Here is a 50,599-nt window from a genome sequence, read left to right as displayed (position 1 = left end):
GTGTCAGGCTCTCGCGCAGATGGATCAAAGTAAGAGGGATAAAGGGCTCCCTTGCCTTTGATAATAATTAATTACACACTCGAGCAAAAACAAATGCATATGCATGTGTGAAGCTAAATGTGAAGGGATTATACCTCTCAGAGTAATGCAGTGGCCTCTTAGCACCATATCGTAATTTTCTTACTTTGCATTGTGCGCTTGTTTGTTGCTGAATCAAGTAAAATAAGAGCAGAATTGACTTTTTGGAGCAGATGGAAGATGTCCTCTTAATATGAAAAGCCCTGTGAAATATTAAAAGCGTTCGTGTCTTCAGCATGAAGGGGTGCATTTCTTGCTATTTCTGTTATTGTTAAAAAAAAAAATGGTAGCCTATATCATTGAAAACAGAACAGAATGTTCTTGTCTCTATGTCTCCAATATCAGAGCGTCGTCCTTCAGCTCTAATGTGACTCATCTGGCTGTCAAACTGGGAAGGAAAGAAGACTGGCTAAAGGCCACTTGTCTCTTCACTGAGCCCAGACTGCGTTTGTTCTGTCAGCCCTGGACAGCTCAACACAGGCTCACATGCCACCTCTGTGTCATGTGTAGGTCAATCTAAAAGCACAGTCAGAAACACTGACATGATCACTAATGCAGACCATACGAACACAAAAATATTACAGAAAAATATTACAAAAACGTAGTTTCTTTGCAGTTTTCTGAGACAGTTAATAGCATGCTAGCTGGCATCACCCAGCTAGTAACAAAGCCTGTATACAAGCTTGTATGCAGAGTGTTTTATCAGTGTAAACAATGATCAAACATTACTCTTAGTGCATAAAGGAAACACTTATAGCATTTTTTTAAAGCACCCTCCTAACTTGGACGTTTCTCAAAGTGGAACTACTTTTATTCCTTTAACTTCAAGGGTTAGCAAGGATACCCAGTTTAAAAACACACCAAACACCCACAGCATACATAAAACACTTAGCATGAAACAATTAAATCCCACCTTTTCAACCGCCACGTTAAATATACATTAATATGTTTACTGAGGGCAATTATCTAACCTGTGTAGATGAAATGAGTGAGGAGGGTGTCCAAAAATGGGGGTGTGGGATAAACTTAAAACGACAGTAAGGGCTCTGTCAGATCCCTCCGCCTAATTGACTGTCCCGGTGTGAGCCGCCTCACCTGTTTACACGCTGCTTCTCCCTCCGCCCGCGCTGGCCGCATCATCTCCTCCCTCTCACAGCCGAGCGGGTCTCCGAGTCTCTGTCCTCCAGCTCCAGCTGTATGTCTGCAAGGGCTGCTCTGCGCCGGTGGGGATATATCGTTACCGATGCTCTCCATCTAACGTGAAAATTTCATACAACTGTTTTAAATACCGGCCGAAGCAATGGGAGCTTTCGGAGTGATAATGGGGCTTTTACAGTACGCGGGACTTTACATTCAACTTAACGCAGCTCTCAACGACGGACACGGAGAGGTGGATAATCACATCTCTGGGAACGGTAAGTTGTGTTAATGAGTGTGTTTGTTGGAGTGGGAGAGTGAAGCTCTCATTGCATTGACTCTTAAGTGTTTGGGTGGGGTTTAGTGAACAACAACGTTTGATGTCAGTGATTAGTTCATATACATTACGGATGGGGTGTGTGGGGCTAAATTAAACAATGAGTTGTGCACTTTCATCATGTTTTATTGTGTTTACACCAACGTGCTCGACCATGTTTGAGCATTTTAATATCCCTGTATATGAAACTTGTTTTTCATTACTCATTAAAAGCGCAAACACACACACACACACACACACACACACTTAGGTTAACAACAAGCAGGGGCAGGACAAAGGCTTTTGAAGCCAGGCAGGTGTTTCATCATAATGTCTTCTTACTAAAGTGTCTTCAAAATGTTTGTGTGTATAATTATTGTAGCACACACAAACACACACTCACAAAATAGATGCTGCAACTTTGGTAAATGTTTACATATCCTTAAATGTCAGCGGAAAATAAACATTTTTAATGTTTTTTTTTAATATCAGAGAAAATGTGAGACTAGTATAAACTGTAATAAAGTCAGTCATCTTTCATTTCTTCATTTCTTAACCATGCATTGCTCTTTGGTCTGACAAGTACATTTTTTTTGTTAAATTTTACTTTACACATAACTGACTCAGGTCTTTCCCCAAGGCACAACACCCCCAACCAAACGTCTTGTTTTTAGTAATTTCATACAGTATTCCTAATTATTTTAGGTAATGTCTTTTTTCCCAAGTCAATAGGTGATGGTAGAGACAGAGGGACAGAAAATGTGAGGAGAGATTGGATGGGATGGTGTGCAGTGTAGGGCACCCTTCGAAAATCAGTTTTGCAGTGAGATGGTAGCCTGCCCATTACTGGGACCACTACAGTGGTGTATTAATGTTTCATTTTAAGACAGTTTAGAAAATCTGTGTCTCTGAAAACTTTATTTTGAGTTGTATTTCATCAAAAAGTATAAAATAATAATGCTAATTAATATTGCTAAACAAGAACTGTAGAGTTATGAAAAAGTAGATATGAATTACAAATCCAACAGCACACTGTGTGAGCTGTTCAAATTGACAAGGCTTACCAGAGTAGTTCAACATACGGAAAATTAAACCCAGGGTGGACTGAAGATTTAGTCTGATGTACAACAAAATAAAATCTAACACTATAAAGTAAAACACAAGTGCAAAAGGATGTGCACATTATGTGTTTTAAAGGACAAAATACAGCTTTAGTATTCACCCAGAGGAGAATGAAGTTCTTGTACTGTGCTGTGTGCATTTTATGGATGTGGGTAGAGGCTTGAGATGCCCTGTTACTCAAGTAACTTGCCATATTTCATACTTAGAACTGGCTAAAAAATTGTAAGTTTGCAGTCGTCCGGTTGTCCTTCTAGGTTGGTATTTCACAGAATAACACATGACTTATTGTAGTTTCACTGGGATTGCTGTACTGTACCTGTGCTAACATAAAAATGGTATGTAAAAGCCTACATTAAAATTCCCTTCCCTTTAGATAAGTGTCTACCCTTGCACCGTCAACAGCAGGATCTGTTGGGCAACGATAAAACCTACTTCAGACTGAAACATTTAATGTTTACCTGCACGTTTGAATGCATATTTTCAGGTCATAGTCACTGAAACCACTGTTTCATTATTTGTTATATTTTATTTTACCAGCTCTAATAATTTATTTCAATGTGAAAAACAACTGATTTCGTTTTCTGTGGTTCATACATTGTGAAATTTTGAACAGAATTATCATTTATAGCTAATAGCAATCTCACCTTTCTCCTGCACCTCCTAACCTTACTGTTACATAATTAAATTGCGTGGTTTGCCTTCAGCTTGCTGTGTTTAGCATTTTAGCTTTGACTTGACAAACTATAAATTCTGCAGCGGCGTCACAAGGATGGACTGTACTGGACAGGTTAGAAAATCAGCAGCATTTTTCCCAAAGGAAGCAAATTAAAATCGACTGTAGTGTTGCCATTAATACTGTTTCCCAGGCAAAAAAAAGAAGGAACGCCTCCGTGTGTTTAACAAGAATGAAAAACTATGTTGAGAAAACAACCTAGAAGCTTTCTACTGTCATATTTGTACAACATCAGCTTCACCACCAGAAAACAGAGTTGTACTATCCTTTGTGGTTAGATAAGATTTTTTTTTCTTTTCTTTGTAATCAGACTCTTTGATAAATGGCTCAAGCAGAGGGAAGCCGAGCCTTCATGCAGAGCAGAGAGGCTGGATGCACAGTTCTGGAGAGTGCTTGTTAGATTTAGCCCTGACTCATTCGTTTCAGATAAGTGCATCTGGCCCTTGCACCCCAGTTTCCACTTGAGCTGAAGTGTAGATTGAATCACCTGCAACGCAAAATTATATGTTCTGTCTGAAGACAAACACGTTCAATGGATCAGTAGCTTCACCCCATTGTATGCCACATGCATCAGAATAAGACTCTTACCTGCCATAAGTACTTGAAGGTCAAGTGTCAGCAGTAAGGAAAGCGACAGAAGCTGTAATAAGTGATGTTATGCATGGGGGAGGTCTCGGGGGTAACTTATAACAGGAAGTGATGATAATGATGATGGGAGACATGTTGGAAGCCTTTCAATTTTAGCATAAGATGTTGCAGTGTTAGTGTTCTTTGGCAATGCTCATCCTGCTCTGTGAGTGCACTACCTTCACAGTGTGGGGGCGTGTACCAATTCATTAGGCTTCCAAAGTGGCTAGGATCCTCACCCAGTCCTCTGCTTGGTGTCCTCTTAATGAGGACAGCCAGCTCAGTCAGTTTGCATTGGCTTTTAATTTGATGGAGCTCTGACAGTGCAGGAGGTGGGGGGCAACAGATTGCACAATCATGCTGTCACAGCAGAGGGTGCTGGTGGAGGCTTGGTAGGAAACAGAAGGGCAGTGAAACAAGAGTGTGTGTAACACAACGTGACTTGAAGTGATGACTGGTGATACAGAAATCTCCTCTGATCTGTAAGAAAAAAAATATCAATCAGTTGTCTTGATATTTCTGTGAAACCTACCTGACTTTACGGACATTCAAGTCAAACAAAAATTAAGCTTTGAACAATCGACTTTCAGTACTTGTAGCTACATTAAAATATCATATTTTATTTAATAAATTAAGACTATTAATAAAAATTTAAATATAACAAAGAATTTCTCATGGAAAAAAAAGCAGTTGGGATTGTTTTAATTATAGATTCATCTGCTGCTAATTTTCCTCCAATAACCGACTGTGATTTGCCCAATTAAATGCTAACAACAGTGAAAAGGTTCATTACGATGACAAGAGATTGATCATTTTACCTGATGCCTTTGGCATATGAAAAATTGTCTGTGAAGTAGGTGATGTTCGTAACACTGAACAACACTTGAGGAGGAATTACGAGAGTTCAGAAAAGCTCCGTTTTCAACAACATTAAGCAGTGAACAGTTGTCATTATCTTAACTGGTGTGTATATTAACATGAGCTGCTTCACTATTAGCAATTACTCGACAGCCACAAATCCAGCCACAGGGGGTCACCAGCTAGTGCATTCCCAGAGCTGGTCCCAAGCCTTGATTATTGGGAGTGTTGCATCAGGAAGTGCATCCAGTGCTTTGCCAAATGAAACATGCATCCACAGTGGCGACACCTGTGGAAACATTTTTTGGTACTATTTTAGGTCATCTTAAAATATTTGACGTGTATATTTTAAGAACCAAAATGAACAAAATACTTCTATTTTATATTTAAATACTTCTCTTCATTGGCCTACTATTATGTCTTGAATTGGTTTTATAATGTTATTGTTGACTGGCACCAGTGTATATTTCCGATCTCCTGAAATTGTACACTCCTGGTCTAACCTGAGGTCCTCAGCGAAGGCTAGTTACCCCACAATTTCCCTGAGAAGACCTGAATGGCTCACTTTTGTCTTTTAAATCTCTTAAAGACGCATTTTCATAAGTAGGCTTTCTCTGATCCTCCATTCTGAGTTATTTCTATGTTGTCCTTTGTAATTGCTTTATCACCTTCTGCTAGGGATTTTTAATTTATTTTATATTTGCTTTTAATTTACTTGTTTTTTAATTTTAATTGTCTTCATTCATCGCTTTTAATCTCCCTGTGCTGCCTGTATTGTTATACCTAATGTTTCATCTTTATCTCCTCTTAAATGTTTTATATGCTGTTTATTTCCTGTCTTGTCTCGTGAAGTACTTCCTAATGTTGTTTTTTAAAGGTGCTATATTAATAAAGTTTTATTATTATTATTATTACCAGCAAAAATCTGTGCTGCAGACAGTTATTCTTTGCTTTGCTCATGCATTACAACACAGACATGAATGTAAATTTGTCATGTTATTCTTTTTTATGTTCGTTATATCACTGTATCTAGTCAGATGGCCAAAACAGCTTTTCATAAACACCAAACAAAAAATACATGTATTTCTTCTTCTTTGCAAGCTATATATTAAGACAACTGAATCACATTATTAGCTTGATCATTTTAATGAACACTTATTTACAGTTGTGCATGAGAAAAGTTACCCCAATATGCACCTGCAAAATGTATTTGCATCCAGCCACGTACACGTAATGTTGGCATTGATTTTGAGAACAGCTACTACACATAATATATCATTTGTAAGGATTTGAGTGCTATAAAAATCATTTGTGTGTAGGAGCAGTTTGGGAACAGGAATGCATCGTTATAGTAAGATGATGATGATGATAATTATTTACTATTTTTATTATTAATAATACATTTAAAGCTTGCAATTATCAGTCAACTTAAACTAGTATTATCACTGATGTTATTCTTTCCATCGTTCTAATCCTTACTTTTTTTAAAAAGGGCTCTTAATTTTTTGGGATTTTTTTTTGTCCCTGTTCTATCAAGTATTTTCCTGGGTTGCTTTAAATATTAGTATTGTGACAATCCCAGTGTACCAAAGTGCACATTCAAGTTTGTTGGGTTTTTTTTTTTGATAAAGAGGGTTCAGAAAATATAGTACAATAGTGAATATTCTACTTTAACAAGCTCTGTGTGTTATGATTCAGATATTAAACAGATTATTATATGTCTACTTTCAATTCAAGAAAAAGTAACGTGAAAATGTAGCAGCTTAATTCAATGTCCTGTTTAGTTCATTGAAACTGTGTAGACAGGACATGCCAAGCAAGGGCTCCTGCACTCTACTCAAGGAAAACACAGACACCGTTACTTAAAGGCTCTCAAGGGCGACATAGAAGAAAGGAACATAATGTTGTCTTTCATTACTGTGGACTCCAGATGGAGTACGGTGAGCAATCTCGAAAATGCCTCAGAGCCCTGGTATGTGTTGTCAACAATACGTGATACTTCATGTAGCCACATACTGGGAGGAAACGCAGAAATAGCCTCCGTGTCTCGCGTCCCAAGGGCTATGAAAAATTCAGTCCGTAAGCCCGGTGTATCAGTGGCAAAAGGTGGACAGCTGCTTGCTTGAATCCCGGCTCCATCCTTATTTCATTATTTTTAACTTCCACCTTGAATTCAGGCTGAAGGTCTCGCAGTAAATGATAATTTCCCAAAGGACATACCTTTCTGTTTGCCCCAGAGCTGATTCTGGACCAAATACAGCTTTATTGACTTTCTGGCAATTTTTTTGTTTATCAGTATAATTATTTCCCACACTTGGTTATTTGCTGTCACTTGTACTGTAACTGTTGTACAGAAATCTCTTGACGTAATATCCTAGGTGATCCTAATATTTATTTTATATATGTATACAGGTTTAAGAAAAGTAGCTACTGACTACTTAAAAGATGTTTTGAAAGTGCGATAATCTCTAAAGGTTGTCTTGTATTCATCGATCTAACAGAACTCTCAGTAGGCGTTTTTTGTATGCAGGATTAAAGCTTTCTAAGATCAAGATAAATATCTGTATCTGCAGCAGGTCTCTTTATTGCTGCAGCTTCTTGTTGTTTCACCCACGATTCCCTCGGGGCTTCCCTGATTATTAAACCCATTCATCAAATTAGTGAAATCCCTTCTCTCAGGGGGTTTCTGTTCACGGGCTATTTACACTGAACAAAAATATAAACGCAACACTTTTGTTTTTGCTCCCATTCCCCATGGGATGGACGTAGAGACCTAAAATTCATTCCAGATACACAATATAACCATCCCTCCCAAACAGTGGTCACAAATCAGTCCAAATGTGTGGTAGTGGGCACATCTGCTATATTGAGATAATCCATCCCACCTCACAGGTGTGCCACATCAGGATGCTGATCTGACATCATGAGTAGTGCACAGGTGTACCTCAGACTGCCCACAACAAAAGGCCACCTGGAATGTGCAGTTTTTTGCGCTATTGGGGGTCTGGGGACCCAGAACCGGTCAGTATCTGGTGTGACCACCATTTGCCTCATGCAGTGCAACACATCGTCGCATGGAGTCTATCAGATTGTCAATTGTGGCCTGTGGAATGTTGGTCCACTCCACTTCAATGGCTGTGCGAGGTTGTTGGATATTCGTGGGAACTGGTACACGCTGTCGTATACGCCGGTCAAGCACATCCCGAACATGCTCAATCGGTGACATGTCCGGTGAGTATGCTGGCCATGCAAGAACTGGGACATTCTCAGCTGCCAACTGCCCTGAACAATGTGAACCATGATTCATCCGTGAAGCGCACACCTCTCCAACGTGCCAGACGCCATCGAATGTGAGCATTTGCCCACACAAGTCTGTTACGGCGACGAGCTGGAGTCAGGTCAAGACCCCGATGAGGACGACAGGCATGCAGTTGAGCGTCCCTGAGACGGTTTCTGACAGTTTGTGCAGAAATTGTTTGGTTGTGCAAACCAATTGTTCCAGCAGCTGTCTGGGTGGCTGGTCTCAGACGATCTTGGAGGTGAACCTGCTGGATGTGGAGGTCCTGGGCTGGTGTGGTTACACGAGGTCTGCGGTTGTGAGGCCGGTTGGATGTGCTGCCATATTCTCTGAAACGCCTGTGGAGACGGCTTATGGTTGAGAAATGAACAGTCAATGCACGGGCGACAGATCTGGTTGACATTCCTGCTGTCAGCATGCCAATTGCACGCTCCCTCATTGCTTGTGGCATCTATGGCATCGTCCTCATCGGGGTCTTGACCTGACTCCAGCTCATCGCCGTAACAGACTTGTGTGGGCAAATGCTCACATTCGATGGCGTCTGGCACGTTGGAGAGGTGTGCGCTTCACGGATGAATCATGGTTCACATTGTTCAGGGCAGTTGGCAGCTGAGAATGTCCCAGTTCTTGCATGGCCAGCATACTCACCGGACATGTCACCGATTGAGCATGTTCGGGATGTGCTTGACCGGCGTATACGACAGCGTGTACCAGTTCCCACGAATATCCAACAACCTCGCACAGCCATTGAAGTGGAGTGGACCAACATTCCACAGGCCACAATTGACAATCTGATAGACTCCATGCGACGATGTGTTGCACTGCATGAGGCAAATGGTGGTCACACCAGATACTGACCGGTTCTGGGTCCCCAGACCCCCAATAGCACAAAAAACTGCACATTCCAGGGTGGCCTTTTGTTGTGGGCAGTCTGAGGTACACCTGTGCACTACTCATGATGTCAGATCAGCATCCTGATGTGGCACACCTGTGAGGTGGGATGGATTATCTCAATATGGCAGATGTGCCCACTACCACACATTTGGACTGATTTGTGACCACTGTTTGGGAGGGATGGTTATATTGTGTATCTGGAATGAATTTTAGGTCTCTACGTCCATCCCATGGGGAATGGGAGCAAAAACAAAAGTGTTGCGTTTATATTTTTGTTCAGTGTACATTCACCTTGGTCGAAGTTATGTTGTTTATCTGGGTTTTTGTGTCTTGGTATTTACAGCTTTTTCTTCTTCTTAATGATTCGTTTCTTCTCTACAGTGCCCTATAGATGTGACTCAAATGGCACCATTGAGTTAATGAACCCGATTTTACTAGCTGTCCCTGTAAGGCAGCACCTTTTCAGGTGAAAAATGTTTGCACTTAACTTAGAAAAGGATTTCTACAATTCCTCCAGCTACCAGGCATCATTTCTCATATCTCTCTGTAGGACTGGACTGACACATGAAAGCAGCCCTGGAGATGGGCTCAGACGAGCCACATAACCACTGTGGTCCTTGGCCGAGTTTTCTCAACAGTCAAGTATAGCCTGCTGTCAATCATTATACTTTATCTCTCTAAATTCAGCCACACCATTAAGGCCTCTTTAGATTGCATCATAATCTTATTTTTGTGCTTACTTCCTGAAATACATATTTTACACTGATATTATTCTAAGATTTGCATTTAGGGTGATACAATTAGGAATTAGTATGTAAAGTCCCAGTTTAGGCACAGAGTAGGAAAGGTGAGATTGACTTGGTTTGGATATGGGAGAAATAAAGAGAGACTAAATTGATTGGGAGAAAGAAGCTGAAGAAGAAACAAGTCAAGATCAAAAGAGAAAGGCCAAAGAGGAGACTTAATCGGTGTGCTGTCAAAATGACATGCAGGTGCTTGCCGGGTTGGGAGAAATGGAAAACAGATGATCTGCTGTGGTGACCTCTAACGGGAGCAGCTGAAAAAGGACAAGACTGACATGATACACAGTGACACTGTTTTTTCAGCAGCCTGAATTGTTGATACATGGCAGGATGGATCTAAGCTTTCATATTGTTTGTGTCACTTTGTGACCCCAACATCTCAATGTTGCAGCAGAAATGCAGATTCATTGCAGCAGGCAGCATTTTTTAGTCCTCTATTGTCCAACTTTTGGCCCATCTGCTTCAAAATTCATGTCCCATGTCCAGAAATGCTCTGGTGAATACCTTGGTTGTACCAAGTGGTTATTTTAGTTATTGGCTTCCAATTACTTCGAAGCAGCTAGCCATTCTTTAATCTCAGTCATCTACAAGGCATTTTCACCCAAGAACTGTAGCTCAATGGATATTTTCTCCTTTTTGTGTGGCGAGTGTATGGGGCAATCCCACCAGATCTGCAGTTTTTAAAATACCATGCCAGAGCCTGGTACAGACAACGACACAGTCACTTAAATCACCTCTAGTTTAAACTTCATCTTGACCAGGTCTACATCCCTAAATACAAGAAAAGGAAAAAACAACTGATTGCTGGTTTTTGTCTCTTCAAGTAACTGGCAGTGAGAGGAATATAGAATAACATACACCCTATCCTTTAATGGTTTCACAAAGTAAAAACAGAAGCTTTCAGGGGTGCTGACAAGCTTACACTGCAAGCCTCCTCGCTCTCTCTCTCTCTCTTGCTCACACAAGTACACAAGCATGGACAAGGAAAGATACGGCTGTCACACTTGCTTCTCATCCATGCTAATGAGGCGCCTGTAATTTAGTCATCCTCATACGGCTCAAGCTGCTCCACAACAGGGAGGGAGAGAAAGAGAGGATCGATGCATTGACCTTACACTGCCACTCATACTGGATTTATCCCTCTTGTTTTGCCTTGGACCTGAAGATGAAAAATATTTACCATTACTGGAAAAGTATGGTCTCTGTAGGGCATGAACAAAGTATTTGCCTTTGTTTATATATTTATGTCCTCCACTGGATTGTTTTCTTTCATTATTTCCCCCCTTTTTCATTTTTAATGAGTCTTTGGTGGCTAGAGAGCAGCTGCTCCAGTGTTCTCATGGTCTCACTTCTATCATTGCTCTCTAAGCAATAAAGTAAAAAATGGCAAGGAGGGCCACTTTAAAAATGCATGTACTGTACTTTGCATCTTCAGACAAGCGTCCCCCTGCCTCTGCTTAAAAGATGGTTCTGACAGTACTGCCTTTATGAAAATCCATACTAAGACAAGGCCAGGCCAGACAAGCTCACTCCTTGCCAGCTATATAGCGTTATAAATGAGACAACCCAGTGTGCTTAAGATTTCCCTGGGAGTCAATATCCACTTCAGAAGTACACGCTCTCATTGTACTCTCAGCCAGTTCAGGGCCGTGAAAGTCCACGAACGGAGTCAGCTTTTGTGTTGATTTAGCATTCTACCAAGGTTATTCGATTGATTTCTGGTGATGCTTGTGTGATTAAAGTCAGGAAACAGTTGGACGTCTGCTGAGCAGGCTTGTTACGGCCTGACACTGGCACTGCGCACACCAGCAGACAGTTTGTTTGTCAACAAGTCATGTTTCACAGGCAGGGCTGAGAAGGGCTCCTGCATAGCTAACAGGAATGCAATTTGACAACTGTCAGATGGACAGTCAAACCCTGACAAAGGGCCTGAGTTTATCGAATAGCAAACACTGGATATTGCTTATACTTTTGTCAACAATCATTTAAGTGAGAATGAAGGAAATGTACACGTAATACAGGTGAAATATTCTCATTTATTGTGGTCAATTCCCTCTGTCCGCAAAGTTCATGATCTCTGTGACTCGTGTCTTTCTTGATGTGAAATTTTCCCCTCATACATTTGATCATCAGGCCTGCAGTCACAACAATTAAGGTTCATCATAAATTTTGAACATAAAGCAGAATGCGCACAATTGAGTTGCTGAGTCGGTTGAACTATAGTGTGAAATCTAATTTTCACCCAGATGCTTTTTTTGTCCTTTGATTTAATTTTTTTCTTGAGATTGGTGTGTAAAGTCAAATCTGTAAAAGCTGAATTCTGTGTTTCCAGTCCTTGCATTAAAAAAAATGAAATTTCACTTACAAAAGTATAGAAAAATGTCTTTATTCTCTGTAATTTATGGACTTAAAAAAAATGGTGATGTGGAAAAAGACTGACTGCACATACTCAGAAAGTGTCAGTATGTCAAAATCAAGTAAAAAAGCTCTTTGTTAGAAAATGAAGAAACACTATCCATTAGTTCGTTGTGAAATTGGAGGAAGCATAATTATAACTCAGTAGTTAATGTAGATTTAATGTAGCAGCATAGAGGATTATATGCAAATAGACTGCACTCTCTCTTGTTTGAAACATTGTTGCTATGATACACCACCACAGCTGTACAGGTGTAATGTGTTTAAGTACACTGACAATGTGTGGACATGCATTGTTGAGTTGTGGCTCCTGTGTAAGCAGGGCACAGAGATAGTTTACATATATCATTAAACTATAGCAGACTACATGGTCAAATATTAGAATGAACAGATCATAAAATCATCAGTATAACATCTGTCATTCTGTCTTCCTCTTTAGAAAAAGGTACGACGGTCAGCCTCACTTATGCGTCTTTGTCTCTCCTTCACGTAATCTCTGGTGCGGTGTAATAAGCAGTTGTCAAGGATTAATGCCACATTCATAGATAATCTTGAATACCATATGTCTTCAATAATCCTCATTAGGAATTGACAGTTTGTCCAGTGAAAATCTAGAGGACTCTTAAATTGAAATGGATAAAGAAATGTTGAGTGTGTATAAAAATGTAATGCAGTAACAGAGTGGATGATGAGATTCATCCATCTAACCATTCTGTTTATCCAGTTTAATGTGACGTGAGGGCTGGAGTCTATCCCAGCTGTCATAGGATGAGAAGCGTGGTATGCCCTGCACAAGAATTTATAGATATTTATATACACCTTTTGTATGAAACACATTTAGCTATGTTTGAAATTCACCTGGATTAAATGCCAGTTATGCGATTTCCTCACTTAGAGAACACAAAAGCACTATACCTGCATGGACCACATATATAAAAATGGTATACAAGTAAATGTATTTGATTTATATGTACACTGTAATATTTATACATATTGTAGCACCAAACCAAAGTGTATTGTATTTAAAATCAATACTGCATATTGAGTTTATATTGGTGATAACGCCTGAATCTATGACCAATAGTTGTAATTCTTAGGCTGTTTGCTCAACAAACCCTCGAGAAAAGCTACCTTGAAACATCTCATACATTATAGTGTAGGATCACTGATTAGAAGCCAGAATTACTCTCACCTTTCTCACGAGGTTCGAGTGGTAACTGAAGGATACTACTTAATTCAGAAATTATCTTTCTCGAAAGAGTGCCTGGGCTCATCCTTAGAGGTTATGTGAGGACCTTGATCGTTTGAGAGGGGCTTTGCGGACAGCTGCTACTCCTCTGCTCTGAAAAGAGCCAGGTGAGGTAGCTTGAGGATCTCACCCGGATGCCTGCTGGATGTCTCCTAAATGAGGTGTTCCAGGCATAGGAGGAAGTCCTGGGCTAGACAAGATATTACATCTGTTGGTTGGTTGGTTTGGCCAGGGCAGAGTGAGGTCTGGACATATATGCATATATGAGATGGCTACCCTTGCAACCTGAACCTGGATAAGTAGCAGAAAATGGATGGATGAAAGGATGATATTTTTCTGTTATTTTTCCAGGAGATAATGTGAGAAATTACTGATTTTTGTTTGTTTGTTTTATTTCCATTTGTCATTTTCCTCTTGTCTATCTAGTAAAGGATTTCTTACTTTATCCTTTCATCTTTTTTGAATTGTTGTGATTCTCTGGGCAATTTGTGTGTGTGTGTGTGTGTGTGTGTGTGTGTGTGTGTGTGTGTGTGTGTGTGTGTGTGTTAAATAAAGACAACGCTTATGGATGTTAAATGCTGCAGGATGATTTAGAAGCCTTGTTATTCTCTGCCTTTACCTCAGCTGGGATTTTGTTGTATTGGGAACACGTGTGCATTAAAACATGCAGCAGAAACACATGGCTGAACGTGGTCAACTTGTGGCAAAGAAATAATGCGTTGCACCTTTTTAACATGTGTTTCAATTCTACATAGCTACATTCAGACAGAGACACACACACACACACACACACACACACACACACACACACACACACACACACACACACACACACACACACACACACACACACACACACACACAGTATGCTGAATTGAAGCCACACAGCGAGTTACACACAGGGTAATTCTCCCAGGATGCTGAACACCTGCCAAAGCCAGTGGGCAAGGCTCCAGGAGATGTAGTGAGCTACTCTTGAGACTGTTGGAAGAATCTCTTTATGCCAGACACCAGAACGCCAGCAGACACATATTGCCCACTCAGCGAGCGGAAAGTGCAAAGGGGAACCGAATAAAAGGAGGAATGAAAGTGAGAAAGGATACTTAATAGGTAGAAAGTAAAAATGAAAGGGTAATAGGAACAGGGAGATAGGAGAGTAAAGATGCTATTGTTTTCAACAATTGGGGGTAGACTTTTAAGAAAGATGTCGGTGGGCTAGTGAGAGAGACAAGCAGAGAGAAGGCAAAGGATTTAAAAGAAAAGAAAGAGGTTAAAAATTGAAGGAAAAAAATCTTACCTTTACAGATTCAGGGTCTTATTGGCTGGCAGGGGAAGTGGAAAAGTGCAGGAATTACCTTGCAGGTATAAGCCTGTGCTGGTACTGTAGCTCTGGACGCGAGGACTACCCATGCAGCTTTCTCCTTGACTTGACTTTGACATCGGATGCTGTGGCTTCAAATGGCTGTGGACACTCAGAACTGGTCATTTTTCAAGAGTTCTCCTTTATTCTCTATTTTGATTTTAATTTTAAAGAACTGTTTCAATAAAAGGTTTTTTCCAATGTAACCAGTTAGACTGTTAAAGCCAACACCAGTTCAGCATGAGTCTGATTGAAAGCTGACCTAAATATGTGTGCTACTGTTTTGATACTCTGACTGGCTAATCATTAACTATTATTTAGATAAAAAGAAAAAAAGTATTATTTTTAGCATTTTTATGTAATCCTTTCACAACCAGTAGATGAGCAAACCAAGATACATCATTAAAAACCACGTGAGAATTTCCAGTCCACTTGTTGGCCACATGTGGCTGAAGCACGAGCAACAAAGGAAAATTCAGGAAGAAGGTGACGTGTTACAGACCTCTGGACACCATGGAGAATCCATGTCCATTTCATAGCTAATTGCTAGCCTGTACTGACCTTTGGACATCTATGGTCAGTGTTGGGGAGTAACTGAATACATGTCCCGCTGTTTCGTATTTAAATTACAAAATATGAGTAACTGTACTCTGTTACAGTTACCGTTTAAAAAGGTGGTATTCAGAAAACAGTTACTTTGTTGAAATAAATGGATTACATGGCGGTCTTTTCCTGTTTCATATCTTAGGCTATGCTCTCTCTATTTTTGGTAATTCAACGCCTGTGGAAACCCAAACAAAACACGCATTAAGAGGCTCAAATGCCTGTGTCTCAATCTCGTGTCTCATAATGACGTGAGGAAATATTTTTAAAAATTACTGTTCAAAAAATGATTTAATATGAAGACAGAGTGTTAGAGGCATAGCCCTAAAGAATGTAGCCTCATAGGCAGTGTAGTCCGTGTTGCAGGGAGAATGGACTGCCATACCCTTTGTGTCTGTGAGCCTTTCAACGCCTCTCTCTCTCTCTCTCTCTCGTTAGCTAAGTAAGTAAGTAAGTAAAATTTTATTTATATAGCACATTTCTAGATAAAAGATCACAAAGTGCTTCACAAGGTATAAAACAAAAACAGTCAAAAGTTAACAAAATGCAATTTTAAAAAGATATGTTTGACCCAGACAACAAAGTAAAGCTAGTTTTCTGCTACAAGCCTGACACGGAACCTGACGTATTAGCAAGAGGTCCCTTTACTACGGCTTGGAGCCGCGGACCTGTTTTATATACACACGGAATAGCTTTCTATACGAGATCGCTGCAAAAAGTGCAGCCTTACCTAATGTCAAGTAATCCAAAGTATTCAGAATACGTCACTCTCACTGAGTAACGTATTGGAATACGTTACAAAATACATTTTGGGGCATGTATTCTGTAATCTGTAGTGGAATACATTTTAAAAGTAACCTTCCCAACACTGTCTGTGGGGCCCTGCTGTATCCCAGAATGCTAAGCATACATGGCTACAGGAAGGTGTTTTAGGCAAACTTCCCTGGTAGTTGGGTCAGATTGTGGTTGAATCATGTTCACTCTGTAAATGACCTGCGAGTGTTGTGTTGTGGTTGTGTGTCCACACCAAAGGGGAAAACTAACCAGAGTTCAATTAAAACAGACTAAACACCACAAAATACAATGGTGTATCTAGGATGTTACAAAGTTATTTACTTCAGCTAATATGTTACTCATGCTCATTCAGTAATGTTATCATGCCGTGTCATGTAATAGAAGCGTTCCAAATTTCACAGCTTATGCTCTTCAGCAAAGACTTAAAATCTTGAAGATGTAAAAGTGTTTACGTGTTAATTAGACATAGAACACGGGCGACCGTGGTTCAGGGGGTTGGGAAGCTCATCTTGTAACCGGAAGGTTGCTGGTTCGATCCCCAGCTCTGTCTTTCTTGGTCGTTGTGTCCTTGGGCAAGACAGTTCACCTACAGCTGACTACTGGTGTTGGCCAGAGGGGCCGATGGTGCAATATGGCAGCCTCGCTTCTGTCAGTCTGCCCCAGGGCAGCTGTGGCTACAACTGTAGCTTGCCTCCACCAGAGAGTGAATGAATAGTGGAACTGTAAACTGTTATTATTAATTACTTGGGACACTTACCTTTTTATTACATTTTGGTTCCATTGGCCTTTGCAGTGTTCTCTGTTGGATCATCTCCCCAAGTGCTTTTAACAGAAGGGTTTTGATACTCCTGTATTGGTCAATTAATAATTTATTATGTTGAAACATTTTATTTTTTAAAGATATTTCATACCTTCCTTTTTGTGCTTACTTGCTTTGTGTTTCTTACTTTCTACAGTATGTCGCACACAAACAGCCTTTTTTTCCCCCGCAGTAGTGCAGTCTGTTCCACGTGAAAGATGCTGCAGTGCTGTGCCGCTGGCTGTTGATACTGTGTCTGGAGGACAGAAAAGTGTGAGAACCTGCATTGAGTAAGAAAACCCAGATGATTGAAATGCCACCCTTGGTTGTTTTGCTCTTATATTTTGTGCGTGACGTACTTCTCTGCCTTCCCCGGCTTCAGTTGTAGCACCATATGTTGAAAGCGCAATATAACAAGACATTGTTATTAGTTTTGCCTGACATCTGTGCTCTTCGTCAGAGATCTGAGAGGCAAGATTGCCACTGCTGAATAATGAGACGTATACTCTTACAGAGTGCTTTTCATTGCAGAGCATCATATTGTAGTATTATGAAAAGTAGCTGCGTTGGCATAAAACCATAAAGAAAATGTCTTTTCTCAGAAATGTCAATCTTTGCACCACCTTCTAGAGTGACAGTAAATAGGTTAGCTGCTCCTTTTCTCTTATTATTTGTTTAGTCTTATTAAAGCTGAATGAATAGAATATGTAGATGTAGATGTCTCTAATTTCTGTAACTACTCTAACTTCATGCCTTGGCTGTAATATTTATTTATTTATTTTGCCAGACGTTATCGGCCTTGTCATGTTACAATTTTCTGGAATGTTTCACTTTATAACAGTCGTCACAAGTTCTCCCAGGTGCTATTTCTGAATGTCTTGATCTGTTCAAAATGAACAATTATTGTGGTTTCCTAGCAAGAAAGCCACGCACCATCAGGTTACAGTTAATCTTTGTACCTGCTGTGATTACAGTCTGCACTGGCAGTGTAGGGGTAGTTAGCGCAACGGGAAATTGTCTCAGCAGATGCAGCTTACTGTGCAGAAAAATCTGAAGAAAATGTGCACATTTACAGTTTTTGTTTCCTTTTGCTTATCATAGATCTGCACTTCCTATTGTTTTTCTGTTTAGCTGTCTGTGCACATCTGATCTGCCCCGAAACGTTCTATAAAGGCTGGCAGTTTAAAATAAAAGACATTTATGTTTCTTTTCTTATGGGGGCATTTTACTTTTGCATTACAATGAAAGTGTCCGATTGAAAATGTCAGGAGATAGAATTTGCTGTTGTCTAGTGAATCTTTTGTTAAGACTGTTATTTCTGCAATCCACAGTGACATTTCATCCTGAGCTAGGAACTTATGGTTTATTCATAGTTTGTCTTTCATCATGTCATCATGTTTTGTATTGTTGTACTGTTTGTATTTTTAAACCTTGAACCTTTTGCATGTTCTCTGTTTTAACACAAAATATTGCCCAACACATACATTAGAAAGTGCGGTTTCTGCCCTTTTATCTGCCGGCATCTTAACTGTTAGATTGTTAGGCTGTGATGAAACGTAGAGAAATATTTGGTTGTTTGGTGACTGAAGTGTTATTTTTTTTTTTAGCATAAATAAAGTGTATTGTAGTGTAACTTATTAAGTACTTTAATGTTAAAGTGATTTCTTTCAGGAGATCTCTCAAAAGCTTAAAGGAAATGTGTCTATATGTATGATTTTGGTCTGCCAATGTAAAAGCAGTTTTTATCTGAGCAAATACTGACAGCAGGATGTTAGGACCTTTTGGAAACGTCTCTATTGAATGTGTTGCATTCACGGCAGTGGTTGAAGGGCAGGGCAGTATAGAGAAAATCACTTGGGGCCATGCAACACAATATTATCTGTGGCCGTGTGAGACACAATACAAGCTATTTTACCAATATGTTTGGTGTTGAGATAAGACATCCAAGGCTACGAAGCTACCCATACACTAATACATTAGTCCTGCAAGAAACCAGTCTTTGTAAGGATTGCAATGCATTTTTTTCAGTCCAGACTTCTTTAAATCAAACTGAAAAGTCTCCAAAACTATTGAATTGCTATGGCATTTAAAGTATTAATTCTGGTAAAGCAAAAGTGAGGTGCTGAATGCCAGTAAAACTGTTGAACATTAGCATAAAGTCTTTGTTATTGTAATTTTTTCGATTGTCATTTTTGAATATGAGCGTTGAAGTCGGAACTGCTCTGTGCCAAAGAACAGCCTCTCGACACAGCTTCATTAGAAGTAAACTCCCTTAGGTGACCAAAACTGTTGTGCGTTGTTGCTACACAGGGCTCTGCTGGCTGTTGTCTGCAAGTTGCCGCTGCGGATTGTCACCAGGGGGCAGTGTTAAAATATTTGGAAAAACTAGTAATGTTTGTGGCTCTTGTTTGTGTTTGTGCTGGTCCTTTAGCTTCGCCCCTGTTGCAGAGAAGACAGAACTCCTAACACATAAAAAGCTTTTTTTGTAGTAAAATGAGCATTAATGAAAATTCTCCGTTTCTCACGTGTGCACTGTAAGTCTTTGCTTTTCTTGCTTCTCTCTGCAGTGAGCTCTTTCCTCTTTAAGTGACCATTTAAACCTCAGGTTTCTACTTACTCATAGCATCATTACTGGCAGAACACATGCTTTTCATTTATTTGTTATTTATGTAGCTATTTTTCTAGAGTGTTTTTAAAGTGTATCAGATATCGAGATATTGTGTCCCTATGAAAAAATGTTACAATTGTATGTAAATTGAATGCATAGTTGGGGAAAATGGATAAAAAAAAGTGTTCAAACAAGATTACACTGTTGCACATTTGCATGCAGACCAGATAACTTAGTCACAAAGTGTCCGGTGTCTATCCTACTTTTCTGCCTTTTTCTCTTTTGGCCCCGGAGAGTCTCAAAACTACAGCAGGTCTCCTCCTGACAAATGAGGCCACTGCCTGGCTGCACCGCAGCAGTGCAAGGGCACAGAGGCTTTAGGAGTCTGTCCAGTGGCACTAAAGCCTCTCTCTGCTTGCCTATTCTCAGCTTTTTTCCCCCATCAAGCCTACTTTTCATCTTTGCAGAAAGCAGAGTGAATATCAGTTTCAAATAATAAAAACTCCTCTCTTACTCACTTTTCTGAAAGATTGTTATTTTCTCGATAAGACTTAAAATATTACCTGATAGTCTATATGGCTTTTGTCCTTATTGCTCTTCAAAGAGCGATGGGTTTTTCAGTACCTTTCCTTTTGTTTTACAGTTTTGCCAGGTGATGGCAGAAACCAAAACAGAGCTACAGGAAGAGTGAATGTTGAACTGTACATTTACATTTGATCAATACACATCACCTGTGATGCTTTATGTGCATTATACTTTTACTCTGGAGCATATTAATTATATTCTAATTTTAATGGCCAATGCGCTGCCAGCACAACATTGAGCTGACTGAAATTAGATTACATTTCATGGTTGTAACCTCAAAATTGCATTGGTATTGATTTAATTTCTAAAGCTGCATAAATCTAATTTTGTGTTACACTGACTGGGTTCAGTATGTTTTTGTCTGCTCAGACCTTATACACATTACTGTGTATAAGGTCTGAGTAATGTAGTAACTTCTAATAAGTCAAAGTTTTCAAATTTAATGAATTTTATTTAATTGAAATTATCAGTCATTGACAATGAGTTCTTAAAATCCATCACTGCTGCAGTCGGGCTTCATTTGTCACATCTCAGACGTGTGTGGGCTTGTGATGCAAAAGGTATTCCCTAATTATTGTCTCCACAGCCTTTAGGTAGGTCAGCTTTACCTATAATATAATCAGTTTTATTAATGCACTCAAAACAACTGAAAAGCACACTGATATCTAAAGAAAAGCTAATTGAATTGTCAGTTTGCTGCATTGATTGCTTTTACTTTAGCCCAAACATAAGAGAGCATGATCCCTCTTCTGTATTTTTTCCTTGTCAGTTTAGAGCAGCTATAACCAGCTGAAAATATTTCACTTCTACACTCTTTTTTTTTTTTTAGTATTCCTTGGTTAACTAACTGGTTTAATTTATTTAGTATTCAACTTTTTGCTGTGTATGTGTTTTGTTTTGTTTCATTTTTAGATTTCTATTTGTGCCTCACGTTTGTTTCTATGAGCATCCCAAGCAAACTGAGACAAATTCAGGAACTGATTGATTACCACCAACCTGATCATGACTGTTATCATCCTGCAGTGCAAACAGACCTACGGTATAAAATCATTGCTTGGTTGGTTGAATACACCACTCTTTCCTGAATCCTTATTTTTATTTTTATTTAAGTTCCAACACTGTGTCCTTGGCTTACAGTTTTTCTCATGTATGAGTGTGATGCAGTAATGCCACATTGTCACAAGGCTCTTTGACAAATAATGTTTCTGTCCTTTTAAGCCCATCTCTCTCTGTCTCTGTCTCTCTGTTGCAGCACTGTTTACAGAGGTCCCACACGACATCACGACACACAGTGGTGAGGATGTAGAGATGGCCTGTTCCTTCCGTGGGGCGGGCTCTCCGTCCTACTCCCTGGAGATCCAGTGGTGGTATATCAAGGACTATAGAGAGTGGCAAGAGAAGCCTCCCTATATCACTAATAATGTAAGCAGCTGTAATGGAAGTTCCTTTATTGTATATGTACAGTGATTTCTTGATGGAGTCACCTGTAGCCCAGTGAAGGTGAAAAACTCCTGTAATACCTCAGCAAACTTAAACTCAACCATCCTATATTTAACTTTAAACAAGAAAATATTTGTTAAAAATATATATCTTAATTCCAATTACAGATGAAACAGGGCTGCTTTAGCTTAAAAGTAGTGAATTAACAGCTGAAATAGCTAGAAATTATTTCATGGCTCCAAAAAATACTAGATGGATCAAAATAGTACATATATAACTGATATTGCAACACATCCAGAACAAAGCAAAGATTATATAAATCATTTCTTGCAACCTTAATCACTGTACACTTTTTTTATTGCTGAACATCCATTTTAACATTCACTTTTTCAGATTTTACACAGTTTCTTATGGCACGTCCACTTGGACTAAACCCAAAGCTTACTGAATATCAGTCAAAGGGAAATGCAGTGGCACAAACCCTCTTGCATGGAAACCAAGGTATAATTGCTGATTAGCATTTGCCAGCACTGGGGGAACAGGTTGACTCTCTCCCATCATGGGGGGACTCGAGCTCCCCTGTTGTGCCTCTAGACACTATAATTGGTGCTGAGAAAGAAATAGATTTTCAAAATCTCTTTCTGCTCCATGCATAATTCATACCTATGCCCAAAAGAATACCTCTGTGCCTCTGCATACCCAATCACGCAAACTCTCCTGCTCACAGGCTTACATGCTTGGCACTGTGGAGTGTGTTCTTGTGCATGCACATTTGAACACACACACACGTATAAACCTCAGCTAGACGAGAACAAGGAGAACAAGGTAAACACATCAGAAAAGCAATCCAAACAAGTAATCCTTTGCTTTAAAAGAAAAAATACTGATACATCAGTCGTGTTTGTTCCTGTTCCTCCAGTGAGATGCTGCTAAGAATGAGATCTATTTTTTTTTTTTTGAAAAACCTGCCTCAGTCGCTTTCTGCTGTTAACTTTTCATCCGTATTTCCGTGCAGGTCGTACCTTTGGAGGAGACTGTCAGAGGTGCCACTAAAATTAGTGTAAGTTTGATGTGGTATCAATCAGCTGTCACCTAGAAAAGTCATGTTTGATTAAAGGCATTATCAATCACGATTATGGACATGTAAGAAATCACACTCTTGTAACACTCATTTCCATTTCTTGATAGATGCTCTTTTGACATTTCACCAAACTAAACATAAACAAGAAAACTTGATCTTTTCTGCTCATTAGGTGGTGAAAGTGGCCGGTAGTAACATCTCCCACAAACTCCGTCTCTCCAGCGTCAAACCAACAGACGAGGGCACGTACGAGTGCCGCGTGATCGACTACAGCGGTGCTGTGGCGCAGCACCACCGCGTCCGGGCCTACCTCCAGGTGAAGCCCGAGAGAAGTCAGGGATCAGAGGGTGTCCAGTATAAGTCGCAGGGCAGTCACCCACACTTGCCCCATCAATCTGACTGTGACGAGACCTGTGTGCTTTAAAACGAGCCATGTGCCCGGCACTTTGCATGACTTCACTCTGTAAAGAGGGACACTCATCAGCACACTTAATTTATCACACGGCTGAGACCCTTTGTGTTTCATGGTTTGATTGTTCATGGTTTTACTGACAGTACATCTGATTGACTTCATCTCTGTGCATTAAGTTTACCATAATGTGACAGTCAGGCTGTAATGACAAAGTTTTATGTTATTATTGTAGGCCCAAGATACAGACAGACGATGCAGTGTGCCACTTCTATTGTCTTTTACCAAAACGTGTGCTGAAAGCTGCAGTATTTCAGTACGAATGCTTTGTAAGAAAAAACTGAATAATTTTACACTTTTTTCATTATCTGAAAACTTTTCCGTGCATTGGTTTTAAATCGTGTAGTCCTTGTTTTTTGGCGCCTTAAGGGCAAAGTGTATATTTAGCTTTCTAACCATAACTAGTATGTCTGTAACAATGCAAGTGTACGCCCTCGTCACATCGAGATGAGATATCTGTTCTTGTGTATTCACTTATTTGCACTGTATACTTTTATTGTTTCACAAAGTTAGTCAGTGCCAATCAAATATTACAAACCTCAGCTAGTACGTAAATCACACTAAAATTTTGTCCTAGTTTTCTGAACAAAGATACCCTTTGTTTTGTTTTTTCCCCAAATCACTCCTCGACTGTGTTTGCCCCGTTGCTACTGTTGTGTTAAATGCTTTCATTTTAAATTATAAATTTGATTCTGTGATTCTGGTCTTCCGTCTTGTGTTTGATCAAATAAAGTTTTACGGTAATTTAAATACATTTCAAGGTGTGCAGACTGACTACTCGTGAGATCCAGTGATGCTTTAAATTCTTTATATCAGTTATATGGTATGTTTACTGCACACTAATCACTCTGCATGTTTGTAAGATTATAGGTAAGTCGTGTTCTTGAGTGGTGAATTGTGTTATGTGCTTTTGGAGCATACAGTCACGTTTTACGGTGTGTAAGCTGACACATTTGTAGACGGGATAAACAAAGGATTTTCCCCGTGCATTGTATTATATTCCGAGCTGCCACAAACGGCTGACAGATTGTGTTGTGCTGCCAGCTACTGTGCAACACAAACAGTGCATTCTTCAAAAGCTTTGCAGGCTTTCTTTTTCTTAACAGGTTATCTCCCTGACCAGCAGAGAGCACTGCTTCCTCCAAGCTTTGAAATGCAGTAAGTCACAAACATGCAGAGACACTTCCATGCACTCGTGCCTTTAGAGGGAAGAAAAAAACAGGAATACTGATGCTTTCTTTAAATGCACGGCACAAATTAAAGAGTTCAGCCTGCTCGTGATGTGAGCTTGTAGCATATTTGAGATATATCTGTGGTATCTTGCACTGTTAAATGGTGAATAAGCTTTACAGGTCTGTGGCTGTGTTCCAGTTCAGCACTGTGATCTGCAGCTGTCTAATACAATGATAATTGATAATTGTGTCATAAAGCTAGAGCCCTCTCTGCTCATTTAGAAGTATTTGGAGGACAAACACTGGAGCCGTGAGAGGCAGATGAAAGGGAACAGGTGCCAGAGAGCTCAGCTACAGGAGCCTAAGTAGACATGGAAAAAGAGGTGCATGAGAAATGGGGCTGAAAAAGCAGATATGCATTTTTTTTTAAGTTAATCAACTGTCTTTTTTTGTCTCTCTGACTACAGAGGAATTGAGAAAAGAATATAAAGGAAACTGGCATGTAGTAACTTGCAGAATATTCCACAGCTCAGTCTGAGTATAATCAGTGATGAAGGATTTATAGGCAAGGCAAGGCAAGGCAAGTTTATTTGTATAGCACAATTCAACAACAAGGTGATTCAAAGTGCTTTACAGAGACATTAGAAACAAGAACAAATAAAAAGCATGATTTAAAATTGAATAAAACAAGCAAATAAACTAACTAACTAATTAACAAACAAACAAACAACAGTATATAAAATCAAAACAGATAAAATCAGAACAGTAGATAAAATCAGTAGTTAAATGTAAGTTTTGAAATTTAAGCTTAAAGTGTGGATTTGGTGCTTTATTCAAATGCAGCTGAGAACAGGTGAGTCTTCAACCTGGATTTAAATAAACTGAGTGTTTCAGCTGATCTGAGGCTTTCTGGGAGTTTGTTCCAGATATAAGGAGCATAAAAGCTGAATGCAGCTTCTCCGTGTCTGGTTCTGACTCTGGGAACTGATAAAAGACCGGATCCAGATGACCTGAGGGATCTGGATGGTTCATACTGGGTCAGGAGGTCATTGATGTATTTTGGTCCTAAACCATTCAGAGCTTTATAGGCCAGCATCAGAACTTTAAAGTCTATCCTCTGACGGACAGGCAGCCAGTGTAAGGACCTCAGAGCTGGACTGATGTGGTCCACTTTTTTGGTCTTAGTGAGGACTCGAGCAGCAGAGTTCTGAATGAGCTGTAGTTGTCTGACTGATTTTTTTAGGTAGACCTGTAAAGATGCTGTTACAGTAATCAAGCCTACTAAAAATGAATGCATGGACTAGTTTTTCCAGGTCCTGTTGAGACATCAGATCTTTTATCCTTGATATATTCTTGAGGTGATAGTAAGCTGACTTTGTTATTGTCTTAATGTGTTTTTCTAAGTTTAGGTCTGCATCCATCACTACACCCAAATTTCTCGCCTGGTTTGTGGTTTTTAGATGTATAGATTGAAGTTCTCTGGTGACCTGTAATCGTTTTTCTTTGGTGCCAAAGACTATTACCTCAGTTTTGTTTTTGTTTAGCTGGAGAAAATTGTGGCACAACCAGTCATTGATTTCCTCAATGCATTTACCAAGAGCCTGTACAGGGCCTCGGTCTCCTGGTGACATTGTGATATATATTTGTGTGTCATCTGCATAGCTATGATAGTTTATTTTGTTGTTCTTTATAATCTGTGCCAGTGGGAGCATGTAGATGTTAAACAGAAGGGGTCCCAAGATGGAACCTTGGGGAACTCCACATGTGATACTTGTCTGCTCAGATGTGAAGTTACCTATTGATACAAAGTATTTCCTGTTTTCTACGTATGTTTTGAACCAGTTTAGTACAGTTCCTGAAAGACCTGTCCAGTTCTCCAGTCGTTTGAGTAATATGTCAACAACAACACCTACGCCAGAATGCTGTTTATAGACTTCAGTTCAGCATTCAATACAATCCACCCCTCACAACTCATCAGGAAACTGACAGACCTGGGTATCAGTTCCCTCATCTGCAAATGGTTACTGGACTTCCTGACCAACCGCCCCCAACATGTCCGGCTGGATAACCGCTGCTCATCTACCATCACAATGAACACCGGTGTACCACAAGGCTGTGTGATGAGCCCTTTCCTCTACTCCCTCTTCACCCACGACTGCAGACCTGCTGGTGGTTCCAACACCATCATTAAGTTTGCAGATGACACCACGGTGATTGGCCTCATCAGTGACAACGATGAGGCCGCCTACAGGGAGGAGGTGGATCGTCTGGCTGAGTGGTGCGACAGAAACAACCTGCTGCTTAACACCGAGAAGACCAAGGAGCTCATCGTGGACTACAGGAGGAATGCTGACCCACATCCACCCATCCACATTAAGGGGACGGCTGTGGAGCGTGTGAGCAGCTTCAAGTTCCTGGGAGTCCACATCTCCGAGGATCTCACCTGGACGACCAACTGCTCCAAGCTGGTCAAGAAGGCTCACCAGCGCCTCTTCTTCTTGAGGACTCTGAGGAAGAACCACCTGTCCTCAGACATCCTGGTGAACTTCTATCGCTGCACCATCGAGAGCATCCTGACCAACTGTATAACAGTCTGGTACGGGAACTGCTCTGCCTCGGACCGGAAGGCGTTGCAGAGGGTCATGAAAACTGCCCAGCGCATCGCCGGAGCACCACTTCCTGCCATAAAAGACATCTACAGGAAGCGGTGTCTGAAAAGGGCTGGGAAAATCATCAAAGACCCCAGTCACCCATCACATGGACTCTTCACCCTCCTGCCCTCTGGGAGGCGCCACAGGAGCCTCCGGACTAAGACCACCATGTACCGGAACAGCTTCTTCCCCACAGCTGTCAGACTCCTGAACTCTGCCTCCTGACATCTGACCCACGTTAAACTCATGGACTGAACATACACACACCCACAATGGACAACTGTACCCTCAAACACAATAATAACATGGACTGAACCACCACTCACAACCACTAGCACTTTATATAGCCTCTGTAGAAATTATCCACATATCTCACTTATCTTAACTGCACTACTGTATAGCTCTGTAAATAATCATTCTGTACATTCGATAATCTTTAATCCTACAACTGTTTACAACTTGCATAGTTCCCATTTCTGTATAGCTGTATATCCCAGATTCTGTAAAGTTATTTATTTCATATTCTGTATAGTTTTTTCATATTTATATCCTGTTCATATCCTGTACATAGCTTGTACTCACTACAGCCTGTACATACTTATAGTTATAGAATATTCACAACATACTTCATACCATGTACATTATAACATACCATAATAGACCCATTTCTGTAATATACTCACATATCTATATTATTGCTAATATATATTGTAATATATCTATATCACTAAAGCACTTCTGGATGGATGCAAACTGCATTTCGTTGCCCTGTACCTGTGCATGTGCAATGACAATAAAGTTGAATTCTATTCTATTCTATTCTATGTTGTGGTCAACTGTATCAAATGCTGCACTGAGATCCAGTAAAACTAGGACTGACATTTTTCCACTGTCTGTGTTCAGACATATGTCATTAAACACTTTGGTCAGAGCGGTTTCAGTGCTGTGGTTCTGTCTAAAACCTGACTGGAAGGCATCGTAGCAGTTATTCTGTTTTAAGAAGTAACTGAGCTGTTGGGAAACTGCTTTTTCAATGATCTTACTTAAAAACGGGAGATTTGAGATCGGCCTGTAGTTGTTCATTTGTGTCTTGTCAAGATTGTCCTTTTTCAGTATAGGTTTGATTACAGCAGTTTTTAGTGATTCTGGAAACACACCTGATAATAAAGAAAAGTTGACGATCTGTAACAGGTCTGACTCTAAAGTCTTTGAGACCTTTTTGAAAAAACTTGTTGGCAGGACATCTAAACAGCAGGAGGAGGAGTTCAGTTGACCTAAGATGTCCTCCAAGTCTTTGCTGTTAATAGGTTGAAACTGTTTCATGGTGTTTAAACAGTTTTTTGGTGGACACAGTACATATCCTGGATCTGCTGTTGATGTACCAATTGCTTGTCTAATTTTTTGGATTTTTTCAGTGAAGAATTTGGCAAAGTCATTGCAGGCCATGGTCGAATGAAGTTCAGCTGCCACTGACACAGGGGGGTTTGTTAGCCTGTCAACTGTAGAAAATAAGACCCGAGCATTGTGGCTGTTTTTAGTGATGATGTCAGAGAAGTAGGACCTCCTTGCATTCCTCAGTTGTAAATTATAATTGTGAAGTTTCTCTTTATAAATGTCATAATGAACCTGGAGGTTTGTTTTTCTCCATCTGCGCTCAGCTTTCCTACACTCTCTTTTTTCATTTTTCACCAGTGTGGAGTTTCTCCATGGAGACTTTTTCCTTCCAGAGATAACCTTCACCTTAATGGGAGCAATAGTGTCCATTACATTTAACATGTTAGCATTGAAGCTATTGACGAGCTCATTGACTGACCCTCTGGGCAGGTCAGGTGTTAATGGGAAGACCTGGTTAAAAATTGCACTACTGTGTTCAGTTATACACCGTTTTGTGATCACTGTTGTTGATATATTTGTGTGGGCTGAGATTTTACTTTCAAAGAAAACACAGTAATGATCAGACAGGCCCACATCAGACACAGTAACCTTTGAAATGCTCAGGCCTTTGGAGATCAGTAGGTCAAGAGTGTGTCCTCTATGTGTCCGCTCCATCATCTCCTCAGTGAATTTCAGGTGTGGGGAGGAGGGAGAAAGGGAGGGGGAGGAGGGTGATGGCCTGTCAGGGGTTTGGGGGACTGGGGAAGGTCGTGGTCCCTTGTCCTGGTCGTTGGTGTTGTTGAGAGAGTTGGAGGCAAATAGGGACCCCTCTTCTTGCCTTAGATGTCTCTCCTTTCTGAGGCTCTTCCTCAGATGCCATGGATGTCTCTCCTTTCTGAGGCTCTTCCCGGGTGGGGGCAAATGGAGCTCCTCCTCAAGGTTTCTGCTGGGCTTTGTCTGTTCTTGGAGTACTGTTTGTTCCTCTTTATGAGATAACTCCTCGTTTATCTCAGCCTTGGCACCAAGCACAGATGGATGACGTATGGAATAAAACAAGTTGGAGGTGAACAGTTTCACCCCTGACTTGTTAAAATTAAATCCATTTGCTTTGAACAGATGCCTGCGTTCCCAAAAAATATTAAAGTTGTCGATAAAATGCACTGAGTGGTCAGCACATGCTGATATAAGCCATTTATTCAGTGTAAACAACCTGCTGAATCTCTCGTCTCCTCCTCTGACCGGCGGTACAGGTCCACTGATGAATACAGCTGCATTCAGAGAGTTTACAGTATTTAATAATCCAGTAAAGTCCCGTTTCAGAACCTCCGACTGTTGTTTGGACACATCGTTTGACCCTGTATGCAGAACAATGTTTGTCACAGTTGGATATTCATCTGCAATTTGAAGAATTCTCTCCTTCAGGTTGTTGACCATATCGTTAGGAAAGCAGAGGACTTTAGTGTTCTTACCGCACATCCTTTGTACATCCTTTACAGCAGAGTCACCCACAATCAGAGTTTCAGGCCTAGCCTTTAGCTTTCCCTGTGGCCTTTCACTTTTCAACAGATTTTCAGACCTTATTTCGCTGCTTTTAGATGGATGGTTGTCCGATATAGATCCAGGGTCCTTTGATAGTGGAGCAAATCTGTTCTGCAGTTTCACATTCAGTTGTTTTGGAGGTTTGTTGTTAACCTTCCTATTCACGGTTGTCCAGTCCTGTTTCCTCCTGTATACAGGGGTAGAAGAGCTTCTCTGTCTCGTAGGAAGTGAAGGCCAGTCGGTTTCAGAGATTTCAGCTCGCTGTGCCCTGCCTGTGATACGTCCTCCCCCTTCCAGGAGACATGATTTATGTCTTGGTTTTGCACCAAGACAGTCTAAGGGGGGATTATCACTTGAGGATTTATAATAATGCACAGAGTCTACTTTCTTGGTCATGTTATCTGTGCTCCTTAGCTGTGTACTAGCTTGCTCATCGCCATTGTTTTGAATCAAAGGCAAGGTTGTTTCATTTCCACACAGTCCATTTACCTCCACGTTTACTTCTAAGCGATGAATTTTTGTCTCCAGTACTGCAATCTTCTGCAGGAGGCTGTGGTAGTCATCTGTGGAGAGGGAAGGCATCTTGTTGCTAGTTAGCCTAGCGGTTAGCACCTTTCCAGGCTATTGAGGCTGCTCGGTGCCCAGACGCTGTAATCAGGCTTCAGCTGTGTCTAGGCCACAGACACACGGAGCGCTGAGGATAAGGTAACCATAAAATGTTGCTGTTTCTGTTAAGAACACTCTAGTCCTAATGATCTACAAGTGTCCAGAAGTTATCGCAGGTAAGCTCACACGGAAAAAAGGGAAAAAATCAGCATAAAAATCAATATAAGAAGCAAAGCATTCAAGAGCAAAGAGATGAAGTGTCCACACTCACAAAGGGGAGGAGCAAAAAAGGGGAGAGGAGATTATGATGATCCTTGTTTTAAGTAAAGCTTTCATTGCAGTAATAACAGAGGGTCATTAAATGATGTAATGTGTTAGGAGACAAAAGATTAGCTTCCAAAGTGTGTTTGAAGTATTCATTTGTAATCTCAGTACATACGGGGAACTAATGCCAGCATGTTTACTAGGGACAGAGATGCTACCATAAAAGGAATATTTGCAGAGTCACAGTGTGCATGTGGAAATGGATCCCATGAGTAAAATAAAATATTCAGGATTGGCTGTGATTAGCCAGGGAAATATTTACTGTATATAAACAACAAGAGAAAAAGCATCATAAACACAGCTCCTCCATATTGCCTTTGCTGTAGTTAGTCCAAATGTGTTGACTGTCATATAATACGCAAACAAAAACCTACACATTGCATTCTCAGTCACGTGGAAACAAAGGCTGTTACTGACTGGCAAACAAGATTTTTAATTTTGTCAAATAACACATAATACCTAAAATCATCAGACTGTGGCTGGCATCGGTGAGTACAAAGCATTCATAAATCACAGTAAAAAAAAAATTGGGCTCAGACTAAAGTATATATCCACATAGTAATCCCTAATAAACAAGAGAGGAGACAGTAAGAAAGCACTGGAGCAGAAAGGCACTAAACTCGATTCATTGTCTAATCTTTAAATGCCTGGTCTGAAAAAAAGAGTAAGAATAATTCCATTTAATGGATTACGGACATTGAAAGGCTTTATTTTCCAATAATCACGTTTCTGTAGCCCTTGACATGACACAGCTTGTTACTGTCGAAGTCAACCACCAGCTTTCTCAGTCCAGAATGGGTGGGTGTGAAGTAGATTTTCACCTTGGCATCTTCACCAGGTCCCACTGGTCCCAGCCTGCAGGAAAAAAGTTTAAATATTACTTTTGAGGCAACACCAGAAGGTTTATATCACAGTCCTGTGATTGCATAGACATTTCAATAATTCCTGCTGTCAAACAAACCATGATACTTGTGACTATTTATGGCAATGGTGCAGTTGGAGTTGAAGTGTTTGAATTGCTCTGAAGAGTTTGGCTAAACATAGTCGTGGTAAAAGAAAAATAGCAGGCACATTGCTCATCAGTCATGGAGTCAGAAACACAAAGCTGGATTTATGTAAAGTAAATTATTGGACACTGTTCAAACACTCAATGAGGAGATACTCCTCCTATCTTCTTCTGTTGAGCAATCATAAGGAATCCGTTTGGTAATTTATTTTCTCTCCTGCCTGCTCCAGTGACCTCCTGTCCTGACTAAACAGCAGCACATTCAGCCAGACATTCGGGTGCTGAACGGAGACTTGGCAGCAAAACGTGAAACAATATGACACAAATCTCATAATTCAAATTGGGAAGTAACATTTCCATTACAGACAGTAATAATTTTTAAAAGGTTGTCTTGAAAAAAGACAAATATCTTAATGGCTTAATGACCTCTCAGTAATGATGCCTCCCCCTGTCAGGTTGGCCCCTTCGATGCTGAAGCAGCAGTTCTCCAGTCTCTCTGGCAGAGGGTTTTGAAGGGTGATCTCTGCAGCCAGCTTCCGATTCTCCTTTGGTTCTCCCAGGATCTGTTCAGAAACAGGCCAAAAATTATGATCACTCTCAGATGAAGCTCATAATGCTGCTTATCTCATAACAATCATGCATGACATTGGTTATATTTGTTCAGGTCACTTCTGGGTTTTAAAGACCCCAAAAGTTTGTATTTTGTCACATATCTTGCTACTCACCCTGACTTTGATTTCAGGGTTGTCCAGTACAACATTTCTCACTGCCAGTGTTGTATCTCCAGTGGTATAGTCCAGCAGCAGAGCTGCCAGACGGATTAGGTTGTCCTCAGTGATCTGACCACCGTATTTGGAGTAGTTCAGCCTTAGTGGAACTTTCCTCTCTGGAAGGACGTAGACATTATATTTTAAACTTACAGTGAAAAGAAAAGTCTGTACTAACCTTCTCTATCAGCGGTGAGCTTACTTACCTCCTCCAGGGGAAAGCTCAACATTGAGTAGATCTTTGAAGCCGCAGTTCCCTCCCATAAACCCATTATAGGACAGCGCGCAGGATCCAAACAACAGGCGGCACTTCTTCTCACTTTGTGTGTTGTTAGTAACCACAGCAAACACATCAAAGTCACAGCCCTTCCTCATATCTGATGTCACCTTGATATTGAGGTGCAGGCCTTGATTCTGTTGCTGCTGGAGCAGCTTGTTTTGATGGTCAGCTTTCTTAAAAGCCTCCCGCTCTTCAGCAGATCCTGTGAGTATTGAAGCGACATCATGGCTTAAATAACAGAAGCCTCGGCCCATATGCCTTGCCATGCTGTATAATCAATTTCTACAGTATATTTGAACCAAAGTGATAAAGTGTGTGTAGGAGTAAATGAGCCTAAGGGTGTTCTGAGTTGACTTTATGTACAATAGGGGGAATGCAAACACTGATAAGCAATTCAGGAATGTAGCTAGAAAGTGACCCTGGTTTTACCTACAGGTATGAGGGAATGATTTCCACGCACACTTACGGTGTGTGAAAAACTGGGCAAAAGTGCAATGAATGCAAACATGTGAGACCATGTTGGATGAGGCGTGCATGGTAAATCCCTCTTTGCATTGCAAACAAGTGTTTAAATAGTACATCTTGGGTAAATATCTATTTTTTTCAAAAGAGAAAGAACTTATTTGATTCAGCTGGAGTGCTAAAAGTTTGATCTACCTTCAGGGTATTTGTAGAGATGAGTGATGTCCTCTCTGGCATCACTGCCCACACTCTTGGTGCTGATCTTTTGGCCAACGAGTGCATTGGAAGAAACTTTCGATGTGCTGCCATCCTTCTTCTTCATGAATGTGATCACATCAGCATTGACCTCAGCAAAGACAAAGGGGGCATCGTACTTGAACGTGAGCTCACCTTCCTTAATGGCTCTGACAGGGGTGGGGCCACAGCAGTACACCCCTGAGGGAAACGGGGGGAAAGACACAGTGAGCACGTTACTTGATAAAACAACATGCTTTAGATGGACAGTCTTTCTTACCTTCACTCTTCTCCTGAGGCGTGGGGTCATAGGCCTGCCAACCATTAAAGTCAGGTTTAAGGTCAGGTCTAGTCATCCAGTTCTCTACCCAGCAGTGATAGTTCCTGTAGATACAATGCATACCATAAAATGGATAGCATAATAGAAACATACTGCATGGTCATATGTATTACAACCATGCATCACATGCAAAAACATTATGGCCACCCTTGCCACACCTCTTCATTACTCCAGACCCAGCTGCCCTAACCAAAGTAACTCAGGTCTTCACACTTGCCCCATGACACAACAGATTCACGCTGAGTATAGCCTGTGGATTCTCTCATTTCAAGATAGTCAGTGATTTAAATTGAATCTGTGAGCTGTCCCACCATTTGTGAGTCAACTTAAAAGAGTTCTCACCAGATCATTTCTTTGGATTGAATGAGTTCTCCATTTTCATTGACATAGCGTTCAATCACCAGGTTGCTGTTGGTGTCATGTGCAGACAGATAGTTGGTTACAAGTCGGCAGGGGATGCCCAGGGCCCTGGAAACTGACAAGGTTTAACAATAACTTAAGTATTATCATATTTAAAAGATGAACAAAATGCATATCATAAATATGTGCTTATATGTAGGATATAATGTTTTGTCTGCTTGAGTCTAAGCAAGCGGTTTTTAGAGATAGGCTACCAAGCCTGGCTCTGTGCTATCTTACCTGAGCAGGCCACTGCAGCAAACACCCAGCACTGTCCATAGCGAACAGGCTGACAGGCTTGTGTGTCCCAGTTGCGCAGGATTTCCACACTTCCCCTCCATAACATGGGGCTGACGCCTCCTTCATAGTCACCTGTCCATTTTCCCAGCAACACCCCTTTGTCATCATTGCAATTCACCTGCCAGGCAAAAGAAACGTGTCTATGAAAATTAACAAAGAGAAACAATACTCTCTCAAAATGAAAGAATATCGAGAAGTCAAAAGGACAAACCATAGCACTCAGCACTCTGGACACGTAAATGGGATTTCTTCTCCCTGAGCAGTCCTTGCCAGGATTTTTCAGATATTTAGGATTCATATCGAGAATCCTCAGACAGACATCCAGGATTCCACTTTCAAACTGTACCGCAACATAAGACACATAACTGCAGATTAAGTGTGAGCGGAAAAATAACAAAACTAGGCATGTCATGGCAGGCACATGCTTTATAAAAATAAATAAATACAACAAATCTGAAATACAATGCAAGTCAAAACTTTGAGCATACCCAATCATTCATATACAATACTGTTTTCATTCAGAATGACGGGCATTAAGGCTTCCACATTTTATAACAAGGGAGGTTATCCTTTATTTTTGCAGATATTGTGCTTCTGCTGCTAAAAATCACATTTACAGTGATTTAAAGTATACTTTGTAGTGGACAGCAGGGCTTACTGCCTTCAAATTCAACCTATGTCCATACTTCAGGAAGCAGAGGACTAAAGGGACTTCACTCAGAATTTTAAAGGGGAAACAGACTGATTTCTGGCAGGGCATGATGTGGAGGATATTCAGGCATTAAAGCAGGAAGGTAAAAATTCAGAGGAAGAGATACCAGCTTTTGAAGAGTCACGTCATGGAAAAACTGATGGAACGCACCATCCATTAACCTCCTAACACTCAACAATTCATTCTTGCCCTATGTGAGGGATGCACGTTTGAGACCTATACATCAACCAAAGTATATGTGTTGTATCTCAGGCCTACTGCAGTGTAAAGAAGACATCCTGGGCTTTCTATTGATGCTGCATTTTATTGCCACAAGGGAGGTTAAGTGATCTGATATTATTATTCTTTTGTTAAAAATTGGTTCTTCATTATTACATTCTTGTCTTTATTTTACCAAGAGCTCAGAAATTTACAGTAATTTTAGCACTTTCAAAACAAAACTTTTATTCAGTGTCTTTGTAGTGCACAGCAGGACTTCCAGCTCTCATTTGTAGAAGGGGAGTCAGACGTATAGCTGTCTGGGGATGAGTTGCCAGGTGAAAGAGGCTGATATTATAACAGTAAAGTGAAAGCTCAAAGGAGTTGGCCGAGCAAGTACAAACATGATTTTCAGGGTTTTTATTGGGTTGTTTTTTTTTTTATCAGTTTTATTGTTAACTCAGTTTCCCTGGGTCTTTTCCCCTGTGTTATGAATAAATCTTCTTCTTTTTGGTACCTCCACTGGTTTTATTTTGTTGTAACACAACAATATATATTGTCGGACACAAACCGGTCCGAGGCGCAAAAAAGCTTGTTAGGGCTCTGAAGTTTTTCATTACAATATCTAGTCGGGGAAATAGGAGTATTTTCACTAGAAATCAACTCTATTGAAACTGGGCTGAAATATCTGTGTTCATGGCATGATCCGAATACCCTAGCATCTGAATGTACCAGGTCCCAGTTACAGCCAGTTCAATAGGTTAGGAGAGACTCTTTAAGATTAGACAGTCCATCAAAGTAACAAATGATCCTAATTTCTCTAATAAGGGAAGAAGGGAAACTGTCCTCTGGAAACTGAATTGTAGAAAGGGAGTGCTTAAAAAATCAGAATAGGAAAACATTATCTTCTGGCTCTCAGGATCCTACTAAAGAAAATACTACTTTATCATGCTGTCCACCCTCTTTATGTATCCAGATCTAGATGTATTTTTCTGTTATCAGAATGAGTGCGGTTCACTCCCTCACCGCTCTGGCACTGTCTGAACTTATATAACTGATTATGTGGATAATGTAGGCAGGCTGATTGTGTCAGTGTTGTTGCTGGCACCTGTCCAAAATTCCAGGGAGTAGGTATGGGATGTTTGTAGGCTCCTCGAAAGATGATCCCATCCTGAGCTAAGACATACTCTGCCAAATTCTCCTTGTTGTCCATGTATACTGCATCACCTGTTGCCAAGAGACATTACAAACATTAATACATGCCTTAATACATGTCCTAACTAGGGTGTAAATGATGTACTGCTGGTCTTTAACTATTGGAAACTGCCTATTGAAAACACAAGAGTGTAAAATACTATTATGTACCAAAGGAAAGACTACAGGCTGCTGCTGGAAAGGTTAGTGCTAGCTCAGCTCAAAAGTAAACACAAGTGAAGTAGCTGACATGTTACAGCTGTCTTCTGTCTATAATCCTCGTTTTCAATCTTTCTCTTTCATTCACTTTCAATCCAGTGCTTCAAAACTATTCCAACAAAGGAATATTCAGCTCAAGGCTGAACTATTGCTTAAAAATCACAACATAGTTGTTTGACTATGCAACCGTTCCCTTAAATGGTCTCTTCACTCGTGCAACTGAAAAGTTCCTGCAATAAACAGGATCATCAAAGTGAGTCTTAACAAGAGCCCCTTGTGCGACAGCTTCTGTTTACCCACCTGGACACCAGGGATTAAAGAGCAGGATGAACTCGATCCTCGCAGAGTGCCCCAGGGTCAGGGTGTAGCGGCCTATAGGCGCATCTGGTGCAGAGCAGATTGACAGGGCCACCATGTCTCCGGGTGGACTGGTGACAGCAGCACTCCAGCAGGAAGTGTCAATGCTGGCAGACAGACCAAAAGAGGCCCTGGTGCCATACTGTTCAGAGGGTTGAGGACCTGCATGAAACCCCAAATATAGTTAGAAGTCTGAGTCTGAAAGAAGAGGCAGAGATCCTAGTGAAACAGTCGTAGCTAGGGAATGTAAACTTACAGTATGTCTTCTGATTTGTGGATATCATAATAGATTAGTAATTCATTCCTAAATTCTGCTGTGTTAAACGAATTTAAAATCATTTGTGTTCACTTTAATCCACAGAGCCAACTCTTTGACATCTCCCACTCAGCCAGCTAAAGCAAGGGCAAGCTTTGGGCTCACACACTGGGGGGGGTGAACGGTGCCGCTCTTATCCATTAAAGCACATTCGACTTTCAAAGGCTGATATCATTATCTGTGATTATACACACGCTTTCCTCTTGGCGAGCAACATTTCCTGTTTAAAGAGTTTCATTCGATGGTCTGCAACAAGTTGACTTATCGTGCTCTTCATAAGAGACTTATCCAAATATTAGAAGAGGACAAGAGACAGAGAGCTTTCACTGTTTGTACTGCAAAAAATTTAAGATATAGTTTCTAGGGCTGCAAAGAATAACAACTAAGGTCATAGAGGATAGAAATGGAAACATCTTTCAGCTACTGTAACTGAGCCCAGTGTGAAAAGGGTGTTGCACTATTGCTGATCGCTGAAGACGGGAACATGACTTCCCTTTCCATAAACTTTGTTTCTTTCCCTTCTCATTCTTGAATAGGCAACAATGAAAATAGTGACAGCATAAACACATGGTAATAAATGGTTTCAAGTTGCTGCTAACTTCCTGAATGAGAGGACACAATGCTTTTCCTATTCCTATTGTGTAGGGAAAGTTTTATTCATTCAATTTTCCAATTGTTTTGATACAGACCATATAAACTTCATAAAAGAACACATGTATATGATATAAATATTATAATACAAGAATCAGGAGCAGTACCTGTTTCTGCAACAAAATCAAGTGAGCTGACTCCTGGCTGGTAGCTTCCAGAGCGAAGGTACAGGCTGATTGAGAAAGGCTGGCCTCTCCTCACAATGAGACGATCAATGCCATTGAGATCGGTGCGATGGTCAGTGTTGTTGAACTCGCACTCCAAGTTCCAGCGATCGATGTCCAGAGCTAAAATGGAGAGAGGGAGGGAAAAAAACGTGAATAAAAAAAGAAAGTATTTAAGTAGTATTTAAAATATGCAGTATAGTCTATAAAGAACCATTTGGTAATGAGAGTTTCTATTATTCTTTATAAAAATGCAGATCAAGAAAAAAAACACAAAGAGTAAAAGAGTATCTGCATATAATATATTTACAATAATCAAACACTGTCTGCAGCACATTTAGCTGAGTACACACACAGCTACTACACAACTACTGACAGAAATTATACAGTGTAAATGCTATTTATATTAAACAATACTGACATATCCATACTTACAATTTTTACTTCTAAAAACATCTCTTACCTAGTAATTTCTCTCAATGCTGACCTAAAAAGTTGGATTTTTAGTCCAGAATAATCATTTAGATTTGTGAAGTTCATTAGTCATGGCCTTGTTTCTTATAATGATAGGAAAAAATATACCTCTATGCATATGGAGCACATGATGCAATGTCGCAAAAAAGTGGAAGCTTTATGAAACCTATTTGCTGTGTAGGACATCGGGAACTCTAATAAAATCAAAAGTGTCCAACAAATACTTTTTAAAAAATGATCAGTTAACTGAAAAAGTGCAGTTAACAAGGTCTGGATTTCCTGTGTCGCAGCTGTGGATGTGGCACATAATCTAAAAAACATAAAACAACTGCTTTGTTTGTTCCTTCTGCTTGTGATGACTTCACTTTGAAATTAAACTGCAGACTGTAGGATGCTCTGTCTTTTCCAATATTCAAGGATGATATTATCTGACAGATCTTCCTGTATTAATTTACCAGAAGCTAAACCCAGACAGTCACTCCCTTCACGCTCCAGTGTCCTTTGTAACTTAAAGAATCCCACCCTTTGATTAAAGGCCCACCTATATGATGACTCAGAGATTCTCTTGCTGCTGTGTAACCACTGGTCATCTGCACTGTGACATGTCATGTTAGCCTCTCCCTATGTATTATTCCTTGAAAACTTAATGCTTGAAACAGACATGAGGTGGTAGTCACAAGGCTAGGAGAGACTTAAGTAAACAAAGGCTCGACTAGAAAAAGTTCCTGCGGTTTTACATGAAATCCATAGGGGCTCATTCCTCAGTATTTGGCATGGCTCTGATGTTTTACTGATCTTGAACTTAGTCCGGTCTTAACTGAAGACACGTTAGTGCAGTGTATTCTGACACAGCTGGAGAGTGTAGTCAGAGCATAATGAGGGCTTTTCTGTTTAGTCTGTTCATGATCCCAAACCAATCAACACATATTTGAAAAAAAAATGTAAGCATTGCACTGAAGCACAATTATTATGTCAAGTTATATAGGAGCCATCTGGAGACAAGGAAGTCCAATAAAACATGCCCTCAGCTTACACAATGTGAAAACAATTACTTAGATTAATAACACATGGATGTCTGTCACCTTAAACCTTTAGAGACAACAGGCTAATGGTGCAGTGGGGAACTGACATCATCCTCTCTGCAGGGCTCTGGAGGCTTGTTGCGGCTACATTGATAGTACAAAAGGCAAGTATTTTGATTTGCTCCCGTAATTGAACATAATGTTTCATTTAAAGCGGAGCAGCTTTGGTATGTCATATGGTATGCATGTGTGGTGTGAAGACAAACTGAATGCATGTCACTGGGTTGCAGTTTATCCTGCAGGGTTGCGTAAATTATAAGGACAGCACTCCATTTTAAACTGAACGGGCCAAAATTCCTAAGCTCCGACCCTCCCTCTTTTTCTAACGTTTACATACTGAACACACCCACTCTCCACTTCCAGTCTACCAACCATGAGCCACACACCACAGTCGCCCCCCCCGTGATGTGTGGATCATGGTTAGCATCACTGAGGCCACTATGAGCCTCATAAGGAAAATTACACAAAGTCTAGCTGGGGACAAGTGTGCATGAGCTGGTACAGTCGACACTGTTTAAAATCCTGGAGAAATAAACAGGGAAAAACACTCTGAACTTTTCAGTCTTCAAGGAGACACCCATGTTGACTGAGGTTCTCCTTCAAAAGTTCATTCAGATTTAAATAAATGCTCTGTGCACATTCAGCATATGGAAAACAAATGTTGCTTATTTATAAGAAGTTAGTGTAAGCATGACCAACTACAATTTGTTCGGAGGTGCGCTGGCAGACGGTTAGGCTGCTATTAAAGTGTCCAGCTGCCCTCCACAGATATTTTTGGTATGTTGCGGTGTTTGACTTCACACACAGGTGGGCAACTTTTTATGTTTTTGAATTATTGGGGATTCCTATTAAACAGAAATGACGTGCTGTTTGTGGAGTTATGAATTTCTTAGCAGCACCATCCGAATTCTTTCTTGGTCCTCTGTGAGCCTAAAAAGAAAGCACTGGTTAAGTAATGGAAGCACCAGCTGCTCTCAGCTGCTATTATTAAGTGTTAGGGACCTTAGAAGGCAATCATCTTCTCAAATATAAAGGTGAAACATTTTTTTAGATCTTCAGATCCTTGATGAAAATGTGACATCGCTATATACAGCAGTACGGTGCTGAAGTGAATAGTGATGACTTCAGACAGCAGTGGAAATCTTTGGCACCGTGCCTGCAGGTTAAGAGTGAAAGTTTCACCTCCTAAACATGCACTTCTCTACAAAACTCTGTAACTAAACATCACAGTCACATTAACATAGACATAGTGGGATAATAATGAACACCCATGCTGACCCGAATGAATGACTCAAAACAACACATGTAACAATATTGATTTTTTTTTTATACTGAGTAAGGTCTTAACTATTTCTATCAAATTCTACGTATTAAAGACCTCTTCGTGCAAAAGATAACATCACCATAAAATTAGTAAGGAGGCACCATACAACTTACCTTGAGCCATGACTATTTCTGTGCTTGTTGACCAAACTGTGTATTCAGGCAGTCTTCAGCTGAGAGAGGAATTTTATGTGTGTCTCTGTTGCTCTCTGCCCTATTTGTAGTCCTCGTTGTGTTTGACAGTCTGGTAGTGGGTGTGACGTGACCCTCCCCTGGAGAGGGAGAGAGAGAGAGGGAGAGAGGGAGAGAGAGAGCTTAGCTAAGACCAATAGTGAGCGCCTGCTACAAAAACACACACGCGCACGCACACACATACACACAAACAGAGGAACTACTATACTTCTTCAGTGATTCATTACACACCCTATGTCAAGTAGGCTGAACGAATAGTAAAGTGCTGTAGTGATTTTGCAATGATCAGCATAGTTTACTGGAAAACAACAGCAGGTTACCGAGTGCACTACGAGCTATCGTATTTAAAAAGTTTCAAAAACATTTAAAAAAGAGAGAAAAATTAATACAGCTTCAGGCAGCATATATATAACAAAGAAGTTGAGCAGGTAACAGAGACCATGGCAGCTTCATCTAATCATCTTTTAAACAGGGTTGTAAGCCAATTGGCTGAGAAAAACATGTTCCAGCAGATAAAACGTTTGGGGAAATATGTTGTCATCATCTGATAATGTTTGTGAGATTTCCTCAGAAGATAACCTTTGCCAATCTAAACAAAGATTGTAGGTTGAAAAAAATACATAACAGCAGCTCAGTCAGCACGGTGAGACAAATTTTCATTTTTTCCCCTTCAAGTCTTCTCAGAATTCTCTGGAATTTCCACAGAGAAGAGTTATTAAGTCATGGCAATGTATCATTTATTTTCTCCAGAATGCATTTTAGCACAATACACACTCTGGGGTTGTTTTTTTTGTTTTGTTTTGTTTTTCAAAATTGCCAGCTTTTGTCCAGCTTTTGTTTTTATACATCAAACCCCTTCTCCCTTTCCGTTTGTGCAGATTTTGTTTAACCGAGGTTGACTCGCACATATTGAAAAATAAGTCCATTGCTGTCCACAGTTGTAAACTAATTTGACCTGTGAACATTTTTCAGTGTTTTTCATAAAACTCTGATTGCTTGAAATTGATATTTTGAATATTACCAATCCCCCTACACCCTCCCAGTTAAGCAACAGCCTCCGAAACCAGCTGAAAAATAAAGGTATTGAGGAAATGCCAGAAAACTGCAATTCCTATAAAGACCACCTGAAGCTAACAGCAAAACCGAATCAGTGCCTATAGACTCCTATGTTAAAATGTCTACATTTATAGCTTTAAAAGGCATATTTTACACACTTCTATGAAAACAGTTTAAGTCTAATTTCTCCCATCATAGGCTGGCTGGCTTTTCTAACCCTCCACATGGATGATATTGTTAGGGACATGGCTGTTTTGATTGGCAGGTGTCTAGACACAGCAGTAAGTGTCACAGCTACAATTTGGGGTGACAGATTTAGACTTTTCTGCCATGTTTGTAGTTTTCATGTCCTCTGGAGCATTTGGGGCATGAATGTTCAGACTAAGAATATTGTGGTGAGGTTAGGAGTTACTAAGGTAAGAACTCACAGAAACACCCAAGCTTCAGGTGTCACGATAACCCCTGCATTTAAGGTGGCATTAAGCAGTTCATGTGTTAATGCTAATTTATACCATAGAACCCTACTCTAAAAAAATCATCATAGAGTTAACACTGAAGCTAGATTTAAGCTGCATTCTTTTTTAGAGTTGCTCCGTGTTGTAAATTAGCCTTAATACATAAAGTGTTTCATGTGCACTTTAACACTGCAGTTCCAAGGTGGTCATTAACCCTGCAAAAGCTTCACCGATGGTGCAACATCTCTTTTCAACAACACTTGCAAACCATAAAAGAGCACTGTAGTGTTGGCAGTAACACAACTATAACAGCTGCATAACTATAACAGGCACAGTAAACACAATTCCCTTAAACTCAACAACAAACTGTGTTCCAAGGCAGGAGATTACAACAAACTGTTCCCACATGCCACAATATGGCTGGTTGTGTGGTTAACTGTTCTAACACAACCTCCAAGAAGTTTATGCTTTAGCTGTGATGAATGAAATTCAGGTATTTTTGATAATCTAGAACTCCACCTTTTTATCCAGTAAATAAAGCATTCATTTATTTATTTGCTTGTTTGTTTACTGTGTTTCCTACATCATCCAGGTGTTTTACATTTTGATTGTAGGGGCTGCCTTAAACTTCATTAGCAGAAGAAAATAAGAGATGTTGGAAACACTTTCTTACACAGCTGGGAGTTCTGTGTTCCAGCCTTTAAAAATTCACATGTGGCCTTGACATGTGTATCAATTTGGGAAAATTAATCACAGAATCACAAGTACAGCAGGGCTGGAGGGAACACAAAAAGTAAGGGGATTACAGTCAGTATACACTCTGACAGATCCAAGATACACATCTCAGAATCAAATATTTCAACTGAAACATATTGAAAAGGAAAAAAAAAGTCAAAAACATGTCATATCAGCTGCCAGTATAGGTGAGGAATGCAAGAGAGCTTTGACATTTTCAAAAACCTTAACTTTTGAACTCAAGAGGTCATTGAGGGTCAATGCGATTTGCAACTGCTGCAGAGAAGCTTTTAAAAAGCTTCTGCAATACCCCATCATGCTAAGTTCTGTCTTTGAGGACGTTTGCTACCACTAGACAAACAACTTATCCCAGACCGGTAACTGTAGCAATAGAAAACTCACATTTGGCCAAATTCACAGTCAATACACGTGCTGCCTGCAGATGTTTTTCCGTTAATCATATGACCATATCAAGTTACGCAGTACAATCAGAGAGAATAGTCACCACATGGTTCATAAGCCACTGGAATGTTGCTGGGATATTACGCGCAAACCAAAAGGCATCACCTTGTAGGAAGTGAGACTGGTTAATGTTATTAGAGCGGCTCGGCTCTAGGAAACAGAGGGACCTGCCAGCATCCTTAAATTTACTCACAAATTTGGCTAAACCAACGTGGTCAATGCAATTGTCCATGAATGGCAACGGAAACACATCTGCTTTTGTAACAGTGTTTAGCTTTCTGAAATCTGTCTAAATGTGGATTTTTTTTTTAAACTAGTAAACTGAGAGATATCCAGATGGATTTGGAGTTTTCTGTTCTGTTGTCTAGCATGTGTTGTATCGCTTTCTCCAGCTGTTCTCTCTTATCAGGGAAAACACAGTAAAAGCGTTGCTTGATGTGTTGAGCATCTCTAACATCTATATAGTGCTCAGTGAGGTGTGATAAGGTATTAGAAAAAAAACTGTGATCAATGAAACCTGTTGTTGGCGCTTACCCTCATCTGAGCGGCAAAGAAACAACTGTTTGATGGAAGCGCTCTAGAGCACCTTAGGTTTGTGGATGGTAATGTTTTTACCACTGATTTGGTTGCAATGAAATGCAAAGATTAAGTTGCTTGACAGTGATAGCCTGGCACAAGTTACCAGACTTTGAGGGAGACAGCAAGCCAATGTAGTCCATAACTAAATACCCAAATGGCAGATCTATTATGTAATGCGACACATCAGGATTAGATCTTATGGACTGGTTTCACTTACCTGTCAACTGCCCAAGGTCGTATATATATATTTATTTTTTCATAGTTTATTTGATCTTTATTAGTTATTTTTATTCTAAGTTATTGTAATCAGGCCAGACTGGACTCAGGAACGGGAAAGAAAAACAAGAAGAAAAGTTCAGAAGAAAGTTAACAGAAGGAGAGGGGGAAAAAGGAGAAAAGAGACAGAAAGAAAAGACAATGAAAATCTGCTTCATCACCTTTGTCTTTGTGTCCTTTTTTTTTCTCTCTTTTTCTTTTCCTGGATCACCTGTTGAGAAAGAAAAAAGAAAACAAGCAGAAGAAGACTAGAGCAATAGAATAAACAACATCATGATGATCTATGTGAATATAACAGTAAATACTAAATATTAAACATTGTTGTGCAGCACATAAGATCAACAGAACACAGTGTGCTTTGAGGTAGGAGCCAAAAAGGGTGTAGTTTGTGTGTGTGAGCACCCGTGTGTACGCCTGTGAGCATGAACACGCTTGTTTTTAAAAGGCTCCTACATGTAATGATCTGCTAGAGGGTGTGGGGAGCCACAGCCCCGTCCTCCAGGGCATGAAGCAGGTATGGAGGAGATCAAAACTCCAGACATCCAGAGGCCCCCAGAACACAAGAGACCAAGGAAGACCAACAGAGGGGCAGCCGCGCCACTGTCCCAGAAAGAGCTGAGGAGAGTCCCAGATGAGGGCAGCCGCGGAGCAGAAGCCGGGGGGGGGGGGTTGCAGTGACGCGCCCGTGAGCTCCGCCGGCAGCCAGCTGTGCCAGAGTGACCGAGCCCCAGGCCGAGAGGCCGAGGGCACCCCACCCCCGAAGTGGCCCGAGCGAGCCCCAGGCTCCAGGCCCCGATAAGCAGCCACCAAGGAGTAAACCGGTGTGTACCTGGACGCCCATCCCCAGACACAACGACTCACCAACGCACCGATGTCTGAGGGAGTCCACCACTGGCAGGGGAAGTGGTGGGGGGAGATAGGCCTCCAAACCTTGGAGGGCCTGAGATGTGGCAGAGAGGTGGCGTCTGATACCCAACCTGAGATATGGACGCAGACAAACAGGCACACACATATACCAACATCCATTCCCACCCTCATGCTCTCATATGCAAATACTCAACACTCACCCAAAGTGGAGACAGACATAAAGAGACACTGTACACACAATCACACTCCCCAGGTCTAGGTACCCTTGCCCCTGGAGGGGGAAACTGCACCCAGACCCAGGTGGTGTTACCCTTTTCCTTGCGGTGGGGAGATGCAGACTGCCCCGACTCAGCAGCAGCAGGGAGGCCCCACATTCCAGACCCCAGTCGGACGGCCAACTCCTCAGAGAACGGGGGTGAGAGAAGACTCCAAACCTCCCTCCGCCTGCTCATATATAGTGTTGATGCATGTGTGTTCTAAGGTGCATTTAAAACCCAGGAGGGCATGGAGCTACCTGCCAGAGAGCAGCAGGTAAGCGCATAGCTCCCCTGATAGCCCTCAATGTAAGATAAGATAAGATAAGATAAGATAAGATAAGATAAGATAAGATAAGATAAGATAAGATAAGATAAGATAAGATAAGATAAGATAAGATAAGATAGAACTTTATTAATCCCTCGGGTGGGTTCCTCTGGGAAATTCGACTTCCAAAAAGCACAGCAACGACCGAAGTTACAGCTTTGACTTCCTGTGTTACCCACGGTTTGTTATTAGGATAACACCGTACCGTCTTAGCAGGGGCGACTGTGTCCACACAGTCTACGTGTATTTAAAATTGAGAGGTGGGCAACGACGCCAGGGGTGGGGTGTACACCCTGATGGTAATTTGGAGTCCGTGTAGCGTGCCCACCCCCAAGATCCTATATGTATGTGTTATGAGAGTGTGAGTAATGTGAATGTCTAAGTTGTGGGATAAAATTGAGGCACAGGCAGCCAGAAAGGGCAACCCCGGCAACACACCAACCAGGACCCAAGCCCCCGAGGCCCAGCCAGGGCCCCAGCCTGGAGACGGAGCACCCCCACAACCCCACGCCCATCCTGGACCCACCCCGGGGCAGCCAGGCTACCAGGTCAGTAACCCACGTCCGTCAGCACAGACCCTCCCCTAGCCCCGCTGCATGCAGCCAAGGTCTTATAGAGACAAATCTCTCAAAATGAGACCAAAAGAAATAATGGTAGATCCATCTGCATGTCTGTCAGACACTTAAATGTAATGCTACACCCTCATAGGATACTTTCAAGAAACTTTCTCTGAATTTAACAGGGACCACAACTTAAATGACCAATATTCTCCTAATATCTAATATCTCCTTGCACAAATCATCTGCGCACCAGGACATTGGACTGCACAAAGTACCCTTGAGCTATACTTTTAAAAAACTTTTGCAGGGGCAGGAGTCCAAAACAAACCTTAAGAGGGGGATCAGACTTCTGCTTCTGAACCAACTCACTACAAAAAAGATAGATAAGAGACAGATAACTACACTGTAATAACTACAGTTTATATGTCCTATTATCACTTTGTTTTTTTCAACACATCGCTCTAGTTACTGTACAAAGAGGAAACCTCTCAATCTCATGTTCAGACAGTACACACCTTCTCCAGCATGGTTGTTTCCCAGAATTATGCCGACTCCCTCCACAGGTAGTGCTGGACACATCCCAAAGTCATCATTTATATTTTAATAGAACAGGAGAACGGATTCAAAGACAAAAGTAAGCAGTTCTCCAGTGCCTCTCAAGACCTTTACCACCACTTTCTTTTTACCAGGAAGGGACACAGCCATTGGAAATGAAAATATAGTCACCTTTGTGTCCAGATTCAACCACAGTAGGACTCAGAGAAACAGGAAAAACTGGAGGACATGTTTTTTTGAACACAATATGACCTTATAATAGGGTAGTAAGTTTTACTTGCAATTTACTAGAAACCTTATTTTTTTCCTTTAAGAGCAGTACATTCATTCCTTTACATTGGCAACTATTGCATGTACTAGAATTTCTTTTGATTTGAGAAAAACAAAACCTAGCACAGGCTTCACTGAAATTATTCTTATGAGTTTCAGCTTTACATTTATTTAAGTAATTTGCATTATATATATATATATATATATATATATATATATATATATATATATATATCCATCCATTCACTTCCGCTTATCCTTTTCAGGGTCGCGGGGGGCGCTGGAGCCTATCCCAGCTGTCATAGGGCGAGAGGCGGGGTACACCCTGGACAGGTCGCCAGTCTGTCGCAGGGCTAACACACAGGGACAGACAACCATTCACACTCACATTCATTCACACCTAGTGACAATTTGGATTATCCAATTAACCTGTCCCCACAAGCTGCATGTCTTTGGACGGTGGGAGGGAGCCAGAGTACCCGGATGGAACCCACGCAAACACGGGGAGAACATGCAAACTCCACACAGAAAGACCCCGGCCTGATGTTGGAATTGAACTCAGGACCTTCTTGCTGTGCGGCAAAAGTGCTAACCACCGTATATATATATATATATATATATATATATATATATATATATATATATATATATATATATATATATATATAGACACACACACACACACACACACACACACACACACACACACACTTTATTTGAAAATAGTGCCTTTCAGAACACCCAAGGATAACATGTCATATATATATGAAGCATAAGCCTCCTGAACTTTGTCAGTCAGCACACTGAAGAAAAAGAGTGCACTTATCATTGCACCATCCTCTGGACTGCTAGACCTCCCATTTTCTCATATTGCACTGTTAGTGACTCACTAGTTGCAGCAGTTGGCTCATGTTCCCCAACATTTTCTATGGAAGTGATCTGTTTTACCACCAATTTGCTCAATCCAGAGTTGAGACCAAGAAGCAGAGTTGCAGTCTTACACACCTCTTTGCAGCTTCTCTCCACCTGTTATCCCCCCAAAACCCCCTAAGAGACTGCGTCTGCTCCAAAACAACAAAAAAACTAACTGAAGATCAGCAAAATGACTTAAACATAAAAAAAAAATCACAAAGAAAGAATAATACAGTTTCCACAATTGCACCAAAGAGTAAAACAGTTGAATGTGGATAACTAAACATTAGGTCTCTCTCTTCCAAGTCCCTGTTTGTACATGAATTAATAACTGATTGTGTTTACACCTCTCTGAAGCATTACTTATTATTAATCTCAGCGCTCTTCCACAGCATGTCTTTTGTCCTGTCTTTCTTCTCTCACTCCAACTGACCTTGGCAGATGGCCGCCCGTCCCTGACCCTGGTTCTGCTGCAGGTTTCTTCCTGTTAAAAGGGAGTTTTTTCCCTTCCCACTTTTGCCAAAGCGTTTGCTCGTAGGGGATCATATGATTGCTGCCTTTCTGTTTTATTCGTATCATTGTAGGGTTTTTACCAAACAATGTATAGCGCCTTGAAACAACTGTTGTTGTAATTTGACACAGTATAAACAAAACTGAATTAAATTGAAAAAGCAAAACAAGCTCTTTCACAAAAGAAATAACCAACTCAAGCCTAGCATTCAGATAGTTACTTGTATGGCATTCTTACACACTCTAAATCGGTGGCTTAAAAAAGCAACTGGAAACAATGAGTTGTTCACACGTTCCCCACTACACTACACTAACACAGTGGATTCCTACAGGTTACCTATGAAACCCATTATATAAACACCTAGCAAACGAATCTTATTCTAACACCAAACCATTCACAAAGAACCAACTGCTGTACAAGAAAATAAACCAGATGAGCAAAAACACTGACCAAACTAGTGCGTTCTTCACCAACCCACAAATTGATATGGATCTCCCAGACTTGCTCTAGTGACAACAAATAAGCCTTTCTAATAGTCACCCAAAACAGGCTGGAAACCCAGTTTTTGCCCATTTTAAAATGGACAAGCCCTCAGTGTCACAAACCAGGTCCAAGTTTAGACAAAAAAAACAGGGAGACCACACAGATAATGAAGTGCAACAGTAATAAATAAATAAATCATGGATTTTATCTGAAAAGAAAGATACAGTGGTTAAACCCTTGAAATAAACCCAAATCAAACCTAAAAAACAAAACAAAAAATGAGCTTATCTGACGGGGAGAAGAGAGCAAATGTTATTCATCAGGCCATCCTTAAACAATTAGCTGAATGACAACAGCTGTGATTTCTCCCAGGACACAAACCAGAGAGTGGGAGAAATCATCACACTAGTTTACAGTGTTTTATCTTTTGATTGTTGGAGTTGCCATAGACTTAAACACCAGCTAAAGTAGACAGATGTTAGAAACACTTTAGGTTTTTCACACAGCTGGAAGCTTTTCATAAGTGGTGTTGACATGAGCATCAGCTTGGGTAAATTTTTCTATGAGTCACAGGTACAGAGAGACCGATTAGTTCAACAGTAAATTTCAAAAGAATTTTTATGTGTCAATACACACGAGCAACAGGGTGGTAGAAACACGGGAGAAAGGTAAATGTAATTTTTATTGAGC

The 50,599-nt window shown here is 40.6% G+C and overlaps 2 protein-coding genes across 2 annotated transcripts; one reads left to right on the top strand and one right to left on the bottom strand.

Annotated features, from left to right (window-relative positions):
* Positions 1-1,219: 1,219 nt before the first annotated feature.
* Positions 1,220-23,975, top strand: vstm2lb (V-set and transmembrane domain containing 2 like b). Its single transcript, XM_085407894.1, has 4 exons — positions 1,220-1,493; positions 21,533-21,702; positions 22,736-22,780; positions 22,974-23,975. The coding sequence occupies exons 1-4, from the start codon at positions 1,379-1,381 to the stop codon at positions 23,223-23,225; spliced, it is 582 nt and encodes a 193-aa protein (XP_085264020.1). The 5' UTR covers positions 1,220-1,378; the 3' UTR covers positions 23,226-23,975.
* A 7,560-nt stretch (positions 23,976-31,535) lies between these two features.
* tgm2b (transglutaminase 2b) lies at positions 31,536-41,685 on the bottom strand. The gene is made up of 13 exons (XM_085406142.1): positions 41,529-41,685; positions 38,479-38,658; positions 37,348-37,566; positions 36,743-36,861; positions 34,936-35,064; positions 34,665-34,842; positions 34,368-34,500; positions 33,966-34,069; positions 33,647-33,886; positions 32,916-33,191; positions 32,668-32,828; positions 32,369-32,505; positions 31,536-31,791 (listed from the first exon to the last, which is right to left on the bottom strand). Exons 1-13 carry the CDS (start codon positions 41,536-41,538, stop codon positions 31,644-31,646), a joined length of 2,034 nt encoding a protein of 677 aa, XP_085262268.1. The 5' UTR covers positions 41,539-41,685; the 3' UTR covers positions 31,536-31,643.
* Between the last annotated feature and the right edge of the window lie 8,914 nt (positions 41,686-50,599).

The sequence above is a fragment of the Rhamphochromis longiceps genome, linkage group LG5 (genome assembly GCF_057381845.1).
Source record: "Rhamphochromis longiceps isolate RC_006_pf linkage group LG5, R_longiceps_female_GT1.1, whole genome shotgun sequence".
Classification (NCBI taxonomy): Eukaryota; Metazoa; Chordata; class Actinopteri; order Cichliformes; family Cichlidae; genus Rhamphochromis; species Rhamphochromis longiceps.
This window is presented reverse-complemented; position numbering and strand designations above follow the sequence as displayed.

Coding starts and splice junctions, on each gene's coding strand:
- vstm2lb (XM_085407894.1), top strand. CDS start 1,379: ATGGGAGCTTTCGGAGTGATAATGGGGCTTTTACAGTACGCGGGACTT. Junction 21,703..22,735: donor CTCCCTATATCACTAATAAT/GTAAGCAGCTGT, acceptor ATTTCCGTGCAG/GTCGTACCTTTGGAGGAGAC. Junction 22,781..22,973: donor GAGGTGCCACTAAAATTAGT/GTAAGTTTGATG, acceptor TCTGCTCATTAG/GTGGTGAAAGTGGCCGGTAG.
- tgm2b (XM_085406142.1), bottom strand. Junction 33,192..33,646: donor TCTCTACAAATACCCTGAAG/GTAGATCAAACT, acceptor CAATACTCACAG/GATCTGCTGAAGAGCGGGAG. Junction 32,506..32,667: donor ACCCTGAAATCAAAGTCAGG/GTGAGTAGCAAG, acceptor GTTTCTGAACAG/ATCCTGGGAGAACCAAAGGA.